General features: G+C 41.2%; 1 long non-coding RNA gene and 1 other non-coding gene across 4 annotated transcripts; one reads left to right on the top strand and one right to left on the bottom strand.

Moving 5' to 3' along the window:
- The first annotated feature begins 22,369 nt into the window (after nucleotides 1–22,369).
- LOC115934452 (U7 small nuclear RNA) lies at nucleotides 22,370–22,430 on the top strand. Its single transcript, XR_004070247.1, has one exon. It is a non-coding gene; the product is annotated as a U7 small nuclear RNA (small nuclear RNA).
- A 1,695-nt stretch (nucleotides 22,431–24,125) lies between these two features.
- Nucleotides 24,126–49,942, bottom strand: LOC129533042 (uncharacterized). 3 transcript variants are annotated; one of them, XR_008679056.2, is made up of 4 exons: nucleotides 49,778–49,936; nucleotides 49,469–49,553; nucleotides 31,027–31,672; nucleotides 24,126–25,314 (listed from the first exon to the last, which is right to left on the bottom strand). It is a non-coding gene; the product is annotated as an uncharacterized lncRNA (long non-coding RNA). The 3 variants fall into 3 exon arrangements; XR_008679055.2 differs by lacking the exons at nucleotides 24,126–25,314; nucleotides 31,027–31,672 and adding an exon at nucleotides 36,278–36,432 and having other exon boundaries at nucleotides 49,778–49,942; XR_010133434.1 differs by lacking the exons at nucleotides 24,126–25,314; nucleotides 31,027–31,672 and adding an exon at nucleotides 46,832–46,929.
- Between the last annotated feature and the right edge of the window lie 558 nt (nucleotides 49,943–50,500).

The raw sequence follows: 50,500 nt of genomic DNA, 5'->3' as shown, positions 1-50,500 counted from the left end.
CATTTGTATTAATCAGGGAAGACTAACGGCTGTAACAAACAATCTCAAAACTTTTGGGAGCTTAAGAAAATCAAAATTTATTTCTCTCTTATGTCATAGTCAGCTATAGGCCAGCCAGGGAAACCCTACCTTAGCAAAGATCTCAGATCCATCTTGTGGCTCCACCAACTCCAAAGTGCTTGGAGTCCCCACCCGAGGAGAGGCTGGTGCATGAATGTACAGAATTGTGCATGAGATTTGACAGGCCAAACCTAGGAGTGATGTATTTCACTCTACTCCATTCCATTGTCCAGAATTCAGTCAATGACCACATCTTATTCTGAGGATTGCTAGAAAATGTAGTTCAGCTGTGGCCTTAGGAATAAAACAAAATTGGTTTGATCAACATCTAGCCAGTCTTTGCTACAACAATTGATAAATATTTACAGAATAAATACATCAATAAATGAATAAAATATACATATCTAAATGTAGCCTATATTCCTTTTGGTTTGGTTTTTTAGCTTCTCAATAACACCTTAAACTTGAATTTGCATCAGCTAAAATGCCTAAAGCATTTTCACTATTTGTTGTTAAGACCCCACTGAGAGAATAGTAGTTTCCCAAAAGTCCCATTTCCGGCTGGGCATGGTGGCTCATCCCTGTAATCCCAGCACTTTGGGAGGCCAAGGCAGGAAAATGGCTTAAGTCCAAGAGTTCAAGACCAGCCCAGTCAACATAGGGAGACCCCCATTTTTACAAATAATTTTAAAAATTAGCCAGGCATAGTGGCATATGCCTGTAGTCCCAGATACAGGGGAGGCTGAATCAGGAGGATTACTTGAACCCTGGAGGTTGAGGCTGCAGTGAACTATGATCGGGCCATTGCACTCCAGCCTGGCTGACAGAGTGAGACCCCCAGGTCAAAAAAAAAAAAAAAAAAAGTTCCATTTCCCAGGATGGATTTGGAGAAATTTGTCACCAAATGCTGCTGTTTCCCCATTACTAGGCCCATTCTCTAGTATGGGCCTCACGGACTAGACCCATTCTGTGATAATGTTGTGACAGCATCTACCTTCCTTAAGAGGCAGAGCCAAAAGTTCTTTTTCTTGAAATTTTGCTTCCAAAATCTCACTTGGATTGTTCATAATATGTTTCTGTTGGCCAAGAAACTAACTTTTTCTATTCCATTCTGAAGCAAAAATGGCCCCACTTGAGGTTTTGCTCTTATTCCACCTCAATCTTCTTCACAGGTGGGCAGCCCTGGATCAAGTGAATGTTAAAACTTCTGAAGTCAGGCCTTCAGAGATCTGGAGCTTCAACCTTAACCCCTCTTAGAACACTCTTTCTCAGTAGGTACCCAACAACCATATAAGACTTTTGCATAGAGGTCACATTTCTTTTCTTTGTCTTGTATGGAAAGCTGCCTAAAAATTTGATTTTGGGGGAATTAGAGACATAAATAAGAAAAGTAAACAATATAGCTTCTAGATGATAACACTGGACAGTATCCTCACAACCTTATGGAAGGTAATGATTCCTTAAAGAGGACAGGAAAACTTCATTTATTGAAGCCCACCCTTTCCCCCCTGCTCTGCAGACCATCTTTGTCTTATATCAAGTAACCATATGTGAGCAGAGTCATGTCTTAACATTCTATATTATTCTATTTGGCTATCCCTTGCCTCTATACAATACAGCCTTATTTACTGTAGCTTTATAATAAGTTTTGCTATCTGAAAGAGCAAACCCTCACATTTAGTTCTTTTTTCAAGATAGTTGCAGTCCTTAACACCAAGGGAGGCTAAGAGTATAAGAGCTCAAGAGGAAAGAGTCAGTACAGGGGTGGGATCCATGCAGCTCAGAATAGACTGTCAGAACCCACACAAGATGTGGAGGGGGTCCATGCAAGGAAATAGCTCAGCACTGAGGCTGACTGCCAGAGCCTAACACACACCTCACCTTGCTCAGGTTCCAACTTCCACCCTAGACTGCCTCTCTTTGGGAATTCCCTTTTCATCTTGTTCAGGCTGTAATACTCAGTATCAAGAGGGTGTCTCCCTGAAGGGGATGGCCTGGAGTAGGATGTCAGAGCCTCAGAACAATGATGTGCAGATGTCTCTGCAGTGTAAGGGTCCAGGCTGGGATGTTATAACCTGGGTATGGTGAGAAGAGCATTACCACTGAGGGACAGCCTGGCAAGGGGAGTTATCCGCCAAGTGTGATGAGAAGGGTGCCCACACAGGAGGAGGCTCAGGATGAAAAGTCAGTGCCTGGTGGGGTCAGGAGGGTGTCCTCCAGGGGTGAACCAGCATGGGAGTCAGAACCCTAGTGCAGTGAGGAGGAGTCCATTGGGAAAGGGGCAGGCATAGGGTGTCAGAGCCTAAGCCATATGAGGAAGTCATCACTTAGAAAGGAGAGACCGTAGACCAGGCATGGTGGCTTACACCTGTAATCCCAGCATTTGTGAGGCCGAGGTAGGTGAATTGGTCCCAGCTACTTTGGAGGCTGGAGCAGGAGGATCACTTGAGCCTGGGAGGTGTAGGTTACAGTGAGCCAAGATCACGCCACTGCACTCCAGCCTGAGTAACAAAGTGAGACCCAGTCTCAAAAAAAAAAAAAAGAAAAAAAAAAAAGAGAAAAGAAAGGAAAGGGAAGACTAATGTGGGAAGAAATAAGCCCCAGTCTGTCGTAGCGCTCCCAGGCTTATTAGGACAAGGAAATTCCCGCCTAATAAATTTTGTTCAGACTGGTTGTCTGCTCTCAAACCCTGTCTCCGGATAAGATGTTATCAATGACAATGTGTGCCCAAAACTTCATTAGCAATTTTAATTTTGCCCCGGTCCTGTGGTTCTGTGATCTCGCCCTGCCTCCATTTGCCTTGTGATATTATATTACTTTGTGAAGCATGTGATCTCTGTGACCCACACCCTATTCATACACTCCCTCCCCTTTTGAAAATCGCTAATAAAAACTTGCTGGTTTTGCGACTTGGGGGGGCATCACGGAACCTGCCAACGTGATGTTCCCCCAGACACCCAGCTTTAAAATTTCTCTCTTTTGTACTCTGTCCCTTTATTTCTCAGACCGGCCAACACTTAGGGAAAATGGAAAAGAACCTACGTGAAATATGGGGGGTGAATTTTCCCAATAATCAAAGAATTGTGGGGACACATAAAACAAACAAGTATACAAAAGAACCAGAAAAGTATGCTTGATGAAGTTCCCACAGTCAAAATCACAGAGAATATTAGCTCCAAAATAAATAATGATAGCAATAGATTACGGCCTGTTGAAATAGGCTGTGATTTCATACTAATAGTAAATGATGAATCATACTGATATAAAATGATAAATGAATAAACTGACGGTTTAATGAGAAACAGAATATTTACATAATCCCAAAGTACTTCCCCACAAAATCCTTATTAATTATAATGGGAAAAGTAATTTGAGTTGATAAGCCAGGCAGACACCACCTTAATCAAGTAATCAAAGTAAACAATATCAGCAATGGGACAAATTGAAATTGTGCTCTCCACATGATAGGCTGCAATGAAATGAATGTAGCATGACTTCTGTGATGCCCCTCCCAAAAATGCATAACCTGAATCTAATTATGAGGAAACATCAGACAAACTAAAATTGAGGAACATTATACAAACATGCCTTATAATTTTCAAAAGAGTTAAGGTCATGAAAATAATGGAAAGATTAAGGAAATGTTTTTGCATTTGTTATGGACTGAATGTTTTGTGTCGCCCTCCCCAAATTCATATGTTGAAATTCTAACTCCCAGTGAGATGCTATTAGGAGGTGAGACCTTTGGGAGGTAATTAAGTCATGAAGGTGAACTCCTGAATGAACGAGATTCGTGCCTTCATAAAAAAGAGACAGGAAGGCTTGCTTCCTCTCTTTGTCTCTCTCTCTCCGCCACCCCATATGAAGATACAGCAAGAAAGCAGCCAGTAAACCAGGAAGAATGTCCTCATCAGACGTCAGATCTGCGGGTGCCTTGATTTTGGATTTCTCAGCCTCCTGAATTGTGAGAAATAAATGTTGATTGTTTAAGCCATTCCATCTGAACTAAGACAGGGCTGAAGGACACTAATGAGACGTGATGATTAAAATTAAGACACGGTTCTGAAATTGATCCTTTTGCTCTAAAGGACATTATTCCAACATTTGGTGAAACTTGAACGAGGTCTGAGGATTAGATGGTAGTAATGTACCAATGGTAATTGATTTTTTTTAGTAGTGTTTTTCCTGATTTTTTTTAGTAGTGTTTAGCTATGTAGGAGAATGTCCCAGTTGCAGAAAATATACTCTGAAGTATGAGGAACTGATGGGGCATCAGGCTGGCCATTTACTCTCAAACCGTTTAAGAAAAAGTAATTTTTGTACTATATTTACAACTTTTCTGTAAGTTTCAGATTGTTTCAAGAAATGTTGCCTACCCAATGCAAGATATTTATAAAATAATGCCTTATGTATGCTAACTTAATGCATTTTTCTAATGTATAGTACAATAAACTATTTTTTTAATGATGGGCAGAGCCAGTGCCTGACCCACAGATGTTGCAAAAATTGACCTATTCTGAGGAGATAGTTTGACCTTGATTGAAATGTTTTAATTTTAGCACATGCATATTTTAATTCTACTAAAAAATAGTTTTTACAATTAAGAAACAAATGTTATATACTTGTACATTCATTTTTGGATGTCTATGTGCACAGAGTAACAAAATAACAGAAGAACAGGGTTGCACAAATGCACATTTCAGCTGTGAGCTACGTAAAACATATCTCTGTGTGCCTATACTCAATATTCATGGGGTCATTGGACAGTAGATATGGTAAATTGCATCTCCAATAATGGTTCTTACCAAGGAATTGCAATAGAATTAGCACGCTTTGCTGCAGACTCTCTAAAAGTCAGTATTTCCTTTACTGTATTGCCATTGAGTGCCTTTCCAGAATATGCTTTTTAAATTTTCTTTAAAAAACAGATTATGACAGGCTGTTTATAATTCTGAACAAAGGCATCTTGTTCTTATTAAATTATAAAGAACTAAATGCATTTTAATAGTTGTTTTGATTAAATTATATGAATAACAAAATTTCTATTAGTCTTAAATTACCAATGTGTATGTGGAATCATCATCGGGGAAAAGAAACTCCCATACCTGTCTTACACATAAATACATGATTCTTAAAATATTTAAAATATGAAATTTGCATTTAAAACCATATCAAAAATGGATTTTCAATAAATATTAGCTGATAAACATCTGTTAGTGCTTTTTTGTTGTTGTTGTTTTTTTTTTTTTTTTTTTTTTGGAGACAGAGTCTTTCTCTGTTGCCCAGGCTGGAGTGCAATGGCATGATCTCAGCTCACTGCAACCTCTGCCTCCTGGTTTCTAGCAATTCTCATGACTCAGCCTCCTGTCCTGCATAGCTGGACAGGAGCACCCACCACCCCAGCTAATTTTTTTGTATTTTAATGGAGACGAGATTTCACCATGTTGCTCAGGGTTGTCTTGAGCTCTTGAGGTCAGACAGGTGTGAGCCACCACCCCCTGCCTTATTAGTGCTTTTAAGAGGATGATTTTCTCACTTTGTAAAGAACATCTAGTAGATACAGCAAACTAAGAAAAATAACAAAGAATATTTCTTTTCTTGTCTTTTTTTTTTTTCTTTTGAGATGGGGTCTCACTCTGTTGTGCCCAGGCTGGAGCACAGTAGCACAATCATGGCTCACTGAGGCCTCAACCTCCCCAGGCTCAGGTGATCCTCTCATCTAAGCCTCTCAAGTAGCTGGGACTACAGCCACGCATCCTCACACCCAGCTAATTTTTTGAATTTTTTGTAGAGATGGGGGTTTCACCATGTTGCCCAGGCTGGTCTTAGACTCCCAAGCTCAAACAATTCACCCTACTCCGCCTCCCAAAGTACTAGGATTACAAGCGTGAGCCACCACACCCGGCCAATATGTGTTTTATAATAGCAATTTTTAAAATACCAACGAGTAGCTTGTTGAGAAATGGGTTAATATCAAGATGAAAACATTTAGAAAACTTTATTGAGAGACTTAAATAAGTGGAAGGACACATATTTATATACAGGAAGACAAATTTTTCAAAAAATGTCGGTTTGAGGCTGGGCACAGTGGCTAATGCCTGTAATCCCAGCACTTTGGGATGCTGAGGCAGGTGGATCACCTGAGGTCAGGAGTTCAAGACCAACCTGGCCAACAAGGCGAAACCCCATCTCTACTAAAAATACAAAAATTGGCCAGGTGTGGTGGCGTGGGCCTGTAGTCCCAGCTACTCTGGAGGCTGAGGCAGGAGAATCACTTGAACCCAGGAGGCGGAGGTTGCAGTGAGCCAAGCTCATGCCACTGCACTCCAGCCTGGGCGACAGAGTGAGACTCTGCCTCAAAAAAAAAAGAAAAGAAAAGAAAAAAAATTGTCGGTTTGTCCCAAGTTAATATATAGGTTAGTTACAACTACAAAACCAGTGAGAGATATTGTTAATTGTATTGAAATAATTAAAATAATTTTTTGAATAAGGCAAGGATAGCCACAAAATTATGGAAGAGACACAAATTAAATGAAAAGCCTAATTCTACCATATAGAGATGCTACCATAATAATAATATAGTCCCAAGGGACAAAACAGTCTAGAAAGCAGAGTGGGAAAAATAAGAATATCTGAGTTCAAGTCCTTCTCGCTCTCCTTTTTCTTTCTTTTTTTTTTTTTTTTTTGGTAGAGAGGAGATCCTGCTTTGTTGCCCAAGCTGGTCTCAAACTCCTGGACTCAAGCTATCTTCTCGTCTCAGTCTCCCAAAGTGCTAAGATTACAGGTGTGAGCCACCATGCTTGGCAACAGTTCAAGTTCTAATTCGTCTGCTTTGCAGTTAGTTTCTCCCTATCCTCTCCAATATATGACAATTTCTTCATATGTGATGTCTAATGAAAATACTACAAATTCATGTAAAAGGGAAGAATGATCAAATAATTTTAGAAAAATTGGTTAACAATTTGGAAAAAATATTGATGAAAGAGCAAAAGTAAAAAATTAAAGATAAGAAGATTGGCCAAAGAATAACTAAAATAAATAAAATCGGCATTTTCTAAAATTCTATTTAAAAATTATTAAAAATGGAAGAATATGTCCAAAATTCAACTTTATCATGTATTTAGTGAGCACCTACAACATTCCAAGCACACTGTTCTAGGTTCTCGAGATACATCAGTAAGCGGTAGACAACATAGAATTTATGTTTTTGAAGGTTCAGACAATAATCAAATAAATATCAGGAGTAGATAACTACTATCAAGAAGAAGAACATACAGGCTTATAAATAGACATAAATCAGTGGGATATAATTGAGAGTTCAGAAATAAACTCATACATTTATTTTTCAAAACATGAAAATAATCTGCTATGGTCTAAATGTTTGTGTCTCCACAAAATTCATCTGTTGAAACTTAATCCCCAATGTGATGGTATTAAGAAGTGGTGCCTTTGGGAGGTGATTAGGTCATGAGGGCTTCACCCACATAAAAGGAGTTAGTACTCTTACGAAAGAGGCCCAAAGCCGGGAGCTTGAGACCAGCCTGGCCAACATGGTGAAACCCTGTTTCTACTAAAGATACAAAAATTAGCCAGATGTGGTGGTGCACACCTGTAATCCCAGCTACTTGGGAGGCTGAGGCAGGAGAACTGCTTGAACCAAGAGGCGGAGGTTGCAGTGAGCCAAGATCTCGCCACTGCACTCCAGCCTGGGTGACAGAGTGAGACTCTGTCTCAAAAAAAAAAAAAAAAAAAAATGAGACCCAAAGGAGCTCGTTTACTCCTTCCACCACATGAGGATACATAGAAGGCACCATCAATGACTAGCAGGCCCTTACCAGACACTGAATCTGTTGGCACCTTGATCTTGGGCTTTCTCACTTCCAGAACTGTGAGCAGTAAACTTCTGTTGTTTATAAATTACCTAGTTTAAAGTCTTTTGTTATAGCAGCCTAAAAAGACTAAGACACAAACCAATATCCATCCACTGATGAATGGACTTTGCTTTTTCCTAGAGATGAAAAACATTTTATTTTATTTGCCTTTCCAACTTTCAGGGGGTGCACGTGCAGGTTTGTTACATGGGTAAATTGTGTGTCATGGGGGTTTGGTGTAGAGTTAATTTTGTCACCCAGGTAATCAGCATACTACCTGATAAGTAGTTTTTCAATCCTCACCCTCCTCCCACCCATGAGTGGACTTTTTTAAAAAAAGTGCTATATCCCTATAATTTATATCATTCAGCCATATAAAGAAATGAATACATGCTATAACTCAGATAAATCTGAAAAACATTATAATAAGTGAAAGAAGCCAAACATAAAAAACCACATATTTTATGATTCCATTTCTATGAAATATCCAGAATAGGCAAATCCATAGAAAGTAAATCAGTGATTTCTAGGGGTTGAGGGGAGGAGAAAATGGGGAGTGACTGAGGGTTTCTTTTTGAGTGATAAAAATGTTCTAGAGTTAGATAGTGATGATAGTTATACAGCTTTGTAAATATGCTAAAAGTCATTGAATTGTACACTGCAAAATGCTGTATTTTATGGTAGATTAATTACATTTCAATTTAAAAAATTTACTTTGCTCTGTGTCCTGTGGTTTCATGTTTTAAAAATAACTTTGAAGCAAAGTGAAAAGAAAAATAAAGATATAAAGGCGGACTCCTGGAAGTGCTCCTGAAAAGGACTTTAACGTTATTGTTCCAATGTCTCCTGGTTTTCATACACTTTCTTTTTTTTTTTCATACTTTTGTTTAAAAGCTGGATGTTAGTCTTATTGCTTATTCAAAAGTAATTTTTTTCCTTCCAAATGGTTTTAAGATTTCTCTCTTAGTTTTTAGCTTTCAGTAGTTTTGCTGTATTTGTACATAGATCTCATTTTCTTTGTATTTATCCTGCTTGGAGTCTAGAGCTTATGAATGCTTTGGATGAATGTCTCTTGCCAGATTTTGAAAATTCTTAGCCAATATTTCTCATTACAACACATATTAAAAATAACTTCCTGGCCAGGCGTGGTGGCTCACGCCTGTAATCCCAGTAGTTTGGAAGGCCAAAGTGGGTGGATCACCTGAGGTCGGGAGTTTGAGACAAGGCTGGCAAGCACAGCGAAACCCCGTCTCTACTAAAAATACAAAAAAAAGTAGCTGGGCATGTTTGCGGGTGCCTGTAATCCTAGCTACTTGGGAGGTTGAGGCAGGAGAATTGCTTGAACCCGGGAGGTGGAGGTTGCAGTGAGCCAAGTTCATGCCATTGCACTCCAGCCTGGGTGACAGAGTGAGACTCTGTCTCAAAAAATAATAATAATATAAATAAATAAAAATAAATTCCTCTAAATTCCACAAACTTTCTCCTTCTCCTCCTCCTCCTCCAACAGGGTCTCACCCTATCACACAGGCTGGAGTGCAGTGCTACAATCTCAGTTCACTGCAGCCTCAATCTCCTGTGCTCAAGCCATCCTCCCACCTCAGCCTCCCAAGTAACTGGGACGGCAGGTGCATGTCACCACACCTGGCCAATTTTGTTTATTTTTCATAGAGACGAGGACTCACTATGTTGCCCAGGCTGTTCTTGAACTCCTGGACTCTAGTGATCCTCCTGTCTCCACCTCCCAAAGTGCTGGGATTACAGGTATGAGCCACCACACCCAGCCCATGCCTTTCTTGGATGTGCAAAAAGGTCTGGCCTTAACATAGATTGATGGATGACAATCCAAAGTGCTGAACAGTCCTACAAGATTCCTGCTCAACGCCATGGGTTTGAAAAAGAATGGAAAGAATGTACATAAGGAATCCATAGTATCCGGGCAGAGAAAGAGTGCAAGATAAAATTTGATGATTTCGTAGTGTTTGTTTTGGCAGGAAACAATCAGACGTGTGAGTACCATCCAGAAGCAGCAGAACAAGCTAGTAAAGGAAGGGTAATATATCTCTCCACCTCACCAATTCGGCAAGGGGATACTAGGCCCTGAGCAGAGCAGCCGCTGATGGCTGGAGGCTGATTTTCATGTTCTTTGTTCTCCACAGGAAACATTGTTTACTGAAAACCTTTTTGTCAAAGTGTGTAAAAAATAAAGGATTGCTCCATCCTATTTGTTATATTTTCTCTTGGATTATAATATACTTTTCTATAATGAGATTGCAACCTATTTTTAATTTTGAAAAAATGGCCGGGTGCAGTGGCTCACACCTGTAATCCAAGCACTTGGGGAGGCCAAGGAGGGTGGATCACTTGAGGTCAGGAGTTAGAGACCTGCCTGGGCAACATGGCGAAACCCTGTCTCTACTAAAAATACAACAATTAGCAGAGCGTGGTGGCTCATGCCTGTAATCCCAGCTACTTGGGAGGCTGAGGCAGAAGAATTGCACGAACCCAGGAGGCGGAGGTTTTACTGAACCAGGATGACATCACTGCACTCCAGCCTGGGTGATAAAGCGAGACTCCATCTCAAAAAAATAAATAAAATAAATAAAATAATTTGAAAAAATGCCTCTACCTGTTCCTAAAAAATTAGCATCTATAGAATAATAACTAACATTTTATGAACGCTTACTATGTATGAGAGACTTTAAATATGTTAACTCATTTAAGAAGTTGCAGTATTCTTTAGTGTTTTCATCCTGGGTTTTCTTTTTTTTTTTTTTTAAACACACTCTTCGGCTGGGAAAGGGATACAGTGGATACAGTGGTATAAGTGTTGAGAATGTAGTTGAAACCTTGGATAGCCTATAAATTTTTTTCCAATTTTTTTTACCATGGTAAAATTATAAAATTCACTACTTCAACCATTTTTAAATAGTTAAGTGGTATTAAACATGTTGTTTTTGTTATTGTTGTTGTTAGTGTTGAGTTTTAGGAATTTACTGTATTTTCTGGATATTAATCTCTTATCAGCTATATGATTTGTAAATATTTTCTCCCATACTGTGAGTTGCCTTTTACTTTCTTGATAATGTCTTTGGGTGCACAAGATAGTTTGATTTTCATGAAAAAAAAAAGTTGAGGAAAGAAATTTAAGAAGTCACAAATAAATAGAAAAATACCCTATGTTCATGGATTAGAAGAATTAATATTGTTAAAATATCCATATTACTCAAATCAATCTACAGATTTAATGCAATCTTTATCAAAATTCCAATGTCATTTTAGAAAATATAATCCTAAAATTCATATGAAACCATTAAAAAAAAAAACAAACAAAAAAAATAGCCAAACCAATGATGAGTAAAAAGAACAAAGCTGGAGGCACCACAGTAATCTGACTTCAAAATATACTACATAGCAATTGTAACCCAAACACTATAGTACTGGGAATAAAAAAATAATAGATACATTCATCAATGGACCAGAACAGAGATCCCAGAAATGAACTCATACATGTACAGTCAATTGATTTTCAACAAAACTGCCAAAAATGCACAATGGGAAAAGGATAGTCTCTTCAAGAAATTGTGCTGAGAAAACTGGATATCTACATGCAGAAGAATGAAAATGGACCCTTATCTCACACTGTATACAAAATCAACCCAAATGGGTTAAAAGCCAGAAACTGTAAAACTACTGAAAGAAAACACAGAAGAGAAACTGTATAACATTTTTCTGGCCATGATTTTTCTTTTTTTGACTTGGTCCCCAAAGCACATGAAGCAAAAACAAAAGTAGACAAATGTGATGTCATCAAACTAAAAAGCTTCTGCACAGCAAAAGAAACAATTAACAGTGTGAAGACTCAACCTACAGATTGGGAGAAAACATTTGTAAGCCAAAGCCCTACATCCTAAAGGAGTTAATATTCAAAATATATAAGGAACTCAAACCACTCAATAGCAAGAAAACAAAAAAAATTCAATTTAAAAATAGACAAAAAGGGCCGGGCGCAGTGGCTCACACCTGTAATCCCAGCACTTTGGGAGGCCAAGGCGGGTAGATCACGAGGTCAGGAGATCGAGACCATCCTGGCTAACACGGTGACACCCTGTCTCTACTAAAAATACAAAAAATTAGCCGGGCATGGTGGCAGGCACCTGTAGTCCCAGCTACTCGGGAGGCTGAGGCAGGAGAATGGCATGAACCCAGGAGGTGGAGCTTGCAGTGAGCCTAGATCTCGCCACTGCACTCCAGCCTGGGCAACAGAGCGAGACTCCACCTCAAAGGAAAAAAAAAAAAACGCAAAAAGATCAGGCACAGTGGTTCATATCTGTAGTCCTAGCTACTCTGGAGGATGAGGGAGAATTGCTTCAATCCAGGAGTTTGATGCTACAGTGAACTATGATGGTGCCACTGCACTCCAGCCTAGAAGCAAGGTCCTGTCTCAAAAAAAAGTTGGTAGGGACAAGGACCTTGAATAGATATTTCTCAAAAAAAGAAGATATACAAATGGCCAGTAGATATGTGAAAAAATGTTCTACTTCACTAATCATTAGAGAAATGCACATTAAAACTACAAATCACCTCACATCGGTCAGAATGGCTATTCTCAAAAAGACAAAAGATAAATGTTGGCAAGGATGTGGAAAAAAGGCAACCCTGTACAACTGTTGTTGGGAGTGCAAATTAATGCAGCCATTATGGAAAACTGTATAGAGGTTTCTCAAAAATTAAAAATAAAATTCCAGCTCTCCCTCTCCCTCTCCCCACGGTCTCCCTCTCCCGCTCTTTCCACGGTCTCCCTCTGATGCCGAGCCGAAGCTGGACGGTACTGCTGCCATCTCAGCTCACTGCAACCTCCCTGCCTGATTCTCCTGCCTCAGCCTGCCCAGTGCCTGCGATTGCAGGCGCGCGCCGCCACGCCTGACTGGTTTTCGTATTTTTTTGGTGGAGACGGGGTTTCGCTGTGTTGGCGGGGCTGGTCTCCAGCTCCTAACCGCGAGTGATCGGCCAGCCTCGGCCTCCCGAGGTGCCAGGATTGCAGACGGAGTCTCGTTCACTCGGTGCTCAATGGTGCCCAGGCTGGAGTGCAGTGGCGTGATCTCGGCCCGCTACAACCACCTCCCAGCCGCCTGCCTTGGCCTCCCAAAGTGCCGAGATTGCAGCCTCTGCCCGACTGCCGCCCCGTCTGGGAAGTGAGGAGCGTCTCCGCCTGGCCGCCCATCGTCCAGGATGTGAGGAGCCCCTCTGCCTGGCTGCCCAGTCTGAAAAGTGAGGAGCGTCTCTGCCCCACCGCCATCCCATCTAGGAAGTGAGGAGCGCCTCTTCCCGGCCGCCATCACATCTGGGAAGTGAGGAGCGTCTCTGCCCGGCCGCCCATCGTCTGAGATGTGGGGAGCACCTCTGCCCTGCCGCCCCGTCCGGGATGTGAGGAGCGTCTCTGCCCGGCCGCCACGTCTGAGAAGTGAGGAGACCCTCTGCCTGGCAACCGCCCCGTCTGAGAAGTGAGGAGCCCCTCCGCCCGGCAGCCACCCCGTCTGGGAAGTGAGGAGCGTCTCCGCCCGGCAGCCACCTCGTCCGGGAGGGAGGTGGGGGGGCCAGCCCCCCGCCCGGCCAGCCGCCCCGTCCGGGAGGGAGGTGGGGGGTTAGCCCCCCGCCTGGCCGGCCACCCGGTCCGAGAGGTGAGGGGCGCCTCTGCCCCGCCGCCCCTACTGGGAAGTGAGGAGCCCTCCCGCCCGGCCAGCCACCCCGTCCGGGAGGGAGGTGGGGGGGTCAGCCCCCCGGCCTGTCAGCTGCCCCGTCCGGGAGGGAGGTGGGGGGGTCAGCCCCCCGCCCTGCCAGCCGCCCGGTCCGGGAGGGAGGTGGGGGGGTCAGCCCCCCGCCCGGCCAGCCGCCCCATCCGGGAGGGAGGTGGGGGGTTAGCCCCCCGCCTGGCCAGCCGCCCCGTCCGGGAGGTGAGGGGCGCCTCTGCCCGGCCGCCCCTACTGGGAAGTGAGGAGCCCCTTTGCCCCGCCAGCCGCTCCGTCCGGGAGGGAGGTGGGGGGGTCAGCCCCCCGCCCAGCCAGCCGCCCCGTCCGGGAGGTGAGGGGCGCCTCTGCCCGGCCGCCCCTACTGGGAAGTGAGGAGCCCCTCAGCCCGGCCAGCTGCCCCGTCCGGGAGGGAGGTGGGGGGGTCAGCCCACCGCCCAGCCTGCCGCCCTGTCCGGGAGGGAGGTGGGGGGTCAGCTCCCCGCCTGGCCAGCCGCCCCATCCGGGAGGGAGGTGGGGGGGTCAGCCCCCCGCCGGCCAGCCGCCCCGTCTGGGAGGGAGGTGGGGGTTCAGCCCCCCACCTGGCCAGCCGCCCCATCCGGGAGGTGAGGGGCGCCTCTGCCCGGCCGCCCCTACTGGGAAGTGAGGAGCCCCTCTGCCCGGCCACCACCCCGTCTGGGAGGTGTACCCAACAGCTCATTGAGAACGGGCCAAGATGACAATGGCGGTTTTGTGGAATAGAAAGGGGTGAAAGGTGGGGAAAAGATTGAGAAATCGGATGGTTGCCGTGTCTGTGTAGAAAGAGGTAGACATGGGAGACTTTTCATTTTGATCTGTACTAAGAAAAAATTCTTCTGCCTTGGGATCCTGTTGATCTGTGACCCTACCCCCAACCCTGTGCTCTCTGAAACATGTGCTGTATCCACTCAGGGTTGAATGGATTAAGGGCGGTGCAAGATGTGCTTTGTTAAACAGATGCTTGAAGGCAGCATGCTCGTTAAGAGCCATCACCACTCCCTAATCTCAAGTACCCAGGGACACAAACACTGCGGAAGGCCGCAGGGTCCTCTGCCTAGGAAAACCAGAGGACTTTGTTCACTTGTTTATCTGCTGACCTTCCCTCCACTATTGTCCTGTAACCCTGCCAAATCCCCCTCTGCGAGAAACACCCAAGAATGATCAATAAAAAATAAAAAATAAAAAAAAAACTCAAAAAAAAAATAAAAATCATTTGAAATAAAAAAAATAAAAATAAAAATAAAAATAAAAGTACCCGGTTTCTGCCCCACAAGAAAAGTGGTACTTTTTCCCCTAAACTGGCTTTGGATTAAATCACTTTCTTTATACCAGAAAAAAAAAAAAAAAAAACTAAAATAAAATAAAAGCCTAGCTGTTTTTTTCCTTAAAAAAAAAAAAAATAGAATTCCATATGATCCAGTAAACCTACTTCTGAGTGTTTACTCAAAAATTTTGAAATGTGTCAAAGAAATATCTGTACTCCCATGGCCATCGCAGTGTTATTCACAGCAGCAATATTATGGAATCAACCTAAGTGTCCACCAACAAATGAATGAATGAAGAAAATGTGGCACATACACACAATGGAATACCATTCAGCTTTCAGTTATTTTCAACAACTTAGATGGAATTAGAGAGCATTATGCTAAGTGAAATAAGTCTGGCACAGAAAGACAAATACTGTATGTTCTCACTTAGATGTGAAATCTAAAACAATCAAACTCATAGAAGTAGAGAGTAGAATGGTAGTGAGAGGCTGGAGGGTGGGGGACATGGGTAGATGATGGTCAAAGGGCTACAAATCTCAGTTAGACAAGAGGAATAAGGTGGTTTTAAAAAAAATCTATTGCACAGTGTGGTGAGCATAGTAACAGTGTATTGTACATTTCAAAATTGCTAAGAGAGCAAATTTCAAATGTTCTCACCACAAAAAATAGTAAGTTTTTGAAGTGATAACTATATTAACTTGATTTAATTTTTCCACATCATATTCATAAATCATAACATCATTTTGTGCCCCACAAATATATACAATTATCAATTATCAATTTATACTGAAATTTTAAAAATAAATTTCAATTACACATATATTCTACTACTTCTTCATGTTCCATATGGTTTCTAAGCTCTTTTCTATTTCTATCCTTTGTTTTCTCTTAGTTTTTGTTTGAATATTTTGGACAACAAGCTGGAAATTGTACTGGGAGCCCAGAATATTGTTATTTTGTTGTCCTTTCTCCTAATCTTGTAATTCAAAAACGAAAAAAAAAACCTCTCCTATTTCATGCCAAAAAGTCTTACATCTGACTGTCTGTGTTTGAGGCTAGGAAACTCAGAAGAGTTTATGTATTTTCATTTTATTCTCCTAGTCAGCTCCTGAAGTCGCAGCTTTCTGTGCTCCAAATCTCCTGTTTTCACTCTCATTTTCTTTGATCTTATGGGTCTGTACACATATTTTACTCTTTTGCTCCCTCTTTAATAAAATTTTGAGTAGAGGAGAAAATAAATGTATATGGTCATTCTACCATGTTTAATAGGAAGTCATATATATATATATATATACATACATACATACATACATGATGCTATTCAATGCTGGCAAGACTGCCACCAAGCAAAGCATTGTCATAGATTTCTGATGATAATACATTTTTTGAATGAGTCTTTAAATTTTATTCCCTTTCTGAGAAAAAAGCCTAAACATAAAATCTAAAATTCAAAATTAAGAGTATTTTCCATACATGAAGATATAATAGCATACTTTATGAAAGGGAAAACTTAGGTCAACCTAAAAAGATCTGAGACTAAATAAATAAATTATGGAAACTGCATGTAATGGAAAATTGTACTATACTGTAAATTTCTTTGTAAAGGTATGTATTAGCATTCATAGAGAAATGCTATTATATATTGTTAACTGAAAAGGCAAGATTTAAAAAATTTTCTAAAAATAAACACACCAGAGCCAGGCACAGTGGAACATGCACATGTAATTCCAGGTACTCGGGAAGCTGAAGCGGGAATATCACTTGATCTCAGGAGCTGGAGTGCAGCCTGGGCAACACAGTGAAATCCCAGTTCTAAAACAATAATAATAATATAATAAAATAAATGAAACACACAACCCAAAACAAAAGAATAAGTATAGAGGAAATGGCCAGGCGCGGTGGCTCACTCCTGTAATCCCAGCACTTTGGGAGGCTGAGGCAAGGGCATCAGTTGAGGTCAGGAGTTTGAGACCAGCCTGGCCAACATGGCAAAACCCCATCTCTACAAAAATACAAAATTAGCCAGGCATGGTGGCCCACGCCTACAATCCCAGTTACTCAGGAGGCTGAGACAGGAGAATCGCTTGAACCCGGGAGGTGGAGGTTGCACTGAGCCAAGATTGTGCCACTACACTCCCACCTGGGCAACAGAGCAAGACTCCATCTCAAAAAAAAAAAAAAAGGTATAGAGGAAACATACCTAAATATAGCTAATACCTATCTTTAAGGGACAATGACAGTTTTTTCTTTATACTTTTCCATATTTTCTAGTATCAATTAATGCATATGTGATTTCTTAAAATTAAGGGGTTGAAGCCAGGTGCAGTGGCTCAGATCTGTAATCTTAGCACTTTGGGAGGCCTTGGTGGGAGGGTCGCTTGAGGCTAGGAGTCGTGACCAGCCTAGGCAACATGGGGAGACTCCCATCTCTACAAAAAATACAAAAATTAGCTGGGTGTGGTGGCACACACCTGTGGTCCCAGCTACATGAGGCTGAGTCAGGAGGATTGGTTGAGCCTAGGAGGTTGAGGCTACAGTGAGCCGTGATCACACTCCTGCACTCCATCCTGGGTGTCAGTGTGACCCTTTCTCAAAAAAAATTTTTTTATAAATTAAGGGGTTGATTTGATCGTTACACATTGTATACATGAATTGAAATATCACACTGAACATCATAAGTACATATAATTATTATGTGTTAATTAAAAATAATTTTAAAAGAAGGGGAAAAGCTATTTTTAAAAGAAGGAACATTATTTTTAAACTTATATAATATGCTATTTACAATAATGTAATGCCCACATTATTTGTCCAAAATTTTCTATTTCTTTTTAATTTATTACAAGGTCTAGATTTCAGTTCAGATATAACAATGAGAATTCTACATCAGCATTTCTAAAAAGTAGCATGAGAAAGAGTTCTGGACTCACAAGCTTAACACACTTCAGGTACTATCCTTTCTACTTTTCATATAAAAAAACATGTTTCATTCTACAATTCAGCCTCAAAATTAGTTAACTAAAATTTTGTGCTACTACAATTCTACCATCTAAAATGCAATGCCTCAGATAAATATCAACCAAGCATTATAAAGTTTAATTGGAAATATGTGTTCCATATCTGGTTTCCCTCCATACCATTTAACAAATTAAAATGGCAAGTGGTGTCATCTGCTATTCCTTTGAGGTTAGTATGAGCTGCTGAAGGGTTGCTTGAATTGATTTCTGCTGACATATTATACAATGTATTACAAAACTGTTCTAAGATTGATTATAGAGGCAAGAGGAACTAAAAGTAATTTTTTACAAAGTGGGTCTGGAGATGTGGTATAAAATAAGCACCATTCTGATTTCTGTCTTGAGTGCTTGTGATAGATTTAAAATAAGTGGAAACTTTGAGTAGAGTTAAGACAAATATCCATGAATTGTGGAATATTGGATATGTACATTAACACCAAAGCCTCATTGCAAAACTTTATTTCTCATTTGAACTGTGAAAGTAATACATCATACAGGCTAGTAGGATCTAAAGACTTGATTATCCAGGAACATGACATTTTTATGTTAGAAAATAACCTTTTATATTCTGCTTGAGTTCAGAACAACCCTTTTAGCAGAAAGAGACCAGAAAGAGGAAAAAAGGAAGGGGAAGTACAATTCTTTCATACCTTCCAGTTTGGGCTCAAATTACACAGAATACTTTGTCATGTCTTCCAAGTAGGAGCAGGAAAGACAACTACATCACACCAAACCAGTTTGGAAATGAAAGAAACCCCTCTGTTTGATATACATTTATCAGCTTCTTACAAGCCCCTCTCCAGCTGCCATTCCACACTGCTTAGTGGTACACTCATATGAAGTGAGTTTACTGATTTCTGTTGCTTCTTTTCTTAGCAAAATAGTACTTTTACATCAGTCCTTTCTGGTTACTCTATTTGCATATCTTTAAGTATCTCAAAGGAACACACACCACATAGCATATAAATTAGGAATTTTATAGTATCCATTCACAGATTTTGATTTATGGCAGGACTCCATTTCAGCTCTATTCTGGGCATGCCTGAAAGCAGCACAAGAGGGTAGATCCACAGGGGCTAGCAGAGAAGTCTCAAAGGAGAGGTCAGACATGATACCAAGGTCAGAATGCCTTTTGAGAATGCCACTACACCCAGATGTGAGTACAGCTGCTGTTGTGAGAATGACCACCATGACTGTGTGATGCTATTTAATCAAATGTCTCTTGGTAATTCAAAAAGTGGCAATATGCAACTGGGATTGCATAAGCCATCCACTTTGCTTTATCTCAGTCTTATCAGCATCAAAATGAATAATGCAATTGAATAATGCATTTCAGTCTCCTTCCATATCTTAGTTAAATCATATTTCTTCTCAAAACACTTGCTGCATTTAGGCAAGTTTTTTTTTCCAATAATAGTCTTTACTACAAGAATACAAGTAACGTGTCTTTAGGGATTCTCAAGTAATTTTATCTTCATTACTGTTTATTACATGTATTCTGATATTTAAAAAAATTTTTTAAAAATGTGTGGGTACATACTAGGTGTATATATTTATGGGGCACATGAGATATTTTGCTACAGACATATATTGCATAATAATCACACCAGGGTAAATGGAGTATCCACCACGTCAAGAATTTATCCTTTCTTTGTGCTACAAACAATCCAATTATATTATTTTAGTTATGTTAAAATGTGCGATTATTGTTGTACTGTAGTCATCCTGTTGTGCTAATTCATTCTAACTACATTTTTGTTCCCGTTAACCACCCACTCTTCAACTATCTTTCCCAGCCTCTGGTAGCCATCATTCTACTGTCTATCTCCATGAGTTCAATTATCTTAATTTTTTAAGCTCCCACTATTCTGATATTTTTTACAAAGATGATCAGGATAGGCTTTCAATTCCTAACATCATTTCATCTTACTTAAAGCAATGCTATTGTTGTCTATAAATACTTGAGTCTATAATTTAGAAAAACTGAATAGGACATGCCATAAAACATTTTTGGAGGACTCTGAAAAGTCTGATATTAATGAAGCTGCTCTTTTAAGGCTTCTATCCTCTTTGAATATAAACAACAGTACAGGTCCCTGAACAGAATTATGTTATGCTCCTGATGGTCTGGAATGCTGAATAACATTGAAAGAAAATATCTACCCTAATAACATCTCTTTTTTCTTTTTCACTTAGGAAGAAAGCATTTGATGAATTTCTGGGATTGTTGAAAGAATCTTCCTTACTAATACTGTTAGTGATACTCAAAGGTTGATATGCAATCAACAGTTTAGTAAGAATATTCTTGGCTTAATTATCAGTCTCAATTCAGAAAATAAAGGAACAGATCCTAATATAAAGAGATTTCACAGAATACAAGCAGAGAGCACTGCTTATAAAAAAAAGCTAGACTGCCTGGCTAGAATCCTAGCTCTGCTGCTTACTGGCTATGTGATCCTGGAAATATTGTCAACTTTAACCACCTTAGCTTCCTTATCTGTAAAATGGGTATATTATTTGGAAGGTTGAACAGACTATACAGCACTTAGAACAATGTCTGGCCCACGGTTAGCACTCCATAAGTGTTCGCTTTTATTCTTCATCTCACAGGGTCTGCCACAATTACAACTCCTTGTGAGGTAAGCTCAGAAAAGCTTGAGAACCGGCCGGGCGTGGTGGCTCACACCTGCAATCCCAGCACTTTGGGAGGCAGAGGCAGGTGGATCACTTGAGGTCATAAGTTCAAGACCAGCCTGGCAAACAGGATGAAACCCCGTCTCTACTAAAAATATAAAAATTAGCCAGGCTTGGTGGCACAAGCCCATAATCCCATCTACTTGGGAGGCTGAGGCAGGAGAATCACTTGAACCCAGGAGGCAGAGGTTGCAGTGAGCTGAGATTGCACCACTGCACTCTAGCCTGGGCAGCAGAGCAAGCCAGCTTAAAAAAAAAAAAAAAACTTGAGAACTCCTATCCCTGGCTGCAGCTTGGACCAGGGATAAGCAAATGATTCAGGAATGATAGCCTTGCCCAACAGAGGTGGCCGTGATTGAATGAATGGATCAGTATTCTCTCTTACAAAGCTGAGTGCACAACACACAGAGTAAGTCAGCAGTTTATCATGGGGGTAGAATTCAAAAAAAGAAAAAAACAAAGCCAACCTTTTCTCACCCAGAGAAAAGGCAATGATCAGAAGCCATGAGACAATAAAAGCCAAGAGTAGTCAGAAACCATGAATGGCAAAAGCTGAGAAAGACAATGGAGAGAAGTCAGTTCATTGCTCAGTAGCAGGAATAGCAGCTACAGAGAGTAGCTGAGTCACCAGAATGGTATAGGACCGCAATAGGAATCTACAGCAGCATGAGAACACAATGGCAAGAACTGGTAATATCCCAAATGATTTTCCAGATTCATTCCAACGCGGGTGGGAGGACTGGCTGTAAGACAGAAATTTGTCTTCTTTACTTTAACACCCCAAGATTCCCTAACATGTCATTTTGGCTTGTGATTAGAAAGAGCCTAACTGTCCTTGCAGCCACTGTGATCCATTGAAACTCAGAAGTGAGCTTGATTCTTGTCTTTTCTGATAACTCAGGTATAGTGGGTGGGAATATCAGTTCTCTACAGATGTGCAAACAATTTTGTACATCAAGATACTTTCTGATTTTGAGCAACACTCCCCACCCAGATTCTACCCAGCATATAGAAATTTAACTTTGTTCATTCTTTAAGCTTGATGCCAATCTCCCCAGGGCTGTTCGTGGTTCTGGAATCTTACGCAGTGCCAGGGCATCAAGGAGGTAACAGAAAGGCCCACTAGTCATTGGTCATCTCTTCATAGACCTGTCCATGCTCTTTCTGCATCATCCCTTCACATCCAGTAGCGCTTAGCTGCTTCCACACCAGGTTTGCAGCATGGGTATTTTTTGCCAAGGCTGAGAATTTCATACTTTGGGGTCTCTTGCTCTCTCCCTAGCAATACTATCACAAATCTGGATCAGGGTCCTCATGTCCAAAACGCAAGTTCCTCTGGTATTATCGAGCATGTGGGATATTGTTTTATCAACTGAGCAAAGTTCTTTTACTTCAGCTTTCTGCAAGTCGTTTTATCTTTACCTGCTATTTCTCTCCTTTACTGAGGCTTAGCCTTTTGAAATAAAACCAGACAGTTTTCTAGGCAAGTTCAATGTCCATCCTTACAACAGACTTCACCTTGAAGAAGAAAGTACAGACCTGGCTAATATGAGAGGAGGGAAAGGGAAAAATAAATGAAGATAAAAGTTAAATATTTTAAAATATTTTTGTTCTCATTTTTTTTTCTTTTTGCCTTAAATACTTGGAAGCCAAGATTCGAATTTCATGCTCAGTACCCATAGAGTAAGAATATTTTCCAGTGTTATATCTCTTTTAGAATTTGTCTAGCAGCTTTTCCAGTTTTCACTGAGGTAAAAAGAAGTAAAAAAAGAAGGCTGAGCATGGTGGCTCACACCCGTAATTCCAGCACTTCAGGAGGCCAAGGCAGAAGGATAGCTTGAGCCCAGGAGTTTGAGATCAGTCTAGGCAATAAAGCAGAACCTCATCTTTACAATAAATAAAGAAAGAAAAGGAAAAAATAATATTTATTAGTTTATTTTTCTTAAATTTTGATTTCTGTCAGTCTTGTTTCACTTTGTTACTAATGCCTACTAATACGTTTTCCTACTTATTTAAATCAGTTTTGATTTTTTAAAAACTGGTAAAATTCATTGCAGCCATGTGGGAGTAGCTAGAGTTTAGTAGGTTACAGGAATAAAGACATGCTGAAGCTATCCTGCAGGACTCAAGGAGACAGAACATGATTTGAGAACTGAAAATTCCTTCTTGATGTCCAGTCGTTCTGGTTAACTGGGTAGCTTCTAATGGCTCCATTTTGTGCTCCACTATAATGGAGACAATTATTCTGAGTCTGATTGTCCTTCCAATAAGTCACCAATATGTGTACTCTCTTATTTTGCTCAACATAATAGCATCTGTTGTATTAGCTTTTCCTTCTTCTTGGCTTCTCCTGCTTGTAGGCTTCTACTAGTTATATTTCTCTTTTTCTTTCAGTTTTTGCCTTTGCTAACAGTTGAACTCCTTTCAAAGAAAGGTGATATTCTTCACTCCAGTTAGCTACAATTATCTCCATTGAACAGTCTTCATGATCGGACAAATCACAGGTTTTTGACTGAATGATGGGTTGCTTTTCCTTGGATTAGATAACTGCTCTCATTCATATCAATTGTGGTTAAGGTGACAGGGTCATCTTACACAAGAAAAAAACTACACACAGAAGTAATATTCTAGAAGAAGACTATAGGGAAAATCCTTTCTAAGGGACTGTAAGCAGACAGCTATCTTAAGGCTTAGCTTGTTCAGTATTGCTGTTAAAAGTAAGATACATAAGGCAAATATTACTCTCAAGATAGTATAAATATATCCTTTCTCTTTGGGAATAAAATCCCACCCCAACTCATGAAGACATTGTTTGGTCCTATGACTTCTATGAGATAATGACCAAAGTGTAAATTGGTACATTCTCACAGTCTAGGTTATTTAGTCTTACATAAGAACTTATACAACATTGTAACCTGTGACTATAAAATGAAATTACACTTTCTATTTGTACCTAAGTTATTATAACATAAGTTGCCCAGTGGCCCCCTAAATATTCCCATCATCTCTGATGACAACTTCTAATCTCTAGATTATTTTGTAGATCCATTTGCTCAGTGCCTTAGTCTGTTTAGTGTTGTTATATTTTATTTTATTTTATCTTTTTTTGAGATAGGATCTCACTCTGTTGCCCAAGCTGGAGTGCAGTGGTATGATCATAGCTCACTGCAACCTTGAATTCCTGGGCTCAAGTGATCCTCTGGCCTCAGCCTTCTGAGTAGGTAGGACTACAGGCACACATCACCATACCCAGCTAATTTTTAAATTGTTTTTGTAGAGACAGGGTCTCACTATGTTGTCCACAGTGGTCTTGAACACATGGGCTCACCCCTGCCTCCCAAAGTGCTGGGATTACAGGCATGAGCCACTGCACCTGGCCTGTTTAGTGTTGCTATAAAGGAATACTTGAGGCTGAGTATTTTATAAAGAAAAGAGGTTTATTTAGCACACAGCTTTGCTGGCTGGAACGTTCAAAATTGGGCATCTGGTGAGGGCCTCAGGCTGCTTTCACTCATGGCAGAAGGCAAAGAGAAGCTGGTATGTGCAGAGACACAGTGAGAGAGGAATGAAAGAGACAGAGAGAGGAAGTGCCAGGCTTTTTTTTTTTTTTTTTTTTTGAGATGGAATCTCTCTCTGTCACCCAGGCTGGAGTGCACTGGCGCAATCTCAGCTCACTGCAACCTCCACCTCCCAGGTTCAAGTGATTCTCCTGCCTCAGCCTCCCAAGTAGCTGGGAGTACAGGCATGTACCACCACACCTGGCTAATTTTTGTATTTTTAGTAGAGACAGGGTTTCACCATATTGGCCAGGCTGGTCTTGAACTCCTGACCTCAGGTGATCCGCCCACCTCAGCCTCCCAAAGTGCTGGGATTACAGGCATGAGCCACCGCGCCCTGCAAGGCTCTTTTTAACAACCAGCTTTCATGGGAACTAAGAGAGTAAGAACTCACCACCCCCACAGTGAGGAGGTTAATCCATTCATAAAGCTTCCACCTCCATGACTCAGATATTTTCCATTAGGCCCCATCTCCAACACTGGGGATCAAATTTCAACATGAGGTTTTGGGGGAAAAAATATCTGAACTATGGCACCCAGCTTCCACTAGCTTGTAGATACAAATAAGTCACATTAAGTGGAATAACCCAATAGTCACAGGCTCACAGCACCTGCATAATGCAGGACTTCAGTCTCCTTTTAAAATGTCAGTTTCTAGAGGTGTTTTTAGGCATCTTCAGTGGGTGTCTCACATATGCTCACAAACACACACTGATTCAGCAACCACCCACCAGGCACCACATTTGCTTACTGGAGCTATAGTTCTTCCACCAGCGCTGTGTTTCCCCAAAGGATCTGGTTCTGCTCCGTTGGCATGGTAATTTCTTCTGGGTTTTGCAGTGTTCAAGGAGGCCTCTGGATCATTTGATGAGCACTGCAGGCACCAAGTTCCCTATAGATGCTGCAGAGCCTGGGCATCAGCTTCTGCCTCTGCTCCACCAGGCAGGGCAGTTCTTACTGGTCTCAACCACTCCTCTGCCTGTTAGTGCCTCTCTCTTTAGGCAATGCCTTCACCACTATCTCTCACCAAGCACCACCACAAAGGCACTGAAGGAAGGATGCTTCTCTTCCTCTTGGATTCAATTCTGCAGGAGGAATTCAAATCAGTGGCATCAGCGTTTTACAACTTTCAGTGAAACAGTACTTTCAATTTTTACTTACAGACCACTCTTTCTCTAGGTCCCAGACACCCACTCAGGGGACTTGTATATGCTAAGAAACTGAATGATAGCCACCAGCCTGCCTACAGAGCACTATTATCCTCCTACGAAGGCTCTCTTACAAACTCAAGTTTATTGTTTCTGACTCAGCTTTTCTTCATTGTGATTTCTCCCAAGAGGGAAATTTTTCCTTATAAAAGTGGTTCCTGTTGGGCCAGACATCCCTGTTCATGTCGGGAATTCACCTAACTTCAAATTGAGATTCCCTTCTGTGCTTGGATACTATTTGGTACATTGTCCTTTCCCAGTTTCATCTGGTAGAGTGGAAGATCTTCAAGTAATGCACAAACACATATGCTGTCTCCGCCATTGAAAGAGAACCAAGACATCCCTATAGACATTAGCAAGTGACAACATAATGATTAAAAATGCTGTTGAGATGAGAAAAACAAAATCCACTTCATTTTGTCAGAGCCAACTGCTTAGTCTAATATGTATAATTATAGACTTGCAGTTTTCAGCAACTTTACAGAAATTTTTTCAAAAATAATAAATCATTGAAATCCAGAATCTTAGAATAATTTAGAAAGCTGTCAGTAGCTCATAGAACTCAATAACAAAAGGCTGGGCGTGATGGCTCACGCCTGTAATCCCAGCACTTTGGGAGGCCGAGGCAGGCAGACTCACCTGAGTTCAGGAATTCAAGACCAGCCTGGCCAACATGGTGAAACCCCATCTCTACAAAAATACAAAAATTAGCCGTGCATGATGGCGTGTGCCTGTAATCCCAGCTACTCGGGAGGCTGACACGGGAGAATCTCTTGAACCCAGGAGATGGTGGTTGCAGTGAGCCAAGATTGCATCACTGCACTCCAGCCTAGGGGGCTGAGCGAGAGTATGTCTCAGAAAAAAAAAAATAATAATAATAATAATAGTGCCTGTCTCGCAGGATTGTGGTGAGGATTGGGTGAGATTTCACACATATATCCTAAAAATGTTGCCTACATATATCTAAAAACGCATGTTATCATTTTAACAAGTATATATTATTACATTGTATAAATGTTTCATAATTTATTTGTGTTTAAGTTTCAAGTATCAGAGGAAAATCTTATTTCTTTTATTATTTCTAAATTCTTGAAAGTTATCTCACCATAATCTTTCTGGAACAACTAACCAGCTGACACATAGCAAAGTATATGTGATCATTATTATTACACCTTTAATTTATGTATGAGTACTTTTCATTTTAAGTTAAAAAAAAAACCTTAAAAGATTTTGAACTAATATGTTTTAATAAGCTAAAAACTAAACTTTTTTTTTTTTCGAGACGGAGTCTCCCTCAGCCATCCAGGCTGGAGTGCAGTGGCACCATGTCGGCTCACTGCAACCTCCACCACCCGGGTTCAAGTGATTCTCCTGCTTCCTGAGCAGCTGGAATTACAGGTGGACACCACCATGCCCAGCTAATTTTTGTATTTTGTATTTTTTTTTTTTGACATGGAGTTTCACTCTTGTCACCCAGGCTGGAGTGCAGTGGCACCATGTCAGCTCACTGCAACATTTGCCTCCCGGGTTCAAGTGATTCTCCCACCTCAGCCTCCCGAGTAGCTGGAATTACAGGTGCCCACCACCACGCCCAGCAAATGTTTGTATTTTTAGTAGAGACGGGGTTTCACCATATTGGGCAGGCTGGTCTTGAGCTCCTGACCTTGTGATCTGCCCACCTCAGGCTCCTAAAGTACTGGGATTACAGGTGTGAGCCAGGACTTTTTTTTTTTTTCCGAATGATTTATTCCATTTCATAAATGGACAGTGTAAACAGACAGTTATGATGCCTCATATCACATCCCTGGGGCCCACCCCTTATTTCTACAACAGATATGGTACACAGATACCAGCAAGTTAAGACTCGAACTCATAGAGTCCACCTCCAGCTCACCTTCTGTGTATGTTTCTGCTTCTGCCTCAGCATCTTACCTGTAGATGCAAGCGCTCACTCTGGCAGCAAGCACAGAGTGGCTATCAACCTGTAGAGCTTCCCAGATTCGTGCTGTTGTCAATTGCTACTTATTACTACAGTTATGTTGCTGTATTTATTGCGGTAAAGTTCAGAGGAAAATAAGGTCTTATACAAACATGTTATATGTTTCTTGGAAATAGAAGATTGTATTTTTTTCTTTTTTTGTGGCTTAGTCCATTTGTGCTGCTGTAACAAAATACCTGAGACTGTGTAATTTATAAATAATAGAAATATATTTCGTACAGTTCTGGAGGCTGAAAAGTCCAAGACCAAGGTGCCAGTAGGTTCAGTGTTTGGTGAGGGCCCTCGTCTCTGCTTCCAATATGGTGCCTTGATCACTGTGTCTTCACATGGAGGAAGGGAGGGAAGAGCAAAAGGACCCAGGCTGTTTCCCTCCAGCCTTTTTATAAGGCACTGATCCATTCATGAGGGGACAGCCCTTATGACTTAATCACTTCCCAAAAGACCCCTTCTCTTAATACCACCACAGTGTGGATTAGGTTTCAACATGGATTTTGGAGAGGACACATTCAAACCATAGCATTGGCAAAGAATATTTTATAATATCCTGGCTACTTCATCCATTTATGCACCCTGCCTTTCCCTGTAGGTATTTAAGTTTCTGGGCCATCTTCAGAAACTTTACTTAAGTTAAACCACATAGTAAATTATACAAATATTACCTTGGTAAAGATTTTCAAAAGAGTGGAGGCCAGACGCAGTGGCTCACGCTTGTAATCCCAGCACTTTGGGAGGCCAAGGCGGGTGAATCACAAGGTCAGGAGATCAAGGCTATCCTGGCTAACACTGTGAAACTCCGTCTCTACTAAAAATACAAAAAAATTAGCCGGACATGATGGCGGGCGCCTGTAGTCCTAGCTTCTCAGAAGGCTGAGGCAGGAGAATGGTGTGAACCCGGGAGGTGGAACTTGCGGTAAGCCGAGATCGCGCCACTGCACTCCAGCCTGGGCGACAGAGCGGGATGACGTCTCAAAAAAAAAAAAAAAAAAGAAAGAAGAGAAAAGAATGCAAATGTCAGGGCTGGCTTCAGATGAATGCCTGTAGTATTTCATTGTTAAGTATGACATTGGCTATTGGTTTCATGTAAGTAATTATTATTATGGTAAGGGAGCTGCCTGCAATTCTAGTTTGAATCTGAGGTTGGCACTTAATTTGTATTAAATATATTTTCAGCATTATCTACATGCATTCATGAACTGTTTCCTTTAACTGTTTAATGTGATTGACTTTGTACATAACATATACATACATGACAGGCTTTCAAAGAGTGGATTATTTTTCTTTTTTTCGTTTTTTTTTTGAGACAGAGTCTTGCTCTGTCACGCAGGCTGGAGTGCAGTGGTGAGATCTCGGCTCTCTACAACTTCTACCTCCCTGGTTCAAGCAATTCCCCTGCCTCAGCCTCCTGGGTAGCTGGGATTACAGGTGCATGCCACCATGCCCAGCTAATTTTTTCGTATTTTTAGTAGAGACGAGGTTTCACCATGTTGGCCAGACTGGTCTCAAACTCCTGACCTCAAGCAATATGCCCACCTCGGCCTCCCAAAGTGCTGGGATTACAGGCATGAGCCACCGCACCCGACCAGATTTTTTTTTTTTTTTTTTTTACTGTTTGTATTTTATTCCTTCTTAGATTGAATACAGCTCTTTGATTCTGTGGGTTAATGTCTTTCATTAGTTTTGGAAAATTCTCAACCATTGTTTTTTGTTTTATTTTTTATTTTGGAGATGGAGTCTTGCTCTGTCGCCCAGGCTGGAGTGCAGTGGCCTGATCTTGGCTCACTGCAACCTCTGCCTCCCGGGTTCAAGAAATTATTTCTTTATTGTTTTTTTCTCACTCTCCTCTTCTTATTTTTTTCTCAATCTCCTCTTCTTGTGATTTTTTTTTCACTCTCCTCTTCTTCTATGACTCTGTATTAGTCCATTCTCACACTGATATAAAGAACTACCTGAGACAGGGCAATTTATGAAGAAAAGAGGTATAATTGACTCAAAGTTTTGCAGACTGTAGCGGAAGCATGGTTGGAGAGGCCTCAGGAAACATACAATCATGGAAGAAGGGCAAAGGGTAAGCAAGCACCTTCTTCACATGGTAGAGCAGGAGAGAGAGAGTAAAGGGGGAAGTGATGTGCACTTTTAAACAACCAGATCTCGTGAGAGCTGCATCATGAGAACAGCAAGGAGGAAGTCTGCCCCCACGATTCAGTTACCTCTCACTAGGCTCCTCCTTCATCACATGGGAATTACAATTCTTTTTTTTTTTTTTTTTTGGATTACAAACAACAGACATTTATTCCTCATAGTCCTGGAGGCTGGGAAGTCTAAGAGCAAGGCACCAGCATATCCTGTGTCTGGTGAGGGCCCACTTCCTGGTTCATAAATGGCACCTTCTCGCTGTGTCCTCGCATGTGGAAGGGGCAAGGGATTTCTGTGGGGCCTCTTTTTTTTTTTTTTTTTTATTTTATTTTTTATTGATCATTCTTGGGTGTTTCTCGCAGAGGGAGATTTGGCAGGGTCATAGGACAATAGTGGAAGGAAGGTCAGCAGATAAACAAGTGAACAAAGGTCTCTGGTTTTCCTAGGCAGAGTGTTTGTGTCCCTGGGTACTTGAGATTAGGGAGTGGTGATGACTCTTAACGAGCATGCTGCCTTCAAGCATCTGTTTAACAAAGCACATCTTGCACCGCCCTTAATCCATTTAACCCTGAGTGGACACAGCACATGTTTCAGAGAGCACAGGGTTGGGGGTAAGGTCATAGATCAACAGGATCCCAAGGCAGAAGAATTTTTCTTAGTACAGAACAAAATGAAAAGTCTCCCATGTCTACCTCCCTCTACACAGACACAGCAACCATCCCATTTCTCAATCTTTTCCCCACCTTTCCCGCCTTTCTATTTCCACAAAACCGCCATTGTCCTCATGGCCCGTTCTCAATGAGCTGTTGGGTACACCTCCCAGGCGGGGTGGTGGCTGGGCAGAGGGGCTCCTCACTTCCCAGCAGGGGCGGCCGGGCAGAGGTGCCCCTCACCTCCCGGACAGGGTGGCTGGCTGAGCGGGGGGCTGACCCCCCCACCTCCCTCCTGGACGGGGTGGCTGGCCGGGCAGAGGGGCTCCTCACTTCCCAGTAGGGGTGGCCGGGCAGAGGCGCCCCTTACCTCCCGGATGGGGCGGCTCGCCGGGCGGGTGGCTGACCCCCCCACCTCCCTCCTGGACAGGGCGGCTGGCTGGGCAGAGGGGCTCCTCACTTCCCAGTAGGGGCGGCCGGGCAGAGGCGCCCCTCACCTCCTGGATGGGGCGGCTGGCCGGGCGGTGGGCTGACCCCCCCACCTCCCTCCCGGACGGGGCGGCTGGCTGGGCGGGGGGCTGACCCCCCCACCTCCCTCCCGGAAGAGGCGGCTGGCTGGGCAGAGGGGCTCCTCACTTCCCAGTAGGGGCAGCCGGGCAGAGGCGCCCCTCACCTCCCGGACGGGGTGGCTGGCCAGGCAGGGGGCTGACCCCCCACCTCCCTCCCGGACGGGGCAGCTGGCCTGGCGGGGGCTGACCCCAACCTCCCTCCCAGACGGGGTGGCTGCTGGGTGGAGACGCTCCTCACCTCCCAGACGGGGCGGCGGGGCAGAGGTGCTCCTCACATCCCAGACGGGGCGGCCGGGCAGAGGCGCTCCCCACATCTCAGACAATGGGCGGCCGGGCAGAGACACTCCTCACTTCCTAGATGGGATGGCCGCCGGGAGGAGGTGCTCCTCACTTCCTAGGTGGGATGGCAGCCGGGCAGAGACGCTCCTCACTTTCCAGACTGGGCAGCCAGGCAAAGGGGCTCCTCACATCCCAGACGATGGGCGGCCAGGCAGAGACGCTCCTCACTTCCCAGACGGGGTGGCGTCCGGGCAGAGGCTGTAATCTCGGCACTTTGGGGGGCCAAGGCAGGCGGCTGGGAGGTGGAGGTTGTAGTGAGCCGAGATCACGCCACTGCACTCCAGCCTGGGCACCATTGAGCACCGAGTGAACGAGACTCCGTCTGCAATCCCGGCACCTCGGGAGGCCGAGGCTGGCCGATCACTCGCGGTTAGGAGCTGGAGACCAGCCCGGCCAACACAGCGAAACCCCGTCTCCACCAAAAAAATACGAAAGCCAGTCAGGCGTGGCAGCGCGCGCCTGCAATCGCAGGCACTCGGCAGGCTGAGTCAGGAGAATCAGGCAGGGAGGTTGCAGTGAGCCGAGATGGCAGCAGCACAGTCCAGCTTCAGTTCGGCATGAGGGAGACCGTGGAAAGAGAGGGAGAGGGTTCGGCATGAGAGGGAGACCGTGGAAAGGGGAGAGGGAGAGGGAGAGGGAGAGGGAGAGGGAGAGGGAGAGCCAGATTATTTTTTATTATTGAAATAAATCTCACTTTGAGACATGACTGGTATATTTTTCTAATATTTTATTTGGAATTATTTTCCATTTTAATTTCTGTTCTTAATCAGTTTTGATGACAGAGTCATCTTAGCCTCCTAATATTGAGAAGTTTTCCATTGTTTCTATTTGCTCCAAAATATCTAAATAGAATATATGGTATCTGTTCCCTGAAATATGATGTAAAATAGTTTATCAGTTAAACCATTTGTGTAGTTTGTTTTGGGGAGAGTTTATTATTTGACCATCTTCTCAACAACTTCTGTTGTTACTAGTCTATTTGGTCATGACTCTTCTTGGCTAATTTGTTCAAAATTTTGCCATAAAGTTGCATATTACATGTTCATGTAATATAATTTTTTTCGGATTTTTGAGTGCATCTCTTTTCTCATTTATAACCTGGTATATCTGTTGTATTTTTTTCTCCTCTCACTCTCTCTCTTTTGTTATAATTCAATGCCATTTGGCTGGGAGTGCCTGAGATACATACCCCTTGTCAATAAGGCCTCCCCATTGGCTATGATTCTCCCTTTCTTTCACAGTGCATGGATCATCACTGCCTAAGTTTGTTTCTCTGATTCTTTGCATTCAGTGCTTCAATAGCTGACACGTCCCCTACTCGCCAACACATTCATACTCTGTATATGTTAATGCTGTTACAGTCTAATCCATCTTTTACAGTCCAATCAAATTAGTTTAGAGTCTTGCTATTTGAGGTGACTTCACCCATTACTGGTTTTTGCTTTTGACATGAAAACAACATTAATTTTCTGATTTTAAAAACAACACAAACTGGTAGTAAAACATTTAAATATTACACTACAGCATAAAGAATGTAAAATTTACCAGAGATGTACTATTCAGTTAAAGTCACTGTTAATGCTTTGGAAAACATCCTTTTAGATCTCCCTTAATTAAAAAAAAAAAAAATGGCCGGGTGCGAAGGCTCACGCCTGTAATCCCAGCACTTTGGGAGGCCGAGGCAGGCGGATCACCTGAGGTCGAGAATTTGAGACCAGCCTGACCAACATAGAGAAACCCTGTCTCTACTGAAAATACAAAATTAGCTGGGCGTGGTGGCACATGCCTGTAGTCCCAGCTACTCAGGGGGCTGAGGAAGGAGAACTCGGGAGGCAGAGGTTGCAGTGAACCGAGATTGTGCCATTGCACTCCAGCCTGGGCAACAAGAGCAAAACTCCCTCTCAAAAAAAAAAAATACTGTAAGTATATGCCTTTTTGTTACTTACCTTATGTACTCAAAAATATATCACAGACATTTGCCCATGTCAATAACTGCAAATGTATGTTATCATTTTAACAAGTACATATTACTAGATTGTATAAATGTTTCATAATTTATTTGTGCTTAAGTTTCAAGTATCAGAGGAAAACCTTATTTCTTTTATTATTTCTAAATTCTTGAAAGTTATCTCACTGTAATCTTTCTAGAACTAACCAATTTCTTTCTTTTCTTTTTTTTGTTTTTTGAGACGAAGTCTCGCTCCATCGCCCACTGGGCTCACTGTAACCTCTGCCTCCCGGGTTCAAGCACTTCTATTGCCTCAGCCTCCTGAGTAGCTGGGATTACAGGCGTGCACTACCAGGCCCCCGGCTAATTTTTGTATTTTTAGTAGAGATGGGGTTTTACAACGTTGGTCAGGCTGGTCTCGAACTCCTGACCTCATGATCTGCCCACCTCAGCCTCCCAAAGTACTGGGATTACAGGCGTGAGCCACCACGCCTGGCCCCAATTTCCAAGTTTATCATGTCCCAGGCCCTTGGCTAAGATACTTCACATGCATTAGCTTATTTCATTCTTCTTACAAAATAAAAGCAAAACCTCAGTGAAAAGTGAAATCACAGACCATATTCCAGGTGACTGGGCACCATAAGTTTACCACATGAGAGTGATTTTTTTCTCTACTTGTTTTCAAAGCCCTCTTGAAGCTACTTGTTGACCCTCTGGGGCTGAATTTTCACTTTCACTTCAATTAGCATTTATTGAGCCCTTTACCAACACTGATTTGAGCCCAGTTTCTTCACCTATAAAATAAGATTATTGGATTAGATGTTTCTAGGACTTTTTCCAGCTCTGAAGTGTTTGATTCTAAGTAGAAGACATTGTGGCAGGTGGGTTTGTGTGTTTTCAGGGAAAGGGGAAAGACACAATGATTGTAAAATGTCCCTTACTATTAAAGAGTTTATGATATATCAGCAAAGACAAGTATATAGACAACTCATTAGAAAGTGTAAAGCTTAAATCTTTTTTTCCCATCTTACTCCTTTTATTATACAGCGAAACATCCTTAGTGTGAAATTAATGGTTAGATATATAAATGTGAGGGATAACATGAGAAAATCTAGGAGAAAAAAAATCCTCATTTAAATCTGAGATTGTGGGATTATCAGCTCCAATTAGCCTTAATCAGCAACTTACCTATTTTTCTTTATTTTTTTGTGACAGAGTTTCACTCTGTCACCCAGGCTATAGTGCAGAGGCATGATCTCAGCTCACTACAACCTCCGCCTCCCAGGTTCAGGCTATTCTCCTGCCTCAGACTCCCCAGTAGCTGGGATTACAGGCACCTGCTACCATGCCTGGCTAATGTTTGTATTTTTAGTAGAGACGGGGTTTCGCCACATTGGCCAGGCTCGAACTCCTGGTCTCAAACTTGCAACCTCAGGTGATCCACCTGCCTCGGCCTCCCAAAGTGCTGGGATTACAGACATGAGCCACTGCGCTCGGCCTCTATTTTTTTTTTAAATGCACAAATAAGACAACCTTGATAATTTAACTTTTAAATTGGCAATTGAAGCTCTAGGGTGTCCTTAACTTTTTTAAAAGATCATTTTAAACCAAAGCACTAATTCAACACACAGCAGAAATGGTACAAATTTCAGATTTGGCTTTTGCTGAATAGAGCCTAAGAATGAAGAAATATTTCCCTTTTCCAGATTACTTAAGTAATTTAAAATATAAATAATTGCATTAAGTCTCACTGAGCAGAGAATGTGAAAGTTCCTGGTATAAAAAAATAAAACCCTTAGGGTTTGAAGTTTGATAGTCATTTCATTTTGTGGTAGAAAAGAGACGAGATTTTGTTTGCTTTCCATAATTACTTCACTGTCTCCCTCCATTTCAAAATTGAGATTCCCAAATGAACTGAATACCACTGTCCCTGGTTGATCTGTCTGAACAACAGAATCAGTCTGCAATTTATTCTGTTGGATTTTTTTTTTTTTTTTTTTTTTTGAGACAGAATCTCACTCTGTCATCAGGCTGGAGTGCAGTGGCACAATCTCAGCTCACTGCAACCTCTGCCTCCAGGGTTCAAGCGATTCTTCTGCCTCAGCCTCCCAAGTAGCTGGGACTACAGGGGCGCACCACCACACCCAGCTAATTTTTGTATTTTTAGTAGAGATGGGGTTTCACCATGTTGACCAGGATGGTCTCGATCTCTTGACCTCGTGATCCGCCAGCCTCAGCCTCCCAAAGTGCTGGGATTACAGGCGTGAGCCACCACACCTGGCCTTATTCTGTTGATATTGTCTTTCTGCTCCTACATTCTCCTCCTCTTCCTCCTCCTCCTCTGTTGGTACTGTCTTTCTGCTTCTGTAGACATCCTATTTTTCTCCTCCTCTTCCTTCACTCCACCTCCTCCACCTCCTTCTTCTTCTGGGTCAAGAGTAGGCAAAAAATTTTCCTCTCTAGGCCATCAACTTCATCTTCATCTGTGCTGTATTCCTTCATTGTTTCATCACTAACAAAGAGGATGGCTCTCCTTGGGACTTTCTTCTTTCCTTGTATCACTCCCAGTTCTACATTTTCAAAGCCTCTTTTGTCACTCATCCAATCTCATGTTTCCCCATGAGATAAAATTTGGTTTATGGTTGTCCTGACATCAACGGTTCCTTTTGGACCATCTAAAGTTTAAATCTTTTAAGTGGCGTTTTATGGGAACACATCAGAGGACAAATTGACTAAACAAGTCAGAGATGGCTTCATGGAGAATGTGAAAATTAAGCTGAGCTCAAAGGCCAAATAAACAGCAAGCGGGCAAATATTCAGGTATGTAGAGATTTAATCTGTGATTTGAGATGAAGAGTAGGCTGAGTGTGGTGGCTCACGCCTGTAATCCCAGCATTTTGGGAGGCCGAGGTGGGCGGATCACAAGGTCAGGAGATCGAGACCATCCTGGGTAACACAGTGAAACCCCATCTCTACTAAAAAAAAAAAAAAGAAAAAAAAATTAGCCGGGTGTGGTGGCACGCACCTGTAGCCCCAGGTGCTCAGGAGGCTGAGAGAGGAGAATCCCTTGAACCCAGGAGACAGACATTGCAGTGAGCCGAGATTTTGCCACTGTACTCCAGCCTGGGAGACAGAGTGAGACTCTGTCTCAAATAAATAAATAAATAAATAAATAAATAAATAAATAAAATAAGATGGAGAGTAAATCGAATGGAGGATGTGCCTGACACTGTCCATTTAGCCTTTGGCTTCCCTCCCCACTGTGCTCCATTCTTCTCCATAATGCTTTGTGCCCTGGGAAGCTTACCTGCATCGGTGGACTTGTTTATCCTCTGGATTCGAGATGGCTTTAGCTAGCTTGGAGATAAGAGGGTGGGGAGAGAGTGAAGTATTCGAGATCTTTATTCCTTTGGCCCCTTCCCTACCATGTTTCCATGGCTCACTCACTCTCTCTACTGAAGTCCGCAACTTTTGTCTAGAGTCCTGCTCTGTACACTTCTCTCTCTGGGTTCTGGCAGAGTTCCTTCCCCTCAGCCTTCATACCTAGATATTCAGTTGCAACAGTCCCCAACTCACCCTAAAGCCAGCCTGGGAATACTATACCATGTCCTGTTGGCTCCCTAAACTTTGCCCATGTCTGCAAATAATTACCTTACTAAAAATCTCCTATAATTACGCAGGTTAATATGCCATCCATTTCTTGCTGTTACCTTAATACTGTTGCTGTGATTACGGGAATCATTTAATATGCCTCTACATTTTCATAATTGTGAAATCACAATGTATCTTATCACTGATGGGTAGGTTCCACTGTGCCTCTTGGTCCCTGACCCAAAAGCTTTTGTTAAATCAATGACATATAATCATAATATATAGTCATATAATCAATGGCATGTTAGAATTGAGGAACTATGGTATATAGTGAAAGATACTCTAGTGAAGGGCTGAAAAGGCCCATCTCATGTTCTTGTGGAAAAAAAGACCATTTGAATTTTACTCCATAGGCAACCGAGAGCAATTGCTTGGCTTCTAGAACAGAGTGCCATAATTAGGCTTGTGATATAAAAAAAATAATAAACTTTTAACAGTATGAAGGGTGGACTGAATATAGAGGTCTGAATACAGGAAGGCCAATTAGGCTGCTGTTGCAATAATTCAGATGAAAAGCAGTGAAGGTCCAAGTAGGGCAATTAGAGTAGAAATAAAGAGGATGAGATAGATATAACAGCCTGATGAGCTGCTACGGTTGCAAGAAAAAGTGGTTAAATCATGATAGCTCAAGTATTGGGTTTATGACCTACAGCAAATCTGAAAGGATAGGTACAGACCCACAAAGCTTCCTTCTCCTAGGTGCTAGGAACAATAGCACCATCTATGTGGAAACTAGGGAAGAGTTCTCAACCTTATACTAATAACTTTTTTTTTTTTTTTTGAGATAGGATCTCTCTATATCATCCAGGCTGGTCTCAAACCGCTGGGTTCAAGTAATCCTTCCAACATACCAAGAACTATGAAGGCCATAAGACAGTAACAATTAAAACTGGATGATAGACTGGGCATGGTGACTCATGCCTTCAAAACCCAGCACTTTGGGAGGCTGAAGCAGAAGGATCACTTGAGCCCAGAAGTTCAAGACCAGCTTGGGCAACATAGTGAGACTCCGTCTCTATTCTTAAAAAATGGAATAAAAATAACATAAAAAAATGAAACTGGATGATGGGTAAATGAGATTTATTGTTATTCCTCCAGCTTTTGTGTAATGTTTGGAGTTTTTTATATTAAAAATTAAAAAAAATTTTTTAAACTTTGAGAAACATCTCTTAAATACAGAAGAATTTGGACTAAATTGAAGAAAAAATAGAGAGACAAAAACATTAGAGGTTAGGAACACAGTCTCTGAGCAAGACTGAGTTCATTTCTAAATCAGAAACCAAGACCCACAAAATACTCAAGCTTCCCATAGCTTCAGCCCTCTTCCTCTCTCTCTTAAGCCATAGAAGGGGATAATCCTAATTCTAAAACTTACAAAGCCTTGACTATGTACCAGGAACCATTTCATACATCTTACAAGCATTAACTCATTCAATCCTAACTAGTCTCCTGTTACAGATAAGGAAACTCAGCCACAGAAAAGTTCAGAAGTCCAAGGGCAGCTGGGCGCAGTGGCTCACACCTGTAATCCCAGCACTTTGGGAGGCTGAGGCAAGTGGATCATGAGGTCAGGAGATCGAGACCATCCTGGCCAACATGATGAAACCCCGTCTCTACTAAAAATACAAAAATTAGCTGGGTGTGGTGGTGCGTGCCTGTAATCCCAACTACTTGGAAAGCTGAGGCATATGAATCACTTGAACCCAAAAGGCGGAGGTTGAGGTTGCAGTGAGCTGAGATCACGCCACTGCACTCCAGCCTGGCGACAGAGCAAGACTCTGTCTCAAAAAAAAAAAAAAAAAAAAGAAAAAGAGAAAAAAAAGAAGTCCAAGGGCACACAGATGGTAAGCAACAGACACAATCAGACATTCTGGTTCCAGAAGGTGAGTTTGTACATACTACGTATCACAGAGTATAGTGTAGGTGTTATTACAAAGAGAATATACCCATTTCTAATATTATGGTACAGTTTACAGTTCCCAGGTAAAAAGAGAGTGGACAGTCAAGCAGAATTCACCAACAGTTTTTGGGTGAAAAGCAGATTTGGACAGAACTGCTCATAAATGAACCATGGAAAAAGTCTACTATAATAAACAAGTACACAAACTAAAAGAAAGAAAACATCATGGTACTATTGGATAATAGTTCAGAAAAAATACAGGTTTTTACATAAAAGTTTTTATACAACACATTATATAAGGGTTTTTATATAACACATTAAACCAAAAAAATTGCTAAATAATCCAAAGATTTAAACTTAAGATCTAAAAACATGAAACTGCATAAAAAATAATTAAATACACACACACACTCTCAGTGTGCAGATGGGTGGATTAAAAAATATATATAAATAGGGCCAGGTGCAGTAGCTCACGTGTAAGTGCCTGTAATCCTAGAACTTTGGGAGGTTCACAAGGCAGGAGGATCACTTGAGCCAGGAGTTCCAGACCAGCCTGGGCAAGACAAGGAGACTCTGTCTCTACAAAAAATTGTTAAAAATTAGCCAAGCATAGTGGCGCACATCTGTAGTCCTAGCAACCCAGAGGGGTGAGGTGGACGGATCACTTGAGCCCAGGAGGCCAAGACTGCAGTGAGCCATGTTCATGCCACTGCACTCCAGCATGGGTGACAGAATGAGACTTTGTCTCAAAAAAAAGTAAAACATGAATACTTTTATATTATAAATATTTATATATACTATAAATATATATTCTTATATACATATATTACATATAAAATATTTTTAAAATATTTATTGATAATTATTCAGGATTGATAATATTTATTTGGCATTGAGCATAGCAATGGGAACATGGTGAGCATATTCAGGGAGGTAATGAAAGACAAGAGTTGTTAAAGAAAAAATGAAAATATTACATAAGTGTCTGTAAACAATTATTCTTCATTACAAGAATCAATAACAAGGGTAGCATCAGTGCAAGGCTGGACAGGCAGTTGCTAGGCAGATGTACTCACAGAAATATTTTTTGTGTACGGTTGTGATGGCGTTTGTGCAAGGTTGTGGTTTTTCACAGTCTTTTGTGATAGTTCTTATCAGGTATACAAGCATGACAACCCTCCCTTTGTGGCCTTCCCTGGCTCCATATTTCAGGGTTTGACACAAGTGACTCCTTTTTGATCCTGACAACTTTCATACGTCCCCCTCTTGATCAAAAGATTTTTCTACAAGCATTGCTGATCAGTTATCCCATAGTTAGGGCTTGGTTTTTTGGGGGTTTTTTTTTTCCTACTTTTAAAAGAAGTAGGCCAGGCATGGTGGCTCACCCCTGTAATCCCAGCACTTTGAAAGGCCAAGGCGGGCAGATCACTTGAGCTCAGGAGTTCGAGACTAGCCTGGCCAACATGGTGAAATCCTGTCTCTACTAAAAATACAAAAATTAGCCAGGCATGGTGGTGCATGCCTGTAGCCCCAGCTACTCAGGTGGCTGAGGCAAAAGAATCACTTGAACCCGGGAGGCAGAGGTTGCTGTGAGCCAAGATTGCACCATTGCACTCCGGCCTGAGCAACAGAGTGAGACTCTGTCTTAAAAAAAAAAAAAAAAAAAAAAGTCTAAACAGTGTCTTGATATGTTGCCCAGGCTGGAGTGCAGAGTCTGTTCATAGGCTCAGTCACTGTGCACTATAGCACTGAACTCCTGGGCTGAAGTGACCCTCTTGCTTCAGCCTCCTGAGTAACTGGGTCTGGAGGCAAATGCCATCACACCCAGCTATGGAGTTAGGTTTTGATTGTCCCTCAATGCCAAGACTTATGTGTCCCAGGTTGTTGTCTAGTCCTACATTGGAGGGAGTGACTCATGACTAAGAGTCAGTGGCAAAACCTTTTTAGCAATGGAGGTTTGGAGGAAGTGACTCTCAGGCTAAATCTGCCAGGAGTCCATTGTTAAGTTTTTGTGTGTTCCATAGGTGTTGTCTATCATCTCAAAGTGCTGGACCAGCATTATTCTGCAAAGAGTTGTATATCTGCAGAAATGTGACAGGCAACAGGGACAAAGTTTAAAAAGGAAAACACTAAGTAAAATTAATAGTAATATGATAATCCCAGTTTGCATTATGGTTTTAAGCCATGAACCTATGCTTAAAGGCAACCAATTGAATAAATCAAATGGCCATGGGAAATTGGATGAGACCTGGTGTTTTTTTTGTTGTTGTTGTTTGTTTTTTGAGATGGAGTCTCATTCTGTTGCCCAGGCTGGAGTGCTGTGGCACGATCTCGGCTCACTGCAACCTCCGTCTCCTGGGATCAAGTGACTTTCCTGACTCAGCCTCCTGAGTAGCTGGGATTACAGGTGCATGCCACCACGCCCGGGTAATTTTTATATTTTTAGTAGACATGGGGTTTCACCATGTTGGCTAGGCTGGTCTCGAACTCCTGAGCTCAAGTGATCTGCCCGCCTCGGCCTCCCTAAGTGCTGAGATTACAGGCGTGAGCCACCGCACCCGGCCATTTGAGACCTGCTGTGACCATGGCTTCTTTTCTTATTTTGTGTATTTGGGTCTCAACTTCCCCAGAATAATTTATCCTGGTACAGCATGTAGTGTTTGTGTTGATACAGATATCTCTGTTTAGCTAGTAGGTAGCAATCCTGTTATTTAGCATTCCATGACTTGGTTGAATTAAAGCAGAGAGAGCTAGCTCAAAAAAAAAAAAAAAAAAAAGAAAAGAAAAGAAAAGAAAAAAGGACCCTTAGTATAATATGAACAAAAAGTTGTATTAGGGATGTTGCCAAAGTTACCCACTAACTAAAGGATTTCTTAGATCAGGTTCTGTCAAGTTACATGCAATAGCTACTAATTGTGAAATTTCCATTACACCTGTCAAAGACAAAAGGTAGGCATAAGCAAAGAAAAAATAGGGATAAGAGTCTCATTATGATGGAGAATCTTATTCCATTGTCTTGGGAAAACCCATCTACAGTATGAAACTGTCAAATTCACATCCTGGTTTTGGTGTGAATGTTTCTGGTCCTGGCACTGGGTGGTCCAGTGAACTTTTGGGGAAGCCCTTACATTAGGCATGAGATTTGTCCCTTAAAAGTTATTCAGTTTCATCTTATAAGGCCTGAAAAACAGAGCAGTTCCTTTTTTTTTTTTTTTTTTTTTTTTGAGATGGAGTCTTACTCTGTCACCAGGCTGGAGTGCAGTGGCTTGACCTCGGCTCACTACAATCTCCGCCTCCTGGGTTCAAACAATTCTCCTGCCTCAGCCTCCCAAGTAGCTAGGACTACAGGCACGCGCCACCATGCCCAGCTAATTTTTGTATTTTTAGTAGAGACAGGGTTTCACCATGTTGGCCAGGAAGGTCTCGATCTCTTGACCTCGTGATCCGCCCGCCTCGGCCTCCCAAAATGCTGGGAGTCACCGCACCCAGCTAAAACAGAGCATTCTTAAACTTAGTTGAATAGTTGTAGCCAGATATTCGTAGGAATGAGGTGAATTCAGGATCTATCTAGTCTATAAGCAGATATCGAAAACCCAAAACATTGCACAGGGCTACAATTTTGTTTTTCAAATTAAGCAGAGGTCAACCATGATGATACAGGGCTACAATCTAGTCACAGGTGTATTACAGCTTTTTTTAAAAACAACAAAAAACAACAACAACAAAAACACATAACTTTCTTTCCAGTCATCCCAATTTCTACTAAAAACAATCAGAAAAAGACAAAATTATTTGTAAAATAATTTAGTGTCATCAATGTTGGTATGATCATTTACAGAAGTGCAGCAAGAATAGTTATTTTTCACATAGAAATTTCATCTTTTTTCTTTTTCCTTTTTGTTTGTTTGTTTGTTTTGAGTCAAGGTCTTGCTCTATTACCCAGGCTGGAGTGCAGTGGCATGATCTCAGCTCACTGCAGCCTCGACCTCCCAGGCTTAAGCAATCCTACCAGCTCAGTGTCTCAAGTAGCTGGACCTACAGGCATGTGCCACCATGCCCGGCTAATTTTTGCATTTTTGTAGAGATAGGTTTCACCATGTTGTCCAGGCTGGCCCCAGACTCCTGGTCTCCAGTGATCCGCCCACCTCAGCCTCCCAAAGTGCTAGGATTATAGGCACGAGCCACTGCGCCTGGTGGAAATCTCATATTTAAAAACCACTTGAGGCTGGGAAGCCAAACCAAAAGAGACTTCAGATTTTGCCTGAAGTACCTATAAATGATTTTTTTTTTTTTTTTTTTTTTTTTTTGAGACGCAGTCTCACTCTGTCACCCAGGCTGGAGTGCAGTGGTGCCATCTCGGCTCACTATAACCTCTGCCTCCTGGGTTCAAGCGATTCTCCTGCCTCAGCCTCCCAAGTAGCTGGGATTACAGGCGCGGGCCACCACACCCGGATAATTTTTGTATTTTTAGTAGAGATGGGGTTTCACCATGTTGGCAAGGCTGGTTTCAAACTCCTGACCTCGTGATCCACCTGCTTTGGCTTCTCAAGGTGCTGGGATTACAAGCATGAGCCACCGTGCCCGGCCTAAATTATTTAAATATAACATCCCAGTCAAAATCTTGCTAGTAAAGCCAACATTTTCAACTGTATCCTGTTATAAAGAGAGAAGATCTTATTGAACTTATGCAAACTATTTTATTTAATTTATCTATCATTTATTTGTTTATTTATTTATTTTTTGAGACAGAGTTTCACTCTTGTCGCCCAGGCTGGAGTGCAATGGTGCAATCTCAGCTCACTGCAACCTCTGCCTCCCGGTTCAAGCGATTCTCCTGCCTCAGCCTCCCGAGTAGCTGGGATTACAGAGGCTCACCACCACGCCTAGCTAATTTTTGTATTTTTTTTTAGTAGAGATGGGGTTTCACCATGTTGGCCAGGCTGGTCTGGAACTCCTGACCTCAGGTGATGCACTCGCCTTGGCCTCCCAAAGTGCTGGGATTATAGGAGTGAGCCACCATGCCTGGCCAAAACTATTGATTTAAAAAAATTTAAACTAAAATACAAATAGTTTCGGAATTTTGGAGGAATCAAGTAGGAAGAAAAAGTAGATTCTTCCAATTTTATTACAAAAGTATGCATTATCAAGTTTCCATAAACTATAGCTAGTTATGAGAAAAAGTTTCCTTAAATCTGGAAAACAAAACATTTAAGTAAAGAGCCAACAATGTTTCAAATAAAAGTTATAAAAACATTATCCTTTTCAGTTATACAATCTTATGTAATTAACTTTTGTTTTACTTGGTCTTGATTAACAGTTTCATGAACTCATCAGTTTCTTCATTAGAATTCTGTAAATTTTTACTAGAGCCATTGATTTTAAAGTTATCAGAAACCTGTATTCAAGAGCATTTGCTAGAGTCTTTCCATGAATCTGATTGCAGATGCTCTTATTTTTTATTTATTTTATTTTATTTTAAATAGAGACAGGGTCTTGCCGTGTTGCTCAGGCTGATCTTGAACCTATAGTCGCAAGTGATCCTCCTGTCTCAGCCTCCCAAAGTGCTGGCATTACAGGCATGAGCCACCATACCCAAGCTGAATGCAGATGCTTTTAGTGAAAAATCAAAATTGTGGATGACAGAGACTTTGAATAACCATGGGGAGAAATCTGATGAAAGTTTAGCAATTGACAAGGAAATTCAGTTATATTCAGATATATGAAAATTTCATATATCATTTTAATATAACAACCACAATCATGACTGACAGCAACACATCAGGATCATCAGACTTTCAGAAATTTTACATAATCTTTAGAACAGTCACAGTGTTAATATATAGAATATCAATATTATATTCGTATAACTTTAACAAAGATTTAACATCATTTATTTGACAATGCTTCCCAAACAATTTAATACATCTAATAAGCCTAATTATTAACATTTCTACCAGATGAGAAGTACATTATTGGAGGCTCTCCAGAGGTCCAAGTGGAAAATCTCAAAGTTAATTGTAGGTCAAGAAAACTTAATTTAGAGCTTTGATACGAGGAAGCCTGCCAAAGATGTCAAAAGGTTTAAAACATCTGATCAAAATGGGATCACATGTCATTGTGAAATAATAGTCATTCACTTAACCAGAATGGTAATTAAAATATTTCAAAAGCAAATACAGAATATTATATAGATGCAAAATAGAAACAAAAACAAAAGAAAACAAAACAAATAAAGAAGCTTTAACTCTTTTAAAGCTCAGTTTTCCTACATAATAAAAAACCTAATAAAAACAATATGATACGCAGGAATTATCTTGATAAAACACCAAATCTTTGTTTCCTAGGCCAATTACCAAAGCAAAAAGAAAAACCTCCTGCATTGTGATTGCTTTTCTTTATGGGAAGCACATTCAGATAACCTGGAAGTCAGATTTGATATAAAGGTACTTGAATTCAATCAGACACTGGAAGAGTATATGTCCAAGGTTATGAGTGTACACTGTGTCATAGAAGTAAACAAGAAAACCAGTCCCTTGAGCAGGGAGAATATATGGCTCTTAGAAAAAGCAGAAGCATGTGAAATTGCCTGGTTACATGGAACAATCCAGACACATCAAGAAAAGCCAAGAGTACAGAATCTAGTTATATTGGAGGAAAGCATTGCTCTCCTAGGCCTTCAAGACAAACATATTCGGTGTCAGGTCACAACAGCAGAGTTAGGACTGGAGAAAAAAGTTACAAGAGCTGACAAAAAAGCTGACGGCAAGAGTCATCACCCCAGCCAAACAAAAAGAGTACCTTCTCAAGGAGAAAAAGAGGAGAAGCAGAAGGTAATCATGCCTGACCTGAAAATCACATGCAGTGAGATGCAGCAAACTTTGAACTTCTGAGATATGAATCTGAAAAGCTTCCAAAGAAAAACTCTATTTTGAGAAAATAAATTACTATTCTCAATGAAGAAGATAGCATTTTTAACCTGGAATTATGGAAATTAAATGGAGACTATAAAACAGAAAAAAGCTTAGTTCAGAAGATGGTTAAAAACTTAAACAGATTTCAGAATCGATTTTAGAAATCAAAACCTCTTACAAATTTTATGAAGAGCAGATCAACACTCCAAAAAAAGTGCTTCTAACATAGGGAACTAAAATTTTAGTTTTGTATCCATAACATATTTATATATATGTATACATATGTAGCTATTTTTATTTAATTATACATATAATTAAATCTAAATCTTTAGAAATATTTATAAATAATTCTCTTCTAATTTTAGCCAACTTCATCGCTTCTCAGCCTTTTGGCTAAAACCAAGTGTAATTTTAGCCAACTTGATCACACAAAATTTCTTTCATAAGAGTCATCTTTCACAAACCTTTTACAACTAGCTCAGACCGTCTGTGACCTGCCCAGACTTTTGGTTTTGTCCTATTTATAGTTGCTCTTTCTTTAACAACCAGTCATTTTACTTTAGGACAAAATTTACTTTTTTTCTTTTGATTTTGACCCCTTGAGATTCTCTCTCATACCAAAAAAAAACCTCTTCTCTTTTTAACCTCCCTTTCCAAAAATACGTCTTCATACCTATAACTTTCTATGCAAGCCTCTCTTCTTCCTACTGGTTCCTTTCTGTCTTGCTGCTATCTTCTTTCTAAATTTACTTTTAAAATAACCTTAAATAACCTCTGAATTTAGACAAAACTATTCTTTTCTTTAAAAAAATTCTCATCTTCAAAGTTTTTCTCATCAAAAACACAACTTAATTTCTTATATATCTTGCATGCAGAATCACATACATTAATTAGAATTTTTAACTCTCAGTAACCCTAATTTCTAGTGAAAGCCCAGGAAGCAAGCAAACTCTGAACTAACTGATATACATCAACCTCCTATGAATATGTATTTCATAATCTCTAGAAACATGTGCTTTCTCATAGAACAATTTTCCAATGTGAAACAGAACGTATTTATTAATAAGCCCAAATATCTTTTCTCTTTCTTTAAAACTTAAGAAGCCAAAAGTAGGCCAGGTGTGGTGTCTCCTGCCTGTAATCCTAGCACTTGGGGAGGCTGAGGTGAGAGGACCGCTTGAGCCCAGGAGTTCAAGACAAGCCTGGGCAACATACAGAGACCCCATCTCTTAAAAAAAAAAAAAATCAAAGGCTGGGCATGGTGGCACATGCCTGTAATTCCAGCTACTCGGGAGGCTGAGGCAGGAGAATCTCGGGAGGCTGAGGCAGGAGAATCTCGGGAGGCTGAGGCAGGAGAATCTCGGGAGGCTGAGGCAGGAGAATCGCTTGAACCTGGGAGGCGAAGAATGCAGTTAGTTGAGATTGCGTCATTACACTCCAGCCCAGGTAACAAGAGCACAACTCTGGCTCAAAAAAAAAAAAAAAAAAAATCAAAAAACTAGCTGGGCATGGTGGTTCACACCTGTAGACCTAGCTACTGGGGAGGCTAAGCTGGGAGGATCTGCTGAAGCCTGGGCAGTAGAGGTTGCAGTGAGCTGTGATCATGCATTCCAGCCTGGGTGAGAGTGAGTCCCTGTCTCAAAAAAAAAAAAAAAAAGGCCGGGCATGGTGCTCATGCCTGTAATCTCAGTACTTTGGGAGGCCAAGGCGGGCAGATCACCTGACGTCAGGAGTTTGAGACCAGCCTGGCCAACATGGTGAAACCCTGTCTACTAAAAATACAAAAATTAGCTGGGTGTGGTGGCAGGCGCCTGTAATCCCAGCTTCTTGGGAGGCTGAGGCAGAATTGCTTGAACCTGTGAGGGGGAGGTTGCAGTGAGCCAAGATTGTGCCATTGCACTCCAGCCTGGGGGACAAGAGTGAAACTTTGTCTCAAAAAAGAAAAAAAAAAGCCAAAAGTAAATTAATTTGCATCTATGTTCAGTAATTAATGTTTTCATATTTTATCTTATTTGGCTATGACCCAGACATTTAATGAATAACTATTACTTATTTAACATAACTTTAAGATCTCAAATTATATGAAAAGTTCATTTATAAATACTTATTCCCTTTTCATTTACCTAATTTGTTTTTTAATCATTATACCTAGATTACTTATGAAAACAGATATTACACAGAGCTAATCATTATTTCAAGTTACCTTTCTGTTAGCCATTTTTACAGCATGTGAATGTTAGATGTTCACCTTAAGAACTTTAAAGTACATGGATATTTTATTGATTACTTAGAAATTACAGCTGTTTTCACTAAAGTAACAATATTAAACTAGTCTTATTCATCAAAAAGTTGCACAAAAATAGGCTGGGCAGGATGGTTCATGCCTGTAATCCTGACACTTTGGGAGGCTAAGGTGGGAGGATCACTTGAGCCCAGGAGGTTGAGAGTAGCCTGGGCAACATAGTGAAACCCTATCTCTATAAAAAAATTAAAAAGAAAAAAAAAGTCCCATCTATTTGGGAGGCTGAGGTGAGAGGATTGCTTGAGTCTGAGAGGTTGAGGCTGCAGTGAGTCATGATCGTGTCACTGCACTCCAGACTGGGAAACAGAGCAAGATCCTGTCTTAAAAAAAAAAAAAGTAGGCCGGGTGTGGTGGCTCATGCCTGTAATCCCAGCACTTTGGGATGCTGAGGTGGGAGGATTACCTGAGGTTGGGAGTTCGAGACCAGTCCGACCAACATGGTGAAACCCTGTCTCTAGTAAAAATACAAAATTAGCCAGGCATGGTGGCGCTTGCCTATAATCCCAGTTACTCAGGAAGCTGAGGCAGGAGAATCACTTGAACCTGGGAGACAAAGGTTGCAGTGAGCAGAGATCGTGCCATTGCACTCCAGCCTGGGCAAGAGCAAAACTCCGTCTCAAAAAAAAAAAAAAGTGACATAAACTGTATTAGTCAGGGTTCCCTAGAGGGACAGAGTAATAGGATACATACATACATACGTACGTAACATACATACATATATATATATGTTTATAGATATATAGGGGAGTTTATTAAGTATTAACTTACATGATCACAAGGTCCAACAATAGGCTGTCTGCAAACTTGAGGAGCAAGGAAACCCAGTCCAGGTCTCAAAACTGAAGAACCTGGAGTCCAATGTTCAAGGACAAGAAGCATCCAGCATGGGAGAAAGACGTAAGCTGGGAAGCTAGTCCAGTCTCTCCTTTTCATGTTTTTCTGCCTGCTTTATATTAGCTGCAGCTGATTAGATGGTGCCCACCAGATTAAGGGTGGATCTGCCTTCCCTAGCCCACTGACTCAAATGTTAATCTATTTTGGCAACACCCTCACAGACACACCCAGGATCAATACTTTGTATCCTTCAATCCAATCAAATTGACACTCAGTATTAACCATCAAAGATCATTTTGCTTTTAAGGCTGGAATTATAGTTTTATGACCTGTGTGTCAAATCCTGACACTTTAAAACAGCTAGAACAAATATAAAATTGTCTGAACAATAAGTGCAGGCAAAAATGTATGCTGACAATTCTAAAAACATTTCTATTTTACTGATAAATTTAAAACCAGCTTATTTATCAAAGATTCACTTAAGTCACATAAACGAAAAGGCATTTGGGTTAATTACTACATATTTCAACAGTTTTAGATATAATTTTACATGAGTACCCATTTATCTCTAAGCCAATCTAAATAGGCTTCCTTAAGGAATTTCTGGTCAATTATGCCAGATTTTACCATGTATACACAACATATAACATGCATAAACACATATGTTAACAAAGATCTTATAGCTTTCACTTTTACATGTATTCATGAGACTGTAAAATATAGTAACATAAATTCACTGGTTGGATCTGAGTTACATCCCTATAGCAGTTGGTAAAAAGAAAAAAACTCTCTTACCTTTTTTTTTTAAAGCCTCAAATTTAGTGGTTAGTTTCTCAGGTGATTTTACATTTCAGCTAGGACTCACTGAATTGTATAATGGCTGCGAAAGCATGCAAAAAGAAAAAAAAAAGAACTCACCAGAAAATACATGAGGTAAATTTTATAGATATCAGAAGAGTATACTCTCCAGAAAGATAAAATATCTTTGTACCAGAAAGGATTTGTCAGAAAAAATGTATTTTCTAGTCTCAAGAGGGATACAAGGTCCTTTATTAAGGCAGCCATTATCCAAAACAAATCCCAAAGAAAGTCAAAAGAACTCACCAAAATGAGGGAGTTCAAGAACCTGAGAGGAGATTCACCATGACAGAAAAGGTGAGCTGTAGGACTGGAGAGCTCAAAGGGGCTCAATGTGGGAACTTCATGTGATTCCAGAGGTCACCGATCCATCAAGGTGAGCTCACTTTGGTCCCACTTCTTGACACCAGATTATGTCAACCTAAATAACAGGCAGAGAGAGACTCTATAAAAGAAAATGATAGTTTTGGGGATTGAGCCTTGCAATGGGAATACAGGGAGCATGTTCTGGGAGGTAAAAGGGTTTTTCAATGAAAAATGAGGGGGATTACATAACTATTTTGAAACAATTATCTTTGACTACAGAGACCAATAACAAGGATGGTGTCAGTCCAAGGTTGGACAGGCAGTTGCTCAGCACATGTGCTCACAGAAGTATTTTTATTTTTCACAGAAGTATTTTTTGTATGAGGTTGAAGTAGCCTCTGTGTAAGGTCATGTTTTTTGCTATCTTTTGTGATAGTTCTTGTTATTAGGCATACATGCGTGACAACCCTCCTTTCAAGGCCTTCCATTTGCCAGGGTTTTACACAAATGATTCCATTTTCATTCTGACAAGTTTTATTATATAAACTGAAATTACATTGCATATAATATTTCATGAAATTACCAAAGCACAAAAAGTTTGATAACTGGCTGGGCGCAGGGGCTCAAGCCTGTAATCTCAGCACTTTGGGAGGCCGAGGCAGG

Source organism: Gorilla gorilla, chromosome 3 (genome assembly GCF_029281585.2).
Source record: "Gorilla gorilla gorilla isolate KB3781 chromosome 3, NHGRI_mGorGor1-v2.1_pri, whole genome shotgun sequence".
Lineage (NCBI taxonomy): Eukaryota > Metazoa > Chordata > Mammalia > Primates > Hominidae > Gorilla > Gorilla gorilla.
This window is presented reverse-complemented; position numbering and strand designations above follow the sequence as displayed.